This window comes from Humulus lupulus, chromosome X, assembly GCF_963169125.1.
Source record: "Humulus lupulus chromosome X, drHumLupu1.1, whole genome shotgun sequence".
NCBI lineage: Eukaryota > Viridiplantae > Streptophyta > Magnoliopsida > Rosales > Cannabaceae > Humulus > Humulus lupulus.
The window spans coordinates 28,218,550-28,283,183 of record NC_084802.1 but is presented as its reverse complement, the minus strand read 5'-3'; the positions used below and the strand labels follow the sequence as shown (position 1 = coordinate 28,283,183).

The window sequence follows — 64,634 nt, the reverse complement described above, 5'->3', positions numbered from 1 at the left end:
CCATTCCCAGATGATTCTCCAAAGCATCCAGCATCCGGTAGTTCTGAAATTCATTTTTCTCCCCGTCCATCTCCCATGTGTTGCCATTGGGAGGTTTGCGCCCTTCCAGGATGATGGGAGCTGACTGGATGTATTCTTCCAGGTGGAGAGTAACACCAAGGCTCGTGGTTGGTGATCTGGGAACAAAAAAAGAAGCAAACAACCAAGCAGTTAGCACCAAAACCCAAAAATGTTAGTTAAGGTACATGGGCTCTCCTAAGAACTACTTGGAGGAGTCCCCTCCGGACCAGATTTGGGATCACTGAAGATCCCCAGAATCTTGATCGGGAACAAAGAGGGAGGATTTTTTTTCTAAGTTTTCCCAAGTCGGCCTATTATCGCTTGTTCAAAGACGACCCGGACTTGAGAAGATCCGGGACGACCTCGACTGCTTGTTCTACAAACCTAATACACCCAGAACCACCCTAAATGATGGCCCCGCTGTCGAATGCTTGCACCAAAATGAGGCGTGTGGGAAAGAAGTGGCGACGGAAACAGAGCAGTCGACGGAGAAGTTCGTCAACAATTTCAAACATAAAAAGCTCTCTGCATATTTCTGGTTGTTCTGAACGCGTAAAATTGCAAATGAAAATCTGGGGGTATTTATAGGGCCAAAAACACATTTCTCGATCTGACGGCTCAAGATGACTTCCCCCATCTAACGGCCCCGGATTATGTAGTGGATTTAATTAGCCCTCTCGAGTATCGAATTGCAGATTCCCCAAGTCGCAATCCCTGCCATCCCAATCCAACGGTCCTAGAAAGGAAATTTTGAAAATTTTCTCATCCGACGGTCCCAAGTGATGCAGGAATATTAAAGGACCCACTCGATTACCCTATCGACATCACTCGTACAGATAGGACACCTTGGAGTTCACGCTGACGTTTGGTTGCCAACGCAATAATCAAGAGTTTCCCTCCAAATCTTTCGAGCGCAAGTAATATTGGCGCACTAGTTACAGGGAGACACGTGCGTGTAGCGTGATGAAGTCGAAAGGTCGGGGGTCACCCAAACGGCCTTGAAGTAAATGAACCCAGGCTCTGGTAAACGAACCAGGGTCCTGGTAAATGGACCTAGATGTTAGTAAATGAATCGAGCCTTTGGGATTTGATTAGGGATACTGGCACAAATGCTTTTTATGCGAGTTTCCAGCAGGCGATCCCCCACGAAAATAGACCTGGGAAGTGAAGCAAGTCTCCACTGCGCGAACACAGATAAAGGCTTGGGGGGTAAATGTTATCCTATTTCCTCCCCGCACACGTGGCCCCGTACACTAAGTCCATGGAATAACCTGAAGGGATCCGAGGCCTAGGCCGAGCCCAATAGACGGGGAAAGAGTACATCCTGGTAGCCCAAATATCGGTAAGCCCAACATTGTCCCAGAATACAAGTCGGGACCACGAAGTTGGCACGTTTAGTCTTCCCGGACCCAGTGTAAGGTGTCGTCCGGGATGATGATAAGGACGACGTTTTCGAAGTCTAAAGTGAACCGGTATGATAGTGGATGAACCCGAGCCCTGGTAAACGTACCAGGGTCCTAGTAAATGGATCGGGATGTTGGTAAACGAGCCCAGATCAGGTGACCAGGTTAGGCGTGATAAACTGTCCCCAACACTGACATCACCCCGAGAAACACAGAGTTCTATCTCCTCAACTAACATGCAGAAGAGGTTACATACGTAATGTAACGACCCAAATTCGCTAATAAGGCTTAAGAGCCTTGATTAGTGTGTCAGAAGGGCATTAATGGAATAATTTTGATTTAATGAGTAATTATATGTCTAATAATGTTTATATGATAATTGATTATATTATGTGGTAATATGATAGGCGATATATGTGAGAACCGCATTATTATGTGGATAGGTTCGTTGAGCACGACTCAAGACGATTCTAGGGCCAGATAGTAGGAAAAGTCACAACGGGGCTTAAGATATGACTTTGGACAAGTCGGGGGTATTTTTAGATAGCGGATAGTGATTTGGGTTATCGGGACATGAAAATAAATATATGGAGATATATTTGAGGTTAGAATGTCTAGGCGGGAATATTGGAGGATTTTACCATTTTGGCCTCGGGGACGGTTCCGGCACCCTGAGCCTCGGGATTGATTTAATATGTGAGATAGACCTTAGGAAGCTTTTAGAAGAAAACATAAACCGACTAAACACTTAGACTCAGCTCTCTCTCTCACGCTCAAAGGAAACAAAGGGAAAAGAAAACACAGAGAATTAAGGGGAACTAGCTGGAAATTCTAGGATTTGTAGTGAGGAATTGAAGGTCTAGCTCAGGGAATTATCAAACATCAAAACAGGGTTAAGGTAAGCTCTTAATTTCCTTCTCTGTGGTTAGAATTCTGGACTTTGATTAAGTGTTGAAACAAGTATAGTTTTGGTGTTTTAAGGCAGAATTAAAGAAGGGAACTTGGGGACCTAGCTTGGCTACAGCTTGGTGAAGTGATTCTACAGCAAAGGTGAGTTTTAACTTCTGGTTTAGAGGTTTAAATTGAGTTTAGGTGGCTGGTTTGAGTGTTTATAGCACTTGGGTTTCAGAAGTTGAAAGAAGGTGATTAGAGTGACTAGGCTGTGTTTTCTTGGGAATTATGTTGTTTAGATCATGCTAAAGAAGTTGGGAATTAATTGGTTAAGAGTTGGGAAGTTTTGGGATGGTTTAAGGTAAGGTTTTGAGCTTTGAAATGGTGAAAAATCTGGGTTCGAAGAGGAGGGCCGCGGCTCTATTCTAGAGCGCTGCGGCCTTAGCATGCAAAGAAGCCAAGGGGGCTCGGCCAAGGAGGCGCGCTGCAGCGCCCAAGGCAAGGGCCGCGGCGCGTGTGTGGTTCAGTGAGGGAGTGGGTTCTGTTTTGGGGAAGGGCTGCGGCTAGGCTTTGGGGGTCGCAGCCCTTGGTTGCACACATGAATTTTTGAGGGTTTTAAGCATGGGGGAGTGGTCTGGTGTGCTCGGGTTTGGTTTCACCACCGTGCTTGGTGGAATTGGGAGTCCCGGGAGTTAGTTTTGTAACTGGAAACCTATATTTGAGTATTTATGAAACCCTATACTTTGGTTGTGGCTAGGTGATAAAAGCTTAGGCTCGGGGACAGATCGTGCTTGAGGGGCGTTGCTCGTAATTCGATAACTGTGCAGACTAAAGGTAAGAGAACTGCACCTGGTTGAATATATGTGACAGGACTAAGGGCTCCCTATTGTAGAAGCTTGAAAAGATGGTATTATGCCATGCAAGCCATTTAGTGAACCAACGGCCTAAGGGTGCCAAGGGTCTCACTAGCGCACAGGGCGTGGCTCGGCCACTGGTTGCCGAGGACAGCTTATTATGCACTGAGCTTGGTTTAAGCGGGCCAGAGTCAGTGGGTTAAACAGAGGGTGCGGCCTAAGTCGTCGGCCCTGAATATTATGTGATATGATTATTACGTGTGATAGAATGTATCTTGTGTTGGAATGTATATGCTGAATATCTATTGTGGATTACCTGATGAGTATACATGCTTATTAAGCTCTTTGTCTGTTGTTATTGTTTGAGTTATCTATGATGTTTTCTTGCTGGGCCTTGGCTCACGGGTGCTACGTGGTGCAAGTAAAGGCAAGGGCAAGTTAGATCAGCCCTGATTGGAGAGCTCAGCGAGCGGAATGTACATAGCCAGGTGCTCGGCCGCCACAGTTGAGGTCTAGGCAAGGACATGGAACCTGGAGATCGTCTGTTTTGCCTTAGTATGGCTAGTGGTTACTCATGTACTTTTGGGAGTCTGTAAACTTTCTTTAGCTTCGTTTTTGTATGGGATCCCATGTTTATTACAGTATAAATATATGAAATGAGTCTTTTGAGACCAAAACCTTTTTAACCATAGATCTTACATGTTTAGTGACACGTTTTCAAATTAATGACTTGATTAGCAAGTCATGCATCTTTATAAGTACACAGTGTAACGATCTTGGCTATCCAGGGCGTTACACGTAATGTACGTCGTTATTCAGAACAATACTGCCATTACTCTGATGGATACTGTCCCCCGGATCTCCTTAGAAGCCCACACGAACCAGACTAAAGTTGCGTATTGTTGTTAGTCTTACAACGTGGTTATGTTCAGGTTGGCCCAATGGGCCCTGATTAGTGTATTTTATTAAATAAAATCATTTGTATTAAGCCTCCATCAGTGATCAAATAGTGTTTATACCCTTATTGGGCTCGGATTAGTCCGGTCCAAACCTAGAGCACTAAAATGCCTATAAATATGAATAGTTGTGCACTGCTGAAAGGATTCGATTTTTCTCTTGTAAGCATGCACTCTGCTCAAATTAAGAGAAAACTCCATTACTAAAGCTCCTTAAGTTCTAATACAACAGACTCATGGACTAAGGCTCTTTAACGCCCCAACCACTTAAAATCCCTTGTGTGATTATCTCTAATCCTTTCTTCTTAAGCTCTCTTATCTTTTATAATTCTAGTTTCCGAAAAACTCGGTAAATAATTAGGTTTCATATTTCAGGATTGAAGTCGGGATTAGATTGGTCATGTGCTTATGGTATTCTTGAGCCTAGAATTTTTCTTCTCATCTACCCTTATCTAAGCCTAACGTTACAAGCTTATAAAGTCCTATTGATTTCTAAGAATGTTTTGATTTATATTAGTGGAGAATGACAAGTAAGTGAGCATATGGAATAATTGGTCAGTTTGGTTTGTTTGACGGAAATTTGGTATGCATAAATGAGTTAAGTGTTCTATTTGTTAAGCATGACTAGGTAATATTGGATGTGATTAGTCTAAAGTGTTTTAGAAGAGTAGTTTGACTGCAATTTTGGGTTGTGCATAATGTTTAGTAATTTTCTGAGAATTATGTGACCTACATTCATGATTTAGAGGCATTAAAATTTTTTTTTTGTTCATTGGGTTCACATTAAAAGTGTTGTGTTGTTTATGTTTGTTTGTCATGTGAGTTTGTGTGACAGTCAGAATCCCGTGATCCGTAAGGGGAAAGACCGGGTAAGCTGTGCAATCCCACACCGCTTGGGGAAGGTCAAGTGTAATGATTCTAAGACTGTGTAGGTATGGGACTACACAGTTGAAGATGACTTAAATGGATTAATGGGTACTACCTATATCAGGAAGGTGCATCTTCTTTTCGGTAGCCCATCACTTGAGAACTCCATGGTTAAGCGTGCTTGGCTTGGAGTAATCTAGGGATGGGTGACCTCCTGGGAAGTTTTCCCAGGAAGTGTGCGAGTGAGGACAAAGCACGCTGGAAAGACTTGTCTTGGTTTGTAGGGCCAGTCGTCATTCCAGAAAGCAGCCATAGTGACGTGGGACGTCACAGTTTGTGTCCTTTGCTCGAGGGCGAGCAAAGATTAAGTTTGGGAGAATTTGATAAGTCTAGTTTAGGGTAGTTTTAGAGTGTGTTTTAGTCTTAGTTTCGAGTCAAATTGTGGGTTTTGTGCGGTATTATGCTTGTGTTTGTTTTGTTTTCAGGTTTTTGCTATGAATTTGAGAAAGGAGAGGAAAAGAGCGGAATTAGTTATGAAATTGGGTATATTGGGATCTTTTGGCCATTTTGTGTGAGTTCGGGAGAGCCAAGAACATTCAAGACAAATCTGGTGCTAAACGAAGGTTGAAAATGTGTGAAATCAAGAAATCTGGAACACGGGCCGCGACTTGGCCCATTGAGTCACAGCTGTGAAAGGACAAAGGCATTAAGAACAAAGGATCCCAGAAGTCGCGACTTGGACACTTGGGTCGCGACGCACATGGAGGCAGAGGCAAATCAGCAAAGGGGTCCAAAAAGACACGGGTCGTGACTTGGTCTATCAAGTCGCAGCGCCTGAACTTCCAAAGACGGAGTGAAGTGCACGAAAATATGCAGGCCGCGACTCAGTAATGAGCAAGTCACGACCCACCTCACCCGAAAGGAAAAATGTGTTTTGTTTAAGTGCAAATTTTAGGTCATTTGTCAGGAGGTTTTTTTCATTACAGGATTAGCAGTTTTTTAACTCTAACATTCTATTTTTCTTCAGTTTTTAGTAGCTTAATTCTATGTTTCTTAACATCTATTTTATTGTGTTAGTCATGTCTGTTATGTACTAAACATCTTTTCTAGGGTTTAATGTAGTCACTTGGATATTTGTTAATTTTCTATGAAGTTTATATAATTTATTCTTCTTCTTCTTCTTCTATCCTCTCTCTATATGATTTGTGCTTAATGTGTGTGGATAATTGATCACTATTTACATGATTTATGATTTTAATTCGATATGGTTGAATCTCGTATAGACATAAATTGTATATAGGACAAGGGTACTTGTATTGTTTGTATAGCGTTTATGGTTTCTATGCTTCATGCTTGCTATATGTTAAAACTTATCACAGATATGCAGAAAGTTTGAAAAAAAATTATGATTGTTTTAGTTAACTCGTTATTAAAATAGAAATTGAAGAATTATATGCGTTGATCAGTAAAATTAAGAGGTAGAAAAGTTGATGAAGTTAATAGCATAGGTTTTTAATTATTAAATCATATTTATAACTGTACAGTTTATTTCAATTTTAAGTTTTAATTTAAAAATCACTCTATTTTTTATAGCCAAATATAAAATTAGAATTGATTATTGATACTTTATTGATAGTCTTCATAGGAACAATTCTTATTTACCGATTGCGTATACTTGCACATTATATTTTTGCTCACGTGTAAAATAATCAGTTTGAAACCAATAATTTGCTTCCACATCAATTAAAATGCCAACTACTCATTTAAGAGATGTTTTCATTCCTGGTTGGCATACCCGAAATATGAAGCTCATGGTCATCTCCAATTTTTTTCATTGAGGGAGGGAAGAAATAAAAATGAAAATGGCAATACATAAATCAACTGCCATTATAGACCAAGGTCAGATTTATTTTTGCATTGAAGTTCCACTGCTGGCCCAACTGAAATAATATATGCTTAATTGCCATTACTTTTGATCACCACATTTATTGGATCCCCTGTGCTGAGAAACAAAATATACACATCACATCTCTGTTAAATGAGTAGGTGGCATTTTAATTAAGGTGGCAACATATTAGAGGTGGAGAGGGAAGGGGTGGGGGACAGCTGATTTGGCTCCGCCAGGGAGTTTTAGGGTTGCACTTGCACTTGCACGGCATAATAAAATGTATGTATATCTGCACTAGAATAGAATGGAAGCCCTTTCCGTTTCAGGGTTTTATGAGTGAGTGAGGGTACAAGCAAAAGGAACAATGATTTCGATTCAGACTTCAGACCTTTAATGGAGTATCACTCTACAAGCTCTTCTTCTTCTTCTTCTAACATTGCTGAAAATGGAAAACCCTGATACAGAAACGACAAGATCTCTACCACCGGAACAAGAACCAGACTCCAAGAAGCCTAAGATGTCCACGGCCACCACTTCAGATGACGAACACACCACTACTGCTACCACCGACGACACAAAGAAACCAAGATACAAGCGCCGAAAGGTTGCAATTTTCTTTGCTTATTGCGGTGTCGGATACCAAGGTATGCAGAAAAACCCAGGCGCCAAAACCATCGAGGGTGATCTTGAGGAAGGACTCTATCACGCCGGCGCCGTTCCGGAACATGATCGTAATAACCCCAAACGCTATGATTGGGCTCGGTCGGCCCGTACCGATAAGGGCGTCAGCGCTGTGGGGCAAGTGGTCTCCGGCCGGTTCTACGTGGATCCACCCGGCTTTGTCGACCGCCTCAATGCCAATCTTTCCCCGCAGATTCGGATATTTGGGTACAAGCGTGTGACGGGTTCTTTTAACGCCAAAAAGTTTTGTGATCGGAGAAGGTATGTGTATCTTATTCCACTGTTTGCTCTTGATCCAAATTCGCATCCTAACAGGGAGAGCGTAATGGCTAGTTTGGGATCTGGGAATGAGCTCTTTAAGTGCCATGAATGCTCTGAGAGGGGGCGCAAGGTTGTCGGGTTAATGGGCAAGCGTAATTATGAATTAAGAGGTTCGAGTTTTGAGCTGGACATATCATCGAACACTGAGAGTGCTAAGGTAGACTCCGCGCTTGGCGAAGACATTGACATTTCTTCAATAAATGGTAATGCCAGTGATCCAAATTCGAAGTCGATAAAGGAAATTCAATCCGAAAATGGGGATGCTGGAAGCAACAAGGTTCAAAATGAAGTCTTGGACTCGAACGAGGGTAATGCTGCAAAGGACACTACTGGCGATGTAGAAGAGATTAGTGGAGAGGATAACCCTGTAAAGAAAAGTAACTTCTCTTATGGTGAGAATGAGAAAGAAAGATTTAATAGAATTCTGAACTATTATGTGGGGACTCATAACTTCCATAACTTTACCACCAGAACAAAAGCCGAAGACCCTGCAGCTTGGCGCTTCATCATTTCGTTCAATGCTAATACCATAGTAACAGTTGAAGGCATGGAATTTATCAAGTGTGAGGTGGTGGGACAGAGCTTCATGCTTCATCAGATCAGGAAGCTGATTGGGCTTGCTGTGGCAGTGATGAGGAACTGTGCCCCCGAGTCATTGATAGAGAAGGCCCTGCAAAAGGATGTTAACATGAATGTGCCAACGGCCCCTGAAGTTGGGTTGTACTTGGATGAGTGTTTCTTTACATCATATAACGAAAAGTGGAAAGACAGTCATGAAGAGCTATCGATGAAAGAGTATGAACAAGAGGCGTCAGACTTCAAAATGAAGCATATATACTCTCATATTGCATTGACAGAGCAGAAGGAGGGCGTGGTGGCTCTATGGTTGCACTCTCTCAACCACCGGAACTATCCGGATTTACAAGTTGTTAATGATGAAAATGAAACTAACAAGATTAGTAGTGAAGCAGAGAAGAGCACGGCTGAGTGAAATGTCTTGCGAGGCATCAGTTCTCTACATTGATTTGATGTATGCCTTCTTTTTTCCGGCTCCTCCCAGCTGATTATTTTGCTATAGAACGATTCATATCTATAATGTGTTATGTTATGAACAAATGATTCATGCAAAACTCTGATTTATTAAGGTCTTATGTTGTTGACCTATGGAAAGTTTCTGATGTTTTATGGATGATATACTCTGCAGCCTCATGCATCTCAAATACTGTTTTGTACCAAAGAAATTGTTTAAATGCAATGAGAAGTCGACTTAATATCTCTAAATATAGGGTTGCTTTATTCGGACTGTATATGCTCATATCTTTTTCCAATGCGTATTAGATATTGGAGTGTTACATTATGTAACTAATTTTACTTAAATGAGCATGAAGAAGTTACAAAATCAATTCACCGTCCATATGTATATGTTCTGTTAATCAGTCACTGTGAACTGTAGACAGGGGTAGACAAAATAGGATTAGCAGTTGAGGAATTTTCTGCTTGTGCCACTTCATGGATGTATGCCAGATGATCTAGCAGGAATACATTAGTTCTAGAAGACCGAAGAAAAAGATGTAATTTGACCTCTGGTATTGCGATCGGTATACTCTAATGACATAAAATATATACACCTATATTTCCATTTGTACTAGACGTGTATTATGATTATAGCACAAACTAGTGGGTATCTATGCACACATATCTCATACATACATAAGCAGGATGTTGATTATGCATTATCTATAACAGATATGTATACATGTATATATATTTCTAAAACTTGTAGCTTTTTTATGTTAAAGAGTTAAACAATGTTACATTCTGAGACCTTTGTAGCTCTTGTAGTTGTGGTATTGTGTGTCCTATCAATCCTATGAATTCTTGTCTATTTTGTTCCAATTGTATATTTGTTCTTTTCTTCAATTAGGAGTTCTTCCTAATTTTGCTTGTAATAGTTTTCTGTTAATGCTACCTGGTCTTGCTTCAAAAAAATACATTTATTATCTATATATTATATGCATACAGTCACATAGTTATTTATTAATTTAGGTATTTTTACATACATCCTTTTATGTGAGCTATACATACATGGATGTAGACTACCCTATTGTTTACTTTAGCTGAAATTTAGATTTGTTTGTCATGAAACTTCAAGTGTTTTTTTTGTTTTCATATAAAATTTAAGGTTTTATCACTATTTTAACAACTGAGCCTTTACTTAGGAAGAGGTAGCCAAAGAGTACAGTACCAGTGCAATCTGAACGATTCTGGTGGTGGGCAAAGCGCCAAAATCAAACCTACGGACCTTCAAGGCTTTTTTTATAGCAATGGGATGAGACATGTAAGGATAAGATAAATTAGTAGGTAGCCATTGTATATAAAATTAAAACAGTATAATTTTCTGATTTAATTAGGAATTGGAATAATTTTATGTAAATTCGTCACCCGTATGGGATTTGGATGTTGTGGTATTTTATTATACATTTTCCTGGTATTGCAGCATCATTAATACATATGCTGTCCTTTGAAAAAAAAAAGTATATATAACTACTGTTAATTGATCCACCACAGTGGCACAAGCAAATGGATAATCAAGGTCAATGGTTATACAAAAATGATTTTGTGCTAAAAAAAGAATGTCATTAGAGAAACATCCATTAACTTTGGCTTTATAATCTACAAGATTCAAAATTTCGTACCCTGCTCTGCATCAGCAATGTAACATTGAACATCACCCTAGATATATAAAGCTCTCTACATATAAAGCCACAAGGAAAAAATGGTTCAACTGAGATGAAATTTATTCTTGCTTATTACGGGAAAGCCTTGCTCGTTGTCTAAGTTCTGCTCTCTTCCACCGAACAATGAGGTGACACAAGGAAAAGAGTGTGTTGATCTGCAAAAAGAACAGTTAGATTTTCTTCTTTTAGTTTATTTGTCCAACAGCCAAGAAAAGAAAGCAGCAGTGAAAGATTATAACAAAAGCAATTGCTAACGGTAACAAACACCCACCAAAATTATGATTGCAATGAAGAGAAGAGGCCCAGACCAAAGCACAGAGAGAAAAACTCCATTTGGATCAAAATAGTTCTGGCCAGCGAAGCTCTTCCAGTTCTTTCCAAGGAGACTATTGAGCCTCTCAGCGAGAAATACACCAGCCACTGCACAGCATTGCTGCCCGAGTAAGAAGCAATTTCCGGGAGCATATAATTCAGTAGTTGATGGCATGAAAAGACATGTATTTGTAAAAAGCTAACGAATGTTTTAATGTGTCTAATAATGTTTAAGTTTGTGTTCTAATCAAGTTTTTGTTGATATTCCTACCACCTAAAGATTGGAGGTTCAGTGGGATGGGATGAAAGTATTAAACAAAATAAACTTTACTACAGAAGAGCCAACGTAAAGCCCAATTGCTTTAATGCAGAATCCAAAAGTTCAGTCTCAAAATATTTTTAACTATGTAGCACAATATAGAGGACAAAGGAAAAGCAACTGAAAGTTCAGCTAGAGTAACCGAAGGTCTAACTGATTTTGTAACTAACCAAACTGTTAGTGAGTGGTTAGGTGTCATATGCTAAGACAGTTGGAGTAACTTTTTTATTGTTACTTCTATTATTGTATGAACTTTCACATAATTAAAGCTTAGTGGTAATGCTCATTTACTAATGAATGAGCGCATGACTTTCTCTCAATTGATTCACTCTTCTCTGTTTACAAAATCTCAAAGTTCCTAGTTCTTTACTTCTCAACTCACAAGCATCAGTAACCATAACCTTTCCTCTAAAAACAAAGTTTTTTATAGTTGAAATCTTTCCAAGTGTTACACTACGGAAAGCAATTTTATACTAAATAGAAAGAAAAGTTCCACCCTCATTCTGATTAAAAAAATAAAACAATCAACAAGTGCAGAGGAAAAAAATTAGAAGTAGTCCAAAATTACAAAAGAAAAAAAAAATCAAATGAGGCAATAATATCTTGTAAAGATTTAATATCACAATGGAAGCAGTTTTTCCTTAGTACACATTAATAAACAGCCATACCAACTAGCAAAATTGAATATTGCAAGGCACAATTGACAATGGGTTTCTATGATTGAATTCTGAAACTAGGTGGCAAAAGGTTTCAGGGTGCTCAAAGCCAAATAGGGCAAGAAAAGGCCCAACGGGGAGAGACCTCAGTGGCATTGTGTCTTCTACAGGATTCAAATCCGAGGAAAGCAGAGAGGAAAACAAACGAATACAAGATGACTCATATGTCTTGCAAAAGAAAATAGGATACAAGTTACTGAGAAATAAAATTCCTCAGCTACCGAAGGGTTGGGCAAGGCACACCAATGCAGATTCAAATAAAATACCCACAAGGACTCTCATAATTGTTGGTTTGGTACCCCAAACTCAAGCTAATTTTCAAAATACTTTCTTACCGAATTGCTGACACCTAAAACAATTTAAGAATTTTCTTTAACCTCTTTTCAAGACAGAAGTGTAGCATAGCTCAACAATAAATTCTAACAAATGAAAATGATATTATTAATCAATAAACAATATACACACCAATAGATATTCTATTTTGATGATCCCTAAATAATGCATTTTCGTGTCAACGCCAAATAATTACATATAAAAGTAAAGAGATGAGCTTGGCCAATTTTACCAATAAATGAGGAAAAAGATGTAAGAGACAAAATAAGCTTACATGACAGAAGAAAGAGAATCATCTGAAAATTGAGATTTTTCCTTGAAGCAATGGTTGTCAGCAGCAACAAGAAATGGAATCCCAGTAAGCCCATAAGCCAAGGTTCCTGAAGAAAAAAAAGTTGTCAAAACAGTAATTGTTAGATTTTCTCGCTCACTTTCTTCAGAACCAAACGGCTAAAGAAGAAAGAGAAGGAACCTTCCAATCGATGGCGTGAAAGAAACCGATGAAATTATCGTAAGCAGGTCGAAGACCGGTACGGAGTTCGGCGGAGAGTTTCTGAACAAGATCGGCCATTTGATCCATGTGTTCCTCCATTGCGGATCTCAGCTCCTCCATGGTTGTTATTGATTCAGATCCAAACTGCCAATGCAAGCTTAATTTTTGACCCGATCTCTCCTCTCAAGAGCCAGCTGCTTTGGTGGGATTTGCTTGCTCTGACTGGCGACTGCCTCTTCTTCTCGCATTGGAGGTGAAAAGAAAAATATAGAAAATTCTATTTATTAAGGGGGAAAATTCTATTATACCCCTTCTTTCTTTTAATATTTACTATCTTCTTCTTTTATAATTTTGGAATTACCCCTTTTAGTTTTACTTTATTTGGTAATTCAGTCCTTAAAAAATTTATTTAACAATTAAGTCTTAAAATTCTATTAACAGTTGCAATAAGTCTTTATTGATTATTTTTTCACAAATTTTTTAATTTTTGAATGACTTTTTTTTGGACTTTTTTATACAATATAATGTGTGAAAATATTCAGATATTTTGATTTTTGTTGAAAATTTTACATATCTAAATATTTTTGAGGCTCAAAGACTTAATTGTCAAAAAATATTTTTTAGAGATTGAATTGCTAAACAAAAAAAAATTCAAAGAGCATTTATGCTAAAAATCCTTTTATTTATATAGATTATAGGCCTCATTGCGGCTTTTGTAGCACTTTTACATCTGTTAAAGTTGCTATAAATTAAATTCTTAGCATTGAGGGTGAAAAAAAGAAAAAATGTAGAAGTAATAAATGACATAAAAAACAACAACAAATATTAATTTCATTGGAGCATTGTGAGAACAAAATAATAATAATAAAAAGTACTCTATTGTTCTGTTGGCATGGTCTGTTAAGTTGACTCATTGAAAGGGCGAGCTAATAAAATTGAGGATGGTATGAAGTTGTTTGCAGCAGCTACAAGATGAAATGATTTTGGTTTATAGGTTTTGTTTTGGGAAATGAGATCTTATTATTTATATATAATCTTCCCTTTTTATAATGATTCCTTTCATTTAGAAGGAAGGATAGACATGAATATAAATGTAGTGGTTATTTGAAAGTGTATTCATAGACTAAAAGCTAACAAATTTTCACAAATTTACAGATTTTTATTTCCATGTTGAAATACCATCTCTAACATTCAATTCCTGAAGCACCTTCTCTAATGCTGCTCTGAAACTTATGTTCTTTGTTGTTATCCCAAAATTTGAAAATGATGATGTGGCAATAAAATTGACACGTGGCATAGTTTAGATGGGTGATCTGGCTTAGCAATAACCCAATTCATCAGTGAAGAATTTGGACTGCTTGAGAGATGTCATAGTCAAGCCAAATACACCCGAGGAGAATACTTGGGCTAAGGTGTGCTTGGCTCGGACCCTAGTCCGAGGAGCCCAAGTGTTTGGTTCAAACCCAAGTCCAAGGAGCTTAAGAGATGGGCTTGGACTTTGGCCCGAGGGAAAGTCGCAACAGGTCCGATCGGACCTTAGTTTAAGGAGCCAAATGCTTGGCTCGGACCTTAGTCCGAGGAGCCTCCTAAATGCTTGGCTCGGAACATGTCCGAGGAGAGCCTCTTAGGTGATTGGCTTGGACCATGTCCGAGGAGAGCTTCCTAGGTGGTTGGCTTGGACCAAGTTCGAGGAGAGGTCCCATGCGTGCCTCGGACCATGTCCAAGGAAGGCCCCTACGTGTGTGCCAAGGAAATGGCCTCGGACCCTAGTCCGAGGAGAGGTCCCAAGAGATTGCCTCGGACCTTAATCCGAGGAGAGGCAAGGATGATTGCCTCGGACCTTGATCCGAGGAGAAGCCAAGGAGAGTGGCTCGGACCTTGGTCCGAGGAGGCCCAAAACATGTGGCTTGGACCCTAGTCCAAGGAATGCTCGAAGAAGGTGGCTCGAACCCTAGTCCGAGGAATTCCCCAAGGAGGTTGGCTCGGACCTTAGTCCAAGGAGAGCCAAGGGGAGTTGTGGTCGGATCTTGGTCCGAGGAGAGTAAGGGGTATGGTCCGTATGCAGGTGTCCAGCATGCATATGTCCAACTAGAAGAAGATATTCATCAACAAAATAGACTAGACTACGTCAAATTTCCAGAAACAACTTCAGCAAGAATCGGTCTGGGCACCGCGGGAATCTCTCATTCCTCACTCAATTGAGGAATCTGTTGTATTTTGAATATTTTGTGCAATTTAAATATAATATAAATAATAGAATATCCCGATCCTAGGGGGATATCAGTTTAGGATCCCAAGCCTATAAATAGAGGGTTGATGGGATCATAAAGAGACTTTTGGTAATTTGAGAATTGGTCTGAGTTCTAGAGAGAGAAAGTACGTTTTTTCTTGAGAGAACCCTTTTTGTATTCTTGAATATTTACACTGAAGAAACTCAGTTGACACTGGTTCATCTGATCTTGAGTGTGGATAAAGTAATAAAATATCTAAGTAGACTAGGCTATTACCGACTGATCGGGGCTGAACCACTATAAAATCTCTTGTGTTATTTACTTTTCTTAATTAAACTGTCTGTGTCGTTTACATTTTCTTGAAGGCTTGTCGTTATTGACGTTCTCACGTCGTTGGCTAAAAACACAGCCAACATTTGTGAATTTACCACTTGTACTATTCATCATACTACTTCAACTAACAGCTCTTTCCTTAAGCACTATTTAAGTTTTAAGAGTAAGATACAAATTTATGAGTTACTTTACAATCCTCTTAATTGGGAGAGAAGTATGCACTCTTTTGTTTCTTACAAGACTAACTACCGAGGTAATTAAGTACTTATATTTATTTCAAAAAATTCTTAATATTTGAAAGAATCTTTCTTGTAAATTTTTTATACAATATGATGTATAAAAATATTTGAAAGGGTATAATATTTAGAAAAATACCAAAATTATCTTAAAAGAAGTTTATAATTTTGTTAAAAAATTAACTAAAATTACTATTATTTTTTAAACTCAAGGACTTGATTTTTAAAAAGATTGAATTGCCAAATAACATAAAACTCAAGAAGCATGTTTGCTAAAAATACCAAAATTAATGCTAGCTTTTTGTAATTAATGGTGATGTTTCATAAGGCATTTTAGAACAAAGAAGAACCATCCATGGTCATTTTCTTGGACCTAGGAAGACCTCTAGGAGGCAAGTCACTATTCTTTTTTCGAGTTTTAGTGACTTTAGGTCTAACAGATTCAATAGCATTCTCATTCTCAGAAGATTCAAAGTCACTTACCTTTTTCAATGGCTGATATTCGATAAGAATTTGTGCCGACTCATTTTCAGTAACAGCTAGTATTGTTTATAATCTTCTCAAATCTGGTCTGGCCTTCATTATTGAATCTTTTCAACTTTTAAACCGCTTCCAGGAAGACGAATACAACACAATGGAGTATTTCTCCATTTAATTTCTACTTTCTAATTTCTATTTCATATTTCGAGCGCTCAACAAAGTAACCTAACTATCAAGAACAAATATCCACTGACTTCTTCGCCCTAATCAATAAGCGCGAGATACTTCTTGAAGTTGGATCTATGGTTGGGCTACTACCAAGTGCGTATCTTAAGCGTAGGAATTAGTGCCGGAAGCCCTAGTAATAAGCAGAAAATGAAAAGTAGCCCCAAGCTTATGAATAAGCTCAAGATAGCGAAGATGGATGGAGTAGGGCTAGTCTAATTTAATTGTTTCTACAATACATGAAATGATATCTTAGGAGTGGTTATATGACCTAATATTAAATTCCAGCCATAAAAAGTATGACACTCACATAGTGTTGGTTATCCTTGTACATTTGAGTGCTAACAATGATAAACAAAAATTTAAGGAGTTAATTATTAAGAATGGAATTTTTCAAGGACTTAATTGCTAATAAACAACTAACAAGAGAGTCCTTTCAACTTTTTGACTCCTGACGTAAGTGACTGATTGCTTCCTTCCCCTCTAAGCTTTGAAGATTTTCATACAAAAATATTCTCAAGAAAGAAATAAAGAGCTCTTGCGTTTCCTGCGCCACCATTGACGACTCTGAGCTTTTTTTTAGCAACACTAACATTACTGCTCTTCAACTCTACTTTATTGAAGGTAACTGATTATTTTGTTGCTTTTTTTTTTTTTTTTTTATGGGATAAAATTAACGATTGTTGTTTGTTGAATACAGCCACAGGCACAGATGAAAATGATTGATATGTTGCTCCTTTAAAACTGTTTGTTCGTTGAGAAATGTGTTCAAAATGAAAGGACATTTTTTTATTCATTGTTGTTGTGATGATTTTAGGGAACCGCATATTTTGGATACCCTTTTGGTTGATGTCAGTATTGTAGTTGGTAACTGATTATTTGAAATGAAAAATCATTTTTGGATTTGGGTTGAAATTTTTTATGGTAAACACTGAATTTGATCGATCACGTGAAGGACATCAAGACAAACAGGAGCTACGAAGATAAAAAAGAAACGCAAGCACCTTAAATGGACATGGACATCAAGGTAAGACACTATTATTACTCTTCTTGATACTTCTGGTTTCTAACAAACACAGTTTTTCATATAGCATACATACTTATGGTGAAAGACTAGATTCAGTAGAAATTTTTGAAGAAGGTATTAAAAGTTGAGTAATTTGTGGGCTTGGTCTTCTCAAAGGGTGTAGTCTGGTGTTTCAGTGATCACCGTGTTCTATGAAACTATTACAAATGCCTTTGAAAATATGCACTTGGAACACTTGTGCTGATTCATATATTACCAAATGCAAATTAGCCTTGGTGATTAGATTAGCATTCTGTGTAGACCACTACAATAAGGAAAGAAAGATGTCTAATTTCTGTGGAGTAATGCTCTTCCTTTGAAATGTATATTCTTCTGCCCCATTTGTTGCTTCACAATTACCTAAATAAGATAGTGGATTAATATTGCCAGATCTCTTAAGAGAGTATTTTCCCAAGCATCACCACAGTGCCTGCAAATGACTTGTTTTAGGTCATTAGATTGAGTTAAGGAATCATAAACCTCATAAAGCAATCTTTTTCTTAAAATAAATTATTTTTGTGTATTTTAACACCATCTTTGTTTAATTGTGTGATATTAATGTGACTTGTTAAATGTCATTTAACCAAGATGTATCTTTTTGGGTTTCTAGGTTGCTTGGCACAAGGATATGATTGAACAGATAGGAAGGGATATATATTTTGATCTTGTAAATCATGACAAAGTTCTTAATTTTCATATTCCAAAACAAATGCGCTTCTACCAATTTAAGGTATTGATTTTTGTGCAAGCGATTCCCATTCTTTCCATTTTGATTTTTTCATGCTCATTCAATATGTATTTTATTATTTTGTGACGCAATGTTACCTGTACTCATGGAAATTGCCTATACATTTAAGTTCCATTAGAGGTGTGTGCAAGCAGATAAAAGAAAAAAGATATGGATGAATGATCTCCATTGAAGAAAAACTTGAGCCAACTTCTATCTATAGGGGCTCAAATAAACTTGACCCAACTTCTATCTGTAGGGGCTTAAATAAACCATTCACATATAAATTAATACGTAATTGAAGTGGACTATCCACTAACATTGTTGAATCATAAAAAAATTTACAACACTCAAGAACTAGAGATGCATGTGGATGAATTATTTTCTTTTGTTTTGTGGTGCTCACTTGGGACAATTGCTCATGTTTGGATACTCTTGAAGTTCTTGTCAATTGCTCATGTTTTTTCCCCTTATATTTAATTTTTTTTTTCAGAAGTAATTTTATCAACTTAAACTGTATCTTTATAAAGGGTTGCTTTTATTCGGACTGTATATGCATCATATCCTTTTCCAATGCGTGTTAGATATTGGAGTGTGCGGGGTTGTAGACTTACAGTATTGGACATGGATCACCTGATACATTGTTTGTGTAACTAATTTTACTTAGTTGTTTTTTAGCAGTTGTATCTTTAATCGAGAACTGGTGCTATCACTTGTTCTACGTGGTTTATCGAGATTCCTATTTTTTAATTTTTAAATGAGTTGGAATAAGTTACAAAATCAATTTACTCTCCAAATGTTCTGCTGATCAGTCCAATCAGTCACTGTAAACTGTAGACAGTGGTGGATACAATAGGACTACTATTTGAGGATTTTTCTGTCATCTTTTCATGGATGTATGCAAGATGATCTAGCAGCAACACATAAGGTCTAAAAGACCAAAAGAAAGAAAAACATGTAATTTGACCTCTGGTATTGCTATCCATGTACTCTGATGGCATAAAATATATACCACCTGTATTTCCTTTGCACAAAACGTGTATTATATTTATAACACAAATATGTGTGTATATATACACACAAATATCATACATACATAAGCAGGATATTGATAATGCATTCTATTTAACACATATGCATACAAACCAACTCATAGAAGCATTTATTAATTTAGGTATTTGTTCACACATCCTTTTATGTGTGCGTTACATACACGGATGTAGGTTACCCTGATTGCTTACTTAAGATAAAATTTATCCTTGTTTATCATGAAACTTCAAGTAATTTTTTTCTTCTTTTTTTTATAAAACTTAAGGTTATATCACTACTATCCCCATTATAACAGCTGAGCCCTTACTCAGGAAAAGGTAGCCAAAGAGTTTAGCGTACCAGTGCGATTTCAACAATTCTGGTTGTGGACACCTACAGACCTTTAAGGCCTTTGACATCGTTGGAAGTAAAGAAACCTGTAAGATCATTTAAATGCTACTCATTATATTTTTTATAATTTATATAGATTACAAGTTTCATTATCACTTTTGTGGCAATTATTGATTTACTGCTTAAACCCCCATTAAGAATGTGTCTATTAAAGCTGCTATAAATTCTTAATTTTTTTTACCCTATCTCCCCTTTCAAGAGCCAGCTGCTTTGGTGGGATTTGCTCTGACTGCCTCTTCTTACCATTAGGGGTGAAATGAAAAATTGTATAAGTAATAAATGACAAAGAAAGTGGGAACATCAGTCACTGGTGGTCTTAAATATTATTATCAAGCATACTTTTAGCACAGAAACAAAACAAAAAAGACTTTACTGTTCTGTTTGCATTGTCTCTGTCAGATTGACTCATTGAAGGTGCATGCTAATAAAATTGAGAATGGTACCGAAGTTGTTTGCAATAGCTACAAGATGAAATGATTTTAGTCTATAGGTTTTTGGAAAGGAGACCGTATTTTTTATATAGAATGTTAATTTTATAATGATACCTTTCATTTGGAAGGAAGGATGGACATAAATATATATATTTTTTGAAACAAAAGACACTAGTATTATTCAAAGAGTAACAAATACAATAAGAAAGAGTGTACAAAAGGTGTACACCAAAGACAGAACAAAAGAAAGAAACAAAAAATACAAATATAAAACCTTCCCTGATCAAGAATGAAGAAGATTACAACAACAAACTCCAATCTCACAACCAAAATGAGAAAGAAAGGAACATCTTTAAAATTCCTATCATTATGCAGCCACAGAGCAACTTTTAGCCTTGTATTATCCCAGTCTCTCCTCCTCACTTTCCTCGTATTCAAAAATTCATTTCTTTCCTTCCAACCATAAAATCTAAGGGACAGCAGCTACTGCAACTTGCCAAAGCTTCTGTTTCTATTGACTTCCTTTAACTTCCTCACAGTGAGCTGGAATGCACCAAAAAAGATTAAACTCCTTCAAACGCCTAAACCATAGCTGCAACGAAACAGAACACTGCAGAAAAAGATGATTGACTGACTCATTATCTCTTTTGCATAATGCACAGCAACCCGGAGACAAAGCCATATGTGGTCTATTTCTCTGTATTGCCTCATGAACATTCACCTTATCCCACATGACTTGCCATAAAAAAAACTTTGACTTTAGGAGGTACAATGATTTTCCATCGAGAAGAAGCCCGCTGAAGTGTTTCAACTCCACCAACATTTCTGAGTATTAAGTACTGATTTACATGAAAACATCTCTGAAGTAACTCCCTTTCAAACCCTATGATCTTCCAGCAAATTACCCAAACTTCTTGTAATGTTTTGACTCATTGAAGCTGTGCAATGCCTCTAGTAAGTATTTGTTTCCTTGTTAAAAATATATTCAATTCCTGCAATGCCATCTCTAGTGCTAGCCGAAACTGATGTTATTTGTGATTTTTTTTTTCAAGCGGTATTAAACTTTGATGCACTAAATTCATTTGATCCATATAGTAGACGTTCTCTCAAGCATAATTAATTCTTAAATAGAATTTACCACTTGTACTCATCATACTACTTCAACTAGTAGGTCGTTTCTCAAGCACTTTTTAACTTCTAAAGAAAATTACTAATTCATCTCATCATACATTCTTATAATTAAGATACAAATTCGTGAGTTACTTTACAATTGTCTAACTGGGGGAGAAGCATGCACTCTTTTGTTTGTTACAAGACTGACTATTGTAGGTTGTACAATTGAGAGAACCTTCAGACAAGAACAGTAATAGACTAGTGCTAAGGCTTTTTCTTGAAGTAGAACTTGATTTGGTAATGTTTTCTCAACCGTTCAATTAATCTTTACCGCATATGATTTTTTATTTTTTTAAACTGAAAACACGTATCCTTCATTTTTTTTGTTTCTTCTTTCACAATCACTCAGGATTTGCAGCCTGTTGCTCCTCCACAAAAGACTGAAGAGGATATCCTTTTATTCTTTAAACTATATGACCCTTGGAAACAAGAGCTGCGGTACTCCCTCCTCCTCTCTCTCTCTCTCTCTCCTAGTCTTATTTTATTTATCTATATATTTTTTTGGGACATCAGGTATGTAGGAAGGCTTTTTGTAAAACTAGGCGGGATTCCTTATGGAATATTGACAAAATTAAATGAAATGGCTGGTTTCAATTCTAATGAGGAAATTAAACTTTTTGAGGTAACTTGGGATTTCACTCTGAATGAATTTTCCTAGTTTTATCAATGGCAACCTTGAGTATAGCATCTTTAAATGTGCAGGAGATAAAGTTTGAACCTTGGATTATGTGTGTTCCCATTGACAAGCATGCCACATTCCTTCATAGTGAGGTATATGTTGTTGGAGGCTAATTTCCTACTGTGAACTACTTTTTGCTAGTAGTATATTTTTTCATTTGGGTGCTTAGGGGTTCAAGTTTGCATATGCTATTTCTTTTTTATTTACATATTGATTACATATATATTATTAGAGGCGAATTCCTGCTGCAAACTATATATGGAATATATAATTTTTTTCTCTTGATCTTCCTCTGGTGCACTTTTTTACCTTTTCTACAGCTTCAAGATGGGGATATCATCTGCTTTCAGAAATCACATGGAATTGAACAATGCCACTGTCCAGATGTTCCATCATTCTTTGAGTATCTGATCAAACACAAGGTATTTTCTCATAGCTAATACTTTTGTGTTAAAAAAATGTTGATAATTGCCTATTAGAGAGTTTCACGTCAAGTGTGTGGGAACTTAATAACATTTAATTATAAGAGCATGGGGTACTCCACTCATCATCAGTTGGTTTTGAGATGGAACCCCGTACTTCTTACCATGCACCTCATTCTACTTTCTAAACCACATTCCACATTCTAAGAGCCTTGTTGGGTTCATGATTGGTCAAAACAGCTGGTCATGTAAGATCTCTGTGTCCCTTATATGATTTGGCTGATCTAACAGAATTTAGTTTGGAGTGGACTGTTCCAAGAAGATGTTATGAATCTATGATTATGTTGTTCAAGCATTTATTGCAGGATGTAAGATACTGATGAATTGCAGAGTGTTGGCTGTCTAAATGTGGGTGGTTTGATTGGAGATAAATGATAGGATATTCAAAGTCAAGTCGTTTTGCTGTGGAATAGAATTAGGTTGTGTAGCAGCAGTTTGGAAAATTGTCATTTCTCTTTTTCTCATCTAATGGGAGGTTTTAATGTGATTGGCCTGAGTTTTTGTATTTGATTTTTTGTTCTATTGGAGATACTTTTCTTGCATTTTTCAAATTATGATTTGGCCTATCAAGGCCAAGATTTACTTGTAAACATTATGTTTTGAAGATTATGTGAGGACAAAGGGAAGAAAAATTCTACCGAAGTTATCTTTTTTCTTGAAATAACTGATCAAATCCAAGGGTTTAAATTAATTCAAGGACACTCTCATTAAGATGTGATTATTGCGATTGCTTCTAAAGAAACATATTTAACTGTTCTCTCAACTAAATATCTATGTTAGCCTTGGTATAATTTATCACTAATCTCCTAATTTGTGCAGGGAGACTCTGTTAAAGCTCAGCCTAGTTCGCATTCTATCAATACAGATGCTCATTTAACTAAGCTCCCTCCATCACATAGTAACATCGCTCGAGAGCAATCAACTCAAGTAGACATTTGTACTCAGGCAGTCACTCGTGTTACTTTATTGACTAAATCCTCACCACAGAATGAACATGATGCGGTTGAAGTTAAAATGACACCCATCCCATCTGCCTCCCGTATAGTTCATCCACAACACGTCCAACCTCATCAGGTTGACTGGACTTAATTTGGTGCTAGTTTTATTCTGGTTTGCAGAGCTCTCATTTCTTTTTTTACTTTTGTTTCAGGAGCCAAATGTGGTTGAAGCAGCAAGGAGCTCTTCTTCTCTTGCTTCATTTGATGCCTTGTTTGCTGACATTCAAAGCCTTTTGGAAGTAAAGGCTGTTGAGGCTGGTAGTTCGAGCCGCCTCCAGCGTTCTATGCTTAGCATTGATGAGATTACAAATGCACATAAAATCGTTAAACAATGCCTTGATACGACGCTTGGCAGCTTCATCCAGTCAGGAAGAACTCGTGAATTTAAAAATTCAGTTTCTATTATGCTTGCTGTCAATTCATTTCCTGATAGCAAAGTAGATGAGATAACAAAGTTTGTGGATGACTTCAACCAAACTTGTGAACGATATGAGGGTGCAGAGCAGGACATAAGAGAGGCTGAAGAGAAAGTGAGCTCAATAATTGAGTTGAAAACCTCACTAAAGCAGTTGTCTTCTAAGTTCCTACATACTAGGAATCGAGCTGAGGAAGTCGAACGAGAAATAACAAATATGGAGAGACAGCTGGCTGAAAGGAAGGCGGAGAAGACACATCTTCAGAGCAATCTTGAAGATTTGGCTGAGAAAGCAACTGCATCAAGACAAGCTTTGATCACTGCTGGACTGGACGTGACACCATTATGGCTCAAAAAAGAGGAGGCGGAGAAGACAGTTGATGACGTTGAAAAGTCTTGGGAGTCATTGAAGGATCATTGCTTGCTTCTTCAGTGAGTACCCACATGACATGAGAATTGTTATATATCCTCTCTACTTGCTTTCCATTGTTTTGGCAAATGTTTTGGTTGAATATGACTCTATTAGAGCTGATAACTAATTTTGCCTACGAATTTTGACATCATTTACAAGTTGTAAGGCCCTTAGAGCAACTCCGATGTGGCTTAACATGTCTAAATCATCTCAAAATATAATTTTTTATTCTCTCTCTTCCATATTACTTTTGGCAATTTTTTTTCATAAAAATGCTCCAATGTTAAGCCACCCCAAAAGTTGTCAACTATGGCTCCACATATTATTATTTAATATATTATTTTGTAATTATAAATATTGTCACTAAATTTTTTAAATCCATATATTAATATAAATAAATATTACATCAAATTTAAATTAGACGAAATTTAAAGGAGCTTATAAAATGACATAATCATAATTAATCAATCTAACATAATTAAAAAAATACTAATTAAAATGATTTCCAAATTTTGACCATATGTGCTCTATCAAGTCCGCCTGAAGATTGTGATGAATGTTTCTATCACGAATTTCAGCATTTCTTTGAAGCATTGTCGGGAAGTCAGAAATAGGTCCATGCAATACTTCAACCATTAGGTGTCGGCGAGGCCGTCATCATATTGGAAAACTTTGGTTAAATTGATAATATTGAAAATTTGGATTTTGAGGATTAGTAGAGGGAGTATTTTGAAAATTTTGATTGAAATGAGAATATTGAAAATTTGGATTTTGGGGATTGGTATGTGGAGAAAATGATGAATTTTGAAAATTTAGATTTTGGGAGTTGGTATTTGGAGAATTTGGAAAATTTTGAGAATTTTGGGAATCCATTGGTAAGAATTTTTTTTTTGTGATATTGATAATTTGGAAGAAGATGTATGTAATGGTGTAAAAATTGAATGAAATAAATGAGTATTTATAAAAAAAAAAAAAAAAAAAATTATGTAATAAACGGTAAAAAAAAAACGGTAACAAAATTAAAATGGTAACATATATATTTATATATATATAAGATGTTTTATTTATATATATAATTAAAAAAAAAAAAGCACCGTTGCCTTACAGTGGCAACGGAGCTTTGGTTTTATTACTCTCCAACGCATAAAAGAGACTACTGTCAGAAAATGATCGGAAATAGTCAAAGAGCCACCGCGGTTGCAACCGCAGTGGAGTTGCTCTTATATAGCTTGTTTTAATTGTCTTTAGCCAGATGTATCTTGTCAAAGCATTCCAAGTGCAAGAACTTGTAAATATAAATACTAATGTTGATCCTAGTGTTAATAGTCTAATTGTGGATTATTTTGTCTTATGTATACTATATACTAAATTTAAGGTGTAATATTAATAATTTATTTATTATTTTTTTAAAAATAAAAATGATTTATTTATGGCATTTGAAGTACAAAATATGTGCTTCTTTGGTAGTTTCAAATTGAAAAATGTAGTTGACATTTTTTATACTTGTTCAATAAATAATTTAATTTGACCAAATTCTAGAATAGTTTATAGTTTTAGAATGTTATATATAATATGAAGGTTTTTCTCAGCTGCAGTTCCCATTCTTTACACTTTGTAATATTTAGGTCTCGAAAGTTTTGTATCAGCTAAGTCTTTAACTTTTTCAAATCGTATCATTTAAGCCTCTAAATGTTATTTTTTATTTATTTATTTTTCAAAATACATAAATAAAATATAAAAAATGGTGAATTAATCTAAAAGATAATTGGACCACTTAATTTATGACAATACCAAACATGACAATGAAAAAAAAAATATTTTCATAACATTTTAAAAAATATTTAATAGTTTTACAAATTAAATTAATTTTTCATTAAAAAAATTCTTATCTATATTTATTTAATATTAATAAATGAACAATTACAAGATTATTAATATTTATCATGTACATATTTATTTTTATTTTGTAAAATTTTTCTATAATGCAACTTATAACTATTCATGCATTTTTATGCACATAAATAACTTTATATACACAATTAAGTTTTAAAAAAAATATAGGAAATAAACAAGCATGAACATAATAAAAATTGATAATATCAAGATAATTGAGATAATATATTTATTAATATTAATTATAAAATAACAATGTAGGTAAGAATATTTTTTTTAATGAAACATTAATTTAATTTATAAAAAAATTAAATATTTTTAAAATTGCCATAAAAATATATTTTTTTCCATGTCATTTTTGTTATTTTCATAAATTAAATGTCAAAATATTTTAAGAATGATTCACTATTTATTTTTTATTTTTTTTTTATGTATTTTTAAAGAAAAGAGAAATAAAAATAGTATTTAGGGACCTAAATGATACGATTTGAAAAGGTTGGAAACCTAACTGATACGAAATCAACTTTTGAGACCTGAGTGTACAAAGTACAAAAAATGAGGACTCCAGCTGAAAAAAAATCCATAATATGATCACCAACTACATATTTATCGTAACTAACAGAGTTATTAATAGTAACGAACTTACTTTTGAAAAGTAATCATTTTCGGCGACAAGTGTACTTCACCAAATTGAGTTTTATGATATTATGACATGGGAATTGTTATATATCCTCTTAGAAATTTTGTTAAGTGCTCAATTTTTTTAAAGGAAAATTTTCATTCAAAGAAAGATACTACAAAGAAATTGGCAAGTCTTAGAGCGTGCAACAGAGGGGAGACCCATATTCCACCTAGCACAAGCTTCATCATCTAAAGCTATATTTGCTAATTTATATTTTTCAACTTAGAAATATATATTTTTAAGTATTAAGTTGGTATCAGGGATTCTAATATTGACATTGATTCCATTTTTCTCTCAAATAGGGTTTTCTTTTTCTCTTGAGAGAGCCGCCTCCAACATCAACTTGGTTTTCTTCTTAGGTTGGGATGTTGGCGCCGACTTTTGTTGTGCGTATGGAAGTCCTTGGCCGAGAGAGGATCTTCACTCTTGATCTTGATGATGGTGCGATCTGGGGGAAAGGCGGGAGGCTATGGGCTGCACTGCTTTTGGGAGTGTCAGTGGCTTCACTCCAGTGTGGACGGAGTCAGATTTGTGTTTCGGGGATGCGCTGCCTTGTCATGCTTGTTCTTGCGGATTTGAAGAGGGGTCCTGTAATGCCTTACTAATCCAGGACCATTAGACCATGTGTATAAAATAATGCTTAATCCGTTAAGCGAGTCGTTTGGAATCAAAAGTGTAATTAAAATTAAATAAAGAGTTTGGTGCTAAATTTTTTTGGCCAAAATGATTAAAATTTTCATTAAAAACATTAAATGTTTACAAGAGATACCAAATATATTTCAAATAAAATACAATTACAACCAAAGTTACAAATATAACAGCGCCCACCCTTTTGAGCCGCGTCACCACTGGTGGGAGAGAGCATTACGAGCCCAGAAATCAGCTATCTCCCACCTGCAATTTCCCAATTCCAAAATTGTTCCAAAACAGATTTCCCAGCCAATTTTCATGCAATATTCGACCTCAAATCATCAATACAACCCATATACAACACTAAGATACCACTTCATACACCAATTACACAATTAAAACCACAAATTGCATAATTTTAGGGTTCTAAACCCACTTTTTCCCCAAATCCGAATTTAACAGAATTCAACTCAAATTCCTTAGTTCCTGTAACGTCCTACTAATCCAGAACTATTATACTGTATAATTAAAATAGTGTTTAACTCACTAAATGAGTCATTTAAACTTAAAACGTGTAATGGAACTAAAACAAGGTTTAGGTACTAAACATTTTGGTCAAATAGTAACCATTTCCTTAAATAGGGTTTAAGTCTTTACACGAGATCCCAAAAAGAGTTTATAACTATTACACACCCAAAATGAATACAAAGTCCGACCTAAGCGACAAAATTAGGGTTCAACCCTAGTTCCAGCAAGTACTCTCGACCGTGGTGGTCGAGCAGGCCGCATATGTACACTCTGCCCCTGAAGCTCTCAAACTCATGGCTAGTCCAACTTTCCCTTACCCTTACCTGCATTATGTAGCACCCGTGAGCCAAGGTTCAGCAAGAAAACATAAACATGCTCCTAAGCCATTAATCAATAGATTACAGAATCATAATTAAAATGCCTAGCAGTAATAATCATACTCGTACATGCATTTATTCCATTTAAGAGGTTATGGAGCCACATCAGTGCCCATCGCACTATTATTTTTGGAAACGACTATAGAGCTAGTCAATCGTGCACCATGCTCCATGTTCCAAGCGACTATAGAGCCGTGTAGGAGTATATCACACTTCTATATTGGCCCCTCCATTACAGCCTGAATTTCGCACGCTAATGTCGTCCACGGTTTATAAGCCAAGCCTCTATGTTGGCCCTGCCATCTCGGCCTGCGTTCTGCACGCTAATGTCGTCCATGGCTTATAAGTCGAGCTTCTATATTGGCCCTGCCATTTCTGCCTGCATTCTGCACGCTAATTCCATCCATGACGTATAAGCCGAGCTTCTAAATCTAGATAAGCGACTATAAAGTCGCACAGGGGGCCCATTGCCCTATTCCCATCTAACCAACCATAGAGCTAGCCCAGCGCATCTTGCGCTTTATTGTCTAGGCGACCATAGGATCGTTCAAGCGTATATCATGCTTCTGGGTTGGCTTAACCACATTGGCCTGTGTTTAGCATGTTGTTGCCGCCCTCGACTTATAAGTCGAGCTTTTCAGTCAGATATAACAGATAAGCCCTCGACTTATAAGCCGAGTTTTTCAATCAGATATAACATATAAGCCCTTGACTTATAAGCCAAACTTTTCAATCAGATATAACAGATAAACCCTTGACTTACGCCGAGATTTTCAGTAAAATATAACAGATAAACAATCATCACTAAACACAGGTATGCACAACGCAATCAACTTTTCTAATAAAACATTCTAAGAATACTTATAACCATGTTCGCTAACGGGGCTCAATCCCTAACCACAGTTCAGGTGCAGTTTTCTGACCTCAAGTCCTGAGCAGATAGCATATAGCGATCTCGAGTGCGATCCTTAACTCCTAAGCCTACCGGTAAACCCTAGTCACAACCATAACAAGAAATAACCATCAAGAAACGAACCAATAAAGGCTTCTGGACCAAGTCCTAGCCTCCAGAACCCTAAATTCTACTAAATCAGGTAGTAGAACTAATGCGTGTCGTTAGCCGTACCAAATTTAATTATTGATTTTATTAATTCCTTATACCATCTACTTCAGTATAGCGGTAAATAAGGGTCGAACGCATGATGACTATTATTCAATTTATTATTCAAAATAGAAAAAGTTAATAAAGATAGGGTTTTTAAAAATAAAAGTAAAAATAATTAAAAATAAAGTTAAATTTTAAAATAGTTTAGAGGTCATTCTCCACCAATAAATATTCATTCAATAATTTTAATAATAACATTGATCTATATTTCCAATTAAATATTAACCCCGCAGATAGCACTTAAGCAATCAATTATCTGAGTTTCCATATTTAATTAATTAAAGCTAAGCACTCTTAACTAATCATATTTACCAAGCAATAAACCCATTAAGCATGCGATCTATTTAACCTAGGAAAATCATTACACTCTATAGAAATAGTTTAATCTAGGCAACAAATTCATTAAGCATGCAATTCATCTAACCTAGGTTCTATTTTTCATCACAATCAAGATACTCGTCACTATACCCTAATTGCAATTTATCATTCTACTTAGAATCCTAAACTATTAGGTGAATAGAAATCCCAAGATGATAGTAGAACAATGCAAAACCCTAATTAGTGGCCATTTAAACAAGATTTTACAAGATTAATAGCATTCAATTGGAAAAATAGAAACAATTTAATACAAGGGAATAAAAGATCAATGAAAATTATTAAAATCAAGAAATTATATTTAGGGCTTTGAAATCACCCTTAAAAATAAGCACAACAATAAATAAAAACTAAATTTACTAAAAGAAAAAGAGTAGAAGAGAATGTCTCTCTAAAAGAGAGAATACCGAGTCCGTTTTCAAATAGAGACAAACCTATATTTATAATAGTCTCATACAAACTAACACTAATCAAAATAAAATTTAAAACCTAAACTAAAACTAATATATATTAATTTTCTTTTAATATTATTGTTGTTATCCAAAAAACAGGCACGGATGACGTGGCAGGTGATTTTTGAACACGTGGCTGACACCTGGCAGAGTTCTGTTAGAGTATCGACCAGTAAGATATTGCAAGGATAACGGTTGAGTTTTTCCTACGACCAGTCTGGTCTTACACTCCGCATAGTTCAAGATAATTTTGTAAAGATCATAATCAATCCCGAGATTGTCTCCAATAATTCATGATGATCCGATTAATTAGGAGAGAGTATCTGTAACAAACTAATGTAATCCTCCTTGAGCCTATAAATAGAGAAAGAGAGTTCAAGGAGGGGACTTTTGGCTTTTTGATTACTGGAGAGTATAGATTTACGAGAGAATTAGAGCTAGTACATTACGATATATTGTTTATTCTTCAAAGGTTGGTGAAACTCATAGAGACCTAGTTCTTTGATCACTCCTTTGAGATCTCATATCAATAATAGCTCAAGTGGACGTAGGTTATTACCAGTTTCTGGGGCCGAACCACTATAAATTCTTGTGTACTTTACTGTTTTTGCCATTATATTCATTCCGACATATCTGTCCACATCAAGCATTTTTGACTCCGTGTCAGTTGACCAAAATCAGGGTCAACATTCTGGTGCTTTCATTGAGAGCTTGATACGATATTGTTGAAGCATAAATGGCGAAAACCACAAAGAAAACTGGGTAGGCGATTGGCGCTGCACTGTCTCAGTCGCCTCCTCCTCCAAATGTGACCGGAGATGAGCCACATTTGGAATTTGATGAGGAAGAACTGGATTCCGAGACGCTGAGGAATACCCTGGGGGTATTGCAGGATGAGCTGGCCAATCTAAGGGCCAGCCAGGAAAGTGTTGCTGAGATTATGGCGCGGCAGCAACAAGAGATTGAGCGACAGCGCTAGGAATTGAGTGAAAGACAGGCGGAGATGGACCGTCGTCAGAGGGAGGCCATGACAGCCCTCGAAGCAGCCCTACAGTTGGCTAGGAATCAGGCTGCACCTACCTCACAGCCTGATCAACCCGCAAATGGGCCGCCCCAAAGGGGTCCCAATCCTAGCCCGCCGATCCAGCCGTCGAGCCCCCAAAGGCCCGAGCAGCCACCAATGCCTCAGGATGATGTCCCGCTAAGGGATCCTGAAGCGCAGCCTCCATCCCAGGCTGGTCGTGATATTCCCCAGCAGCCAAGGCAGAATAGGGCCGGACAGCAGCCTCGCAGTCCTAGACGCCATAGGGGCAAAGAGCCAAACCCACCAAGCAGAGGGCAGCGTCCTTATGGCAACAGAAGGAACTCAGAGATAAGCTCTGCGGTCCAGGGCCCCCCACGGCATGATAATGCACGGGGACCTACCGACCAACGCAGGCCACCCTCTAACGCTCGGGAAGTACCAGCCTGAGGAGGCAACCGAGGGAACAGTCGATCCCACCATAGCCAGTCGAGGTTCAGAGATGGCCATGGTTACCATGAGGCCGACTCAGGCAAAGGAAATGCTGGTCGGAGAAATGAAGATAGAGGTGGGGGCAGAAGCCCACCACCTAGAGAAGACCAACCCAAGAGACGTAATGCTGGGGGGCAACCCAGACAAAATAACGTCTTTAACCGGCTCGGAGCAAGCGAGCAGCGGTGAAGAGACGAGGATTTAAGAGACGTACTCAACAATCGCCAGGAATGGCACGACGAGTACGTTCCCCCAGCACTAGAGGCCCCGGCGATTCCTGAAGCTGTCCAAGCCCAAATAGATGCCCTGAACCAGGCGGTACAACAGCTGGTCGGGGGAAGGACGTCCCATATCGAGTATGACAGGAGAAGAGGAACTCCTTTCGTTCAAAGGATAGCTATGGTAGAAACTCCTAGCAAGTTTAAGATGCCCACGCTTCCGAACTTCGACGGGTATGGTGACCTGGTATCTCATGTCAAAAAGTTTGAGATACAAATGGACATTCAGAAAGTGTCCGAAGACGCTCGGTGCAGGATCTTTCCTACAACACTTTCTGATGCTACACAGGAGTGGTTTTTCAAATTCCCTCCTGCAAGTATTGTTTCTTGGGAGATGTTCGTAAAAGAATTTTACGGACAATTCTATGCGGGTCGTGTGCACCCAACTGAGGCGAATCAGCTGGTTGAGATACGCCAGCAAGAAAGAGAGGCACTGAAGGATTACGTCCATCGCTTCATGTGAGCAGTGGCTGGCGCCAAAACAGTAGGAGATGAGGGCAAGATGATGGCCCTAACTACGGGAGTTAGGCGCCGCACGCCTTTGTGGAGTAGCCTCAAAAAGCATGGAGTTAAAACTGCTCAAGAATTTTTGGATAGAGCTGATCGTTACATCAAGCTCGAAGATGCCATCGCCAGTGAAGGAAAACCCCCAGGCAAGGATAATGGGATTGCTGAGCCCGCCAAAGCCGCCAATGGGTCAAAACCCAACGATAATGGCAAAGGCAATGGGAATGGCAATGGCAATGGCAAGAATGGGGGGAAACGGCCGCATAATGAGCCTTCCACCTCTGAGAATAAACGAGCCAAGGGCAATCGTTATGAACCGCGGTTCACTAACTACACTACCCTTATTGAGTCTCGGGGAGAGGTGTATCAGGCCACGAGTTCTAGTGTGCCTTATAAAAAACCCGCTCCCATTCGAAAAGATATTTCGAAGAGAGACACTACCAAGTTCTGTCGTTATCATAATGACTACAGACATGATACAAATGAATGCAACCAGATGAAGGATGAAATCGAGTTCCTTATTAGACAAGGACACTTGAGAAGATATGTACGGACCTCGAGAAATTCCCAACGAGAGACTCTAGGTGGCAACGAGCAGGTGCCCACACGCCAACACTCGCCACCTTTGCAGCCTGACCCCGTAGCTGGCACTTTACTCACCATCTGTGGAGGCCCGCACCTCACGGGAAGTAGTTAAGGCGAGGGAATGATATGCTCGGACCCTACGTCATGACCAGGACATCGAGATGATGACTGTGGAGGACAGGGTATCAAAGTAGGTTCGATCAGAGGATGGTGAGATAACCTTCTCTGATAGCGACGCCCAGCATGTCCGGTTCCCACATTCTGATCTGCTGGTCGTGGACGTTCAAATCGCCAACATGATGGTGAAGAGAGTACTGATTGATACAGGAAGTTCGGTAAACATCTTGTACAAATCTTCGGTGGAACGCATGAAGTTGTTCGTTAAGGATTTGGAGCCCTGCAACCAAACAATTTACGGCTTCTCTGGTGAAGGACTCGCCCCAGCAGGGTCAATCAGACTTCCAGTAACAGCAGGTACAACGCTTGCTACCAGGACATTACTCGCTACTTTTATAGTAGTCGATTGTCCTTCGGCATACAATGCTGTCATTGGAAGGCCCATACTGGTTGACCTTTAGGCCGTCACCTCAGTATGGCACTTGGCCATGAAATTCCCGACAGACGCAGGAGTAGGGCGCGTGTTGGGAAATCAAAGGGAAGCAAGGGAGTGCTACAACGCCTCAGTCACAAAGGCGAAGAAGGAAACGTCGAAAAGAACTCCCCCAGATAGGTTGCAGATGGCTATTGATACATAAGCCCAATTCGGTGATGGAGTCACCAAATAGGGTGTTGCCCAAAGTGAGGATAGAGATTTAGATCCTCGCTCTGGGGATTTTGAGGAAGATGTTGGACTCATCGAGGACCTGGAAGAGGTCCAACTTGACGAAAAAGACACGACCAGAGTTGTAAAGGTCGAGAAAAATTTAGAAGCAACAACGAAGCATGCACTGGTGGAATTTTTGCGAAAGAACCAAGAAGTTTTTGCCTGGTTACACAAAGACATGGCTGGGTTAGATCTTGCAGTTATCAGCCATGTCCTAAACATTGAAAAGAGTTTTCCACCCGTGCAACAGAAAAGAAGGCTGCTCGATAAGGATAGATCGAAAGCCTTAAAAGAGGAAGTTGAAAGACTGAAGGAGAATGGGTTCATCAGGGTGGAGTTTTATCCATCGTGGGTCTCTAATCCAGTACTGGTTCCCAAGCCTAACGGAAAATGGTGAACCTGTGTGGATTTCACAGACCTTAATAAAGCCTGCCCAAAAGATTGCTTCCCACTCCCAAGGATCGACCAGCTGGTCGATGCAACTGCAGGACATGAGATCCTCTCTTTCATGGATGCATACTCAGGATACAATCAGATCAGTATGCATCCCCCTGACGAGGATCACACTAGCTTTCGGACCGATACAGGGTTGTACTGTTATAAAGTAATGCCCTTCGGACTGAAAAACGCTGGTGCGACTTACCAGTGATTGGTTAACCACATGTTTAAGGAGTTGATCGGAGTAAACATGGAGGTGTACGTGGACGATATGCTGGTAAAGTCAAAAAAGGTAGAAGGACATGTAAAGGATTTACAAGAGTGTTTCAACGTTCTGAACAAATATCAGATGAAGTTAAATCCTCTCAAATGTTCCTTCAGAGTAGGATCAGGGAAATTTTTGGGGTTCATTGTTAATTCAAGAGGAATCGAGGCCAACCCCGACAAGATCAAAGCCCTGATCGACATGAAATCGCTGATGAAAATCAAGGATGTGCAAAGTTTAACTGGAAGAATTGCCGCACTAAGTAGATTCATTTCCAAGTCGACGGATAAAGGCGTCCCTTTCTTTAATCTACTTAGAGGCAACAAGAAGTTCGAATGGACCAGGGACTGTGAACAGGCTTTCCAAGCCTTAAAAGCCCACATGGAATAGCCTCCTGTTTTATCAAAACCCATAGACAGAGAAACTTTGTTCATTTACCTAGGGATCACCGAATTTGCTGCTAGTGCGGTACTAGTACGAGAAGAAGAAGGCGTACAAAATGCGGTTTACTATGTAAGAAAGAGGTTAATCGGGGCCGAATTGAGGTATCCTCCCATCGAAAGATTAGCCTATTGCTTAATCTTGGCCTCAAGGAAGTTGCGTCCTTACTTCCAAGCCCATCCCATCACAGTCTTAACTGACCAGCCCCTTCGGCAAGTTCTGCAAAAGCCAGAGGCAGCTGGGCACTTATTAAAATGGGCAGTCGAACTCGGGCAGTTCGATATCACATATTCACCGCGACCAGCAGTAAAAGGACAAGTCTTGGTTGGCCTTATCGCTGAATTCACTGAGCTCCCAGACGACGAGCAGTGCGAAAAACCTAGTGCGCTTGAACCCCAAGTTGAAGTTCCTTCGTGGAAGTTATTCACGGACGGATCATCCAAAAAATCACACGCAGGAGCAGGAGTGATATTGATAACGCCAGAAGGGCATTGATTTCACTGCGCTATTAGGTTCGATTTCACCGCATCAAACAATGATGCCAAATATGAAGCACTCCTCGCAGGACTAAGGTTGGCCAAAGACATGAGTATAAAAGTGCTTGATATTTACAATGATTCACAGCTGGTAGTGAATCAAGTCCTAGGGGAGTATCAAGCACGGGGTCTCAAAATGGTGGCCTACTTGAACAAAACTAAAGATTTGTTGGCACAATTCGAGAAGTATACCCTCCAACAAATTCCCCGAGATCAGAATTCAAACGCAGATGCTTTAGCCAAACTCGCGAGTGCAAAAGACGCTGACACTTTAAATATAGTGTCAGTAGAAAGATTATGCGAGCCGAGCATACGAGCAGACGAAACCAATATGGAAATTCGGATGGAAGATACATGGATGGCGCCGTACTTGGAGTATCTCGCGAATGGTGTACTACCAGTAGATAGAAACAAAGCCAGAACTCTGCAGAGACAGGCTACTAGGTATATACTGGTCGATGGTGTTCTTTACTGAAGAGGATACTCCATGCCACTGCTCAGATGTATTACACCAGAAAAGGCTAAAGAATTAATGAAGGAAGTACATGAAGGCTTCTGTGGGGATCACGCTGGGGGGCAGAGCTTGTCGAAAAAGATTCTGAGGCAGGGTTATTTCTGGCCGACTATGAACGAAGACTCAATGGAGTTTGTGCAAAAATGCGATAAGTGCCAAAGATTTTCCAAGATCCCACACGCAGCTCCCAACGAGTTAAAGCAGATGCAGAGTCCTTGGACTTTCGCGGTATAGGGTATAGGTTTGATTGGATCCTTGCCAACGGGAAAGCGTGGAGTAAAATACACAGTCGTAGCAGTCGACTACTTCACCAAATGGGCCGAAGCTGAGCCGCTCGCTACCATAATGACCAAGAAAGTTCTTGACTTTGCCATTAAGAACATTGTTTGCTGACATGGTTTGCCTTGAAAAATTGTCTTAGACAACGGCACCCAGTTTGATAGCGACTTATTCACAGACTTCTGCGAGAGGTATGGAATCGTCAAGAGCTTTTCTTCAGTCGCACATCCACAAGCAAATGGGCAAGTCGAAGCAGTGAATAAAACACTTAAAGATACCCTGAAGAAAAGGCTCGAAGACGCTAAAGGAGCGTGGCCAGAACAGTTGCTTGAAGTACTTTGGTCGTATAGAACTTCTCATCGAACAACGACAGGTCATACTCCATTTTCCTTAGCATACGGGTATGAAGCTATGTTGCCCGTCGAGTTAGATCTACCCTCACATCGACGAATCACATACGACCAAGACCAGAATAACCAGCTGATGATGGAGTCCCTAGACTCGCTTGAAGAGAAACGAGAAAGAGCCCAACTCCGAGTAGCTGCGTACCAGCAAAAAGTCGCCCGGTATTTTAACTCAAAAGTGAAAGAAAGAAAGTTCAACGTTGGGGACCTAGTACTTCGACGAGTTTTCTTAAACACTCGCGACCCAGCTGCTGGCGTACTCAGACCAAACTGGGAAGGACCTTACCAGATTGAAGAAGTCCTTCATCCAGGCACCTACAAGCTTGCACGCTTAAATTGAGATCTCGTTCCACGCTATTGGAACGGAGAACACCTGCACAAGTATTATCAATAAACAGTCCTTTTTAAAGGACTGGCTTGTATTAATTTTCACTTTTTACAAGTTTTTAAAAAGGGTTAGCCATGTTATATGGCTAATCGCTTATAAGTGTAAGATCTTTTTAAGATCACTCGTAAAGACATGTTTAGTCCATTTTAATACGAGAATTATATGGGACTGTACGCAGCCAGTCATTCTTGCCAACCTTTGTAAATTATTTTTACAAGTATTTGTTCATTACGTGAGTTGTTTTGCTGTATTATAAGTGTTGCATGTCCTACCGAGCAGTAATGTTCGTACAGGTCGTGGTCAAGGCAAGTGACCAAGGACCTAAAGCTCCTCAGTCACTTGGGGGGCATATAAGATACATCGATAGCAAAGCATACCAAGAGGTATGTAAACACATGAACAAAATGAGTGAAAGCATGCTACGGTACTTAGAGTATTTTTCAAAATTTATATTTTGTTAAATCAAGCCAAAGTACTATGCTAAGTTCGGTCATGCGAACAGATGTTATAATAAGCAAAAATATTATAATATCAAAAAGAATTCTCTTACACCGCAAGCAGTACTACTTGGATGTAATTGTTTAAAGTAAAAGGAAAGTATGCTGTCCATGCAGCAAAATTAAAAATAAAATTCAGTCTTTACATCACGACCCGTGGGTCGTGTTATTAAAGAAAATTAAAAGAATAAATTTTTTAAGGAGCATTAGGAGCAGGAGGATCTTGTTCAGCACTCTGGTTGACTACGTCCCCGGTGGCTTCTCCTCCCTCTACTCCGGCAACTTGCTGAATACTTGGGGAAGCAGGAACTCTTGCTCTCTCTTCGGCCACCAACTGAGCAGTACAGCGGGCTAGCTCGGCATTCCTAGCATCCTCAGGAAGGTAATTGAAGTTGGCACTCCGGTTATGTTTCCAAAAATTGTAGAAACATCAAAGTGTCGCATTCTTATACCTCTCCAGATCCTTGGCGTTGGTGAGCTTAAGCTGCCCCACCTAGCTCTGAAGAACGACAATAGTCGCATCCTTAGCGAGATGTTCCTCCCTAAGCTTCTTGACTTCACGCCAGTGAAGGCGGCTAGAGTCCTGGTAGTCGTCCCTCTGCTTCCTAGCTGCCTCCAGAGCAGCTTGCTTTTCGGACAGCTCCGCCACTGCAGCATCCATCTGCTTGACAACCACCTCCAACTCCCCAGCAAACCTGGCCTCTGCGGCATTAAGCTCCTCAACAACCTTTGACCGAACCTGCTCGATGCTAGCATTAGCGCAGGTACGAGCAGCGGTTATGGTCAGAATGGCCTGCAGTCAAAAAGTTAAAAGTTAGGCAATATTACAAGAAGAAAAAAATAAGAGCCAAGATTGCAAGAAGAGAAAAACCGCTTACGCTGGCCACTTCGTTAAGAGCTTTGTTGAGGATCTGGTCAACCCCCATGTTCTCAGCCTCGGCCATTGCCTCCCTGCAACGGTCATGCTTCAGAATATGTGCAAGGCGATCTTTAGCTGATCGCAGGGAACAGCTCGAGAGTCTGGCCCCAGGAAGTTTTGCTTGCGGGGCTTGTTCTTTTTGAGCCGCAGGCGAGGGGTTGGCGGCGGGGGTAGTCTCCTTCTCAGCAGGAGCGGGAGGTTGGGCGGAAGGTTGGCCAGTGGGCCCATCCTTGGAAGGATCGGCTGTTCGACCCTTCTTGGCCGGAGGTGCTTGGCTTGACTCACCATCTTGTCTCTTGACCGTTTTCTTCCGGCGGACCAGGGGAACTTCCTCCTCCTCCTGGGTCTGGTACAGATTGAAAATGTTGGGGGAAGCCATCTCTGCAGAAAAAGAAAAGCACGCAGATAGTAAGACAAAGATAGATAAAAAATCATGGCAAATCAGAAAAGAGGTCACAAATTTTAATACTTAAGCTACAACTACTTGTCACTACACTACTGACTTTATTAGTCATACACTCACTCTCTGGCACGAAGAAGTCTGGCCCTAGATTTGGAGTATACGTAAAATTTCTGCCCCCGTCAAACAAGTGACAGGGAATTGGCAAGTTATTTAAAAGCAGAATAACAATACCGTTTTCTTCTGAAGACTCATCCAAGTCTATGATGGGCTCTGTTGCCTTTTGTTTCCCCTTCCCTTGGGGCGCAGAAGGCCTCTCTGCCGAAGGGTCGCCAGTGGGTTCCCTGATCGTAACCCTCGTTGGCCTCCTTCGGGAAGGAGACATTGGGGGTTGTTGCTCGGGATCCCCCTCAGCAGTAGCGTCTGCCACCACGGGTCCCCTCGTTTCATGACAAGGAGCCAGGAGGCCAGATAACCTCAGGTTTTCATCAGTGACTAAGGACTTAACGCTTTTTTCAACGTCTGCCATCCTGGCCAGTGCGTTGGACCTCAACACCATGTCTGGTGTTGGGTTCAGGTGTAACCATGGTCCTGAAAGGCACAATATACTTTAGAGAAGTGCAAAAGAACTTACGAAGGAAAAGTAGCGACCAGTGAAAAGGGACATTTACATCCTCGAGCGAAGGCCAGGTTGTTCGTAGTCATGTCTGGCGTGAGGAAATACTCTTGATTGTACTTCCCCACGTTGGAAATATGAGTAGTGTCACTCAGGAACGCTCGGTTTGTTTCCTGCTAACAAAGATGAAAAAAGCCTGTCCCATATTGTTGAGGGTTGGACTTAAGGTCAAAAAGGAAGTTGACCTCATGAGGGGTGGGTTCTGGCCATTTTTTGAGTTTATAAAGGATATAGAGTGCGACTAGCATTCTATATCTATTTGGGGTAATTTGAAAGGGGGAAATACCGAAGTAATTGGCCACCCCCTGATAAAATGGATGCAGAGGGAGGATAGCCCCCGCCTCTATGTGATACCTTGACCAAGCGCTGTAGACGCCCCCAGGCAGGTTAGCTCTTTGGTCAGTAGCCGGGATCTTGAGATTAACCCCAGTAAGAGGATACTTCCTACAGTAATTGGCAAGCATCCAGGGAGTCACCTGGCTGGTGGGAGAAAGATATCTCTCGACATCAGGAAGGTTTTGATGCCGAGGACGAGCCCTAACTTGAATACGAGGATCCGGGGCAACGTTTTCTCGACCACTGGTCGAGGGAATCCTAGCCTGCGAATCAGGCTGGGTAGGTGAATTTGGATTGTTTTCGGGGTTTGGTTTTTTCTTGCCTGGAGATTTAGAGCGGGCCATTTGGGGTGGTGATGGTTGAGGTCTAGAAGAAGTTCTTGAAAATGGAATCTTGTTAACACGCTGGGCTGGCTATTCTTCGCCTTCAAGCAGTTGTGCAAGAAGATCGTCGTCGATTGGCCGCTCACCTCCCCATAAATCTGGCATTAAAATCTGCGAACAGAAGAATGAGGAGGTGAGGATAAAGAATCTAAATAGTTTTTAGAATAACGCTGGTCGTGTATAAAAGTTAAACTTGTATACAACAACATTCTAACAAAAAACTAATTTTTTCACACGAACAATTTGAAAAACAGATCAAAAAGTGAAAGCAAAAAGTTTTTTGAAAAAAAAAACTTTCTCAACTCCTTTTAGGGCGGGAAAAACTCAGTTTTTCAACTAGCATAATAATCGAATTTTTACTTCGGTTTTATGTCCTAAAGTTGTGATCTCAACTATCAAACTAACTCGTAACTCCTTAATGGCAAAGAAATATCATCCTATACAGCATCACCCATTAAACCCCCTACTGTCATGCATCTCAACCCAGGAACATAAGAACTTAACAGTCAACCCACAGAGACATGCACGGCAAAATTAAAGAGCATAGAAGTTCTGAGACTTACCAGAGAGAAGATTGTGGAGGTTTAAAAGAGTTTCGAACGTCGATGAATTGACGGGGTGGATCTTGAAACGCTAGAAGATGGTCTCTAGAAGAGAATGGAGGTTCTGATTTTAGGGTTTCCTGAAGGAGGAATGACTTGCGTAAAAAGGAAAGGAAGACTCTGGGAAGGCTATATATACATTTTGTCCGTGGCATGAAAGAGGAAGTAATCATCAGTTCCTCTTTTTTGAAGCATGGGGAAGGGTGATAGCAGTCGAAAGGCTACTTGGGAACCAAAAAGTCGTGATTAGACAATGGTAGGTTACTTTTCCCAAGGTTGCACGAACTACTCTGACAGGTCTGGTGGGGTAATCGAAGGGTCATTTCCTTAAAGTATATTTATTGTTGGTCGTAATAAATAAACTTGGGGGGCAAATGTTATCCAAAAAACAGGCACGTATGACGTGGCAAGTGATTTCTGAACACGTGGCTGACACCTGGCAGAGTTCTGTTAGAGTATCGACCAGTAAGATATTGCAAGCATAACGGTTGAGTTTTTCCTACGACCAGTCCGGTCGTACACTCCGCATAGTTCAAGATAATTTTGTAAAGATCATAGTCAATCCCGAGATTGTCTCCAATAATTCCTGATGATCCGATTAATTAGGAGAGAATATCTGTAACAAACTAATGTAATCCTCCTTGAGCCTATAAATAGAGAAAGAGAGTTCAAGGAGGGGACTTTTGGCTTTTTGATTACTGGAGAGTATAGATTTACGAGAGAATTAGAGCTAGTACATTACGATATATTGTTTATTCTTCAGAGGTTGGTGAAACTCATAGAACCCTAGTTTTTTGATCACTCCTTTGATATCTCATATCAATAATAGCTCAAGTGGATGTAGGTTATTACCAGTTTCTGGGGCCGAACCACTATAAATTCTTATGTACTTTACTGTTTTTATCATTATATTCATTCCAACATATCTGTCCACATCAAGCATTTTTGACTCCGTGTCAGTTGACCAAAATCAGGGTCAACAATTGTGATATCTCCAATTTTCGAATTTGGAGTAAAAAAATATTCTTGTTGGTTGCAAAATTGGAGTTTGAATATGATATTTTCGTATTCCTCAAGAAACTGAATTTTCCCATGCATCTAATCGTATTTTGGCCATATCTCTCTTGATATAACTTCAAATTGGACGATTCAACATGTTTTGGAAAGCTGTAACGATCCAACTATTCTAGACTTGGACCATTAATAACTACTATACTAATCTTAAGAAAACATACATATGAAATAAACATAACTTTATTTAAAAACTGTAAAGTAAAGGTTAAATACATAAAAACTCATTTAGGATATGTGATCCCATTGTTTTGAAAATAAAACAAAACATAACTTAAATAAATTGGTTACAAAATTAAGTGCGAAAAAACAATACATAGAAATCATAACTAAAAGACTAAAAAAAAACTTCATCCTCAAATCGTACGCGTAGTCCACCGATTCCATCCTGCTTCAATACCCATCCCCAAGCTGCCAAGAACCTTCCCGCTGCCAAAACTATTTTCATGCACATATAAAACATAAAGGAATGAGCCTAATGCCCAGCAAGAAAAATCTACTACAAGCATGAAACATATACATACACATAAACTATAAACCGTAAACTATAATCATATGACTATATAAATACAACATCTATTACAATGGTCATCATACTTCTTGGGACTTGCTAGCTAAGCAATCATATGCCCATAAATTTATGAGGCTAGTTATCTAAACATGTCACATAAATTCATGGGGCTCGTTATCTAAACAATCATATGCCTAAGGAATCTACTACTGGGACTTGTTATCTAAACAAATTATTTATTTGTTATCTAAACAAATTATGTGATTATTATCTAAACAATCCAACAACTAAAAACATATCATACTTACAACATAAACATATATCAAAAACATAAAAGCATACAAATCTACCTTATTTTCCTTACCAAAAACTGGGATGTGAGAACAAGATCGGGACTTTGGAACACTCCTAAAAACCATAATAGAGAGGTGAGTATACTAAGGAAAAGAGATGAAAAGAATGAACTACACCATCGAAAAGATACTTACCAACAAGAACCTCACGTTCAAGAACTTAGATGCCTAACCAAGAATAGAAAAGACTGAGTTAGGATTTGAGTAGAGAAGAACTATAAGAATCAATACATAAAGGAACTAGAATTAGGAATACCTTGAATGCTTCTATGACCGAACTATACCTCGAAACCGAAATACACTATAACCTTACTTCCCAAGTGTTTATTAAGCTTATAATGATTAAGCTTATAACCCCAACCCAAGTGTTTATCACTCTATAGTCTCACTAGCACCTGGAAGGCTCTGATCAATGCTTGAAGAATGAATAAAAATTCTTGGTGCTAGGTCCTATTTATAGAGTTCTAGGAATAAAAATCTTCTTTTGGCTTTGAATAAAAATAATGAATTTAATTGAAAATATTTTAATATTCTTCAGCCAAAGGCTTAGGACTTGGTCAAATTGTTCAGAGAGAGGTTTAAGGAGTCAAAGCTTGATTTTTAAAACAAAAATGATAAAAACAAATAGAATCCTAACTTCTAACTCCCTAAATCTCGTAACTCTAAACTCACCTGCAGTAAAATCAACATATCTAGAGCTGTAGGGCTCCTATTTAGACTCTCTTTATACCGTTAGAAACCTAATTCAATTATCTACAACTTTATAGAAATACTATTTTTCGAAATTCATAAAATAACTGGGTAAAAAATAGGTCTGAAGTTACAGTACCCTAAACTTACGAAAAATTTATTTACAACCTAATCCACAAATAAATAAAATTGTGACAAATGTCATGCTCCTAACATATTCTGGTGAAGACTAAGTCTTATATTTCCCTTATTTTATCATTAAAATAATAATTCCTTAATAATCATGCATATGACAAATGTCATAATCCTATTGGCTCTATCTAAACCTTAGGAATAACCATGCTCATGACAAGTGTCATATTCTTATTGGCTCTATCTAAACCTTAGGTTATAATAATTGTCATATTAATAACCAGCAATATTAGTCAAACCTTATGTTATAATTAATAGTCTTAAACTATAGGTTAAACTTATAAAATCTACAAGTGTTACTACGAGTGTCCAACTAAGTCCCGGCTTGAACCAAAATCCACAGTCATGAACATACTCCAACTACTACTAGCTATTACTATTACTACTACTATCTAACTAGCTAAGTAAAGTTATTGGACTCTACAAAAGCTTAGAAAAATATCTACAACTCAAAATCGCTCGTGAAGTTTCAGCTCTAGCTTTGTCTTAGACTCTCGTTCAGATTTCAATATTTTATTTTCTTCATAAAAATACACAATTTCCTATAAAACCAAATAAATCAAATCAAAATTAAATAATTTCAAATAAAAAATATATTAAATTAAAGTCATATAAATATTAATTCAAACTTAATTTATTTTTATATTAATAAATGTGTATTCTTACTCTTAAAATTCTTTTTAACCCAAAAATCATAAAATACAAAAAACAAAATTAAAATCATTAAAATAACTAAAAATGAACAATTTTTAAGCCTAAGGAAATTAAAAATATATGACCAAAATTTAGTTTATCAAGAATCATACTCGAGCCCTTAGGTTTGGGTTCCCACAACCCGAAACCTGATATTTCTACTTTTCCCTATTTGAGAAGTGGCACCCCCACAAAATAGTCACGGCGCGTGACTAGACAGAGAGCCAGACTCGAAAATCCCCTGCTCTAGCGTTGCGGTGTAGCCCGCCAAGTATCGCGGCGCTAAGGTGGTTCGAGGTAGGGGAGTTCATGCGGGCCGTGACGCTTCAAGACCAGTGTCGCGGCGCGAACCTGCGAATACAGAAGCCAACAATTTCAGAAATTGCAACTGACTCCAAATCCATCCCAAAGCCTAATTTTATACAAAATTGACCATTATAATTGTCCCAGCAGCTCAGAAATACTATAAACAACCTTTAAAACCCACCAAAATCTGGTTGAAACTCAAAATTCAAGAAAACTTTTAAAACCAAAAACTTAAAACCAGAATTACCTCATGCTAAAATGGTTCCCCAGCTGTTTCCCTAAGCTTAAAAGCTTCCAAATCCTTCCCTAAAAACACTTCAATCCCTTAGCAAGATTGCTTCCAAGCTTTAGAATCAAAACTCTCTTCAAAATTAAAAAACATAGAGAGAGGGGGAGAGAATGTGAGAGAGGAGTTAGAGAGAGTGATTTTGTTTCTTTCTGAGTTGATAAACTCAGTCACTCAGCCTATAACATTCAAATGGTACAAAAGACCAAAATGCCCCCACTTAAAACTTTCTTCTTAAAGCCCTTTTACACTCTTGTCTCACATTACACTTATAATGCCCAATTAATTCCGCCAACCCTGGAATATCACTATTTTTCCCAAAATACGACTCATACTCCAATGAGTTCTGGTAACTCACCGAATTACTAAAATACCCCTTGGCTCACCCCCGAGTCCGGCATTAATCCCCGTTGTGACTAGACCGCAATCTTGCTCAAAAGGATCGACTCCTACCAATTATCTCAAATATATCCACATAATAATGTGGTCTCAATCACATAATACAATATAATCGCAAATCTACCCTCAGCGGGTTAAAATTACAATTATGCCCCTTTAAATAAAAGCGGGTCTTTTACGCACATTTAATACACTTAACAATGCATAATCAATCATATCATAATATAACTCATGCGATTCACATAATCACATAAATATTCCATTAAATCACATATTAACACATAACAATCCAATAATGCACTCACGACACCCTAATCAAGCCTTATTAGGAACTTTGGGACGTTACAGTTCCCATCTGAATTGGAGCCAAAGAATAGATGCTCTACCTATTACTATCATCAGTATACATATTTAAACACTCTAAGGGCACCAATTTTCAACATTTAGAACAAAACCCCAACTATCCTCAAGAACAATGAAGAAAAGAAAAGGGAAGGAAAAGCTTCAAGAATCACTACCTCTACTCTAAATTTTGAAAGTCCTTAGCTTGAGGAGGGCTTGAAAGTGTAGACCTCGGTGAAGAAGAAAGAACAAACTAGGGAATCAGGAGAGAGAGAGAGAGAGAGCATCTCCAACCACACTAGTCAAATCCTCTTCTTTTTTTTTTTTAGCTAAAATGACTAAAAAGTAGCTTATTTTGTATTTTTTATCACTCCAAGGGGCTAGCTATATTTTAGCCATTTTAACTTTTACTTTTTTAACTCTCCAAATATAAAGAGCTGTCATGGCTAGCTAAACTATACTTTATTAATATTTTATCATCATTATTACTATTTGATTATTATTTTAATAAAAGGTATATTTATGGAACCAAAGTGTGTTCCATAAAAAGTATTAAATTATTCAATAGCTAGCTACAATAGAGTGTGATTGAAGGTGTTAAGTTAAAAGTGGCTCCTAAAATAGATTTTTAGCCATTTTAACTAAAATTTAACTAAAAAATAGAGAGCATGGTTGGAGTTGCTCTTACACATGAATGGAAGAATCAAGGCACACCCATAAGTTTTCCACTACTTTCCAAGCCAAAAGACTGAAATACCCTTCCTTAAACTCCTTCCTTAACACCTCTCAAATGCAAAATGGTCATTTGCTTATAATCCTTATTAAACCTTAAGTTTCATTGCTAATCACCAAATTAACCCACTATTCCATCAAACATAATGATTCCACCATTTAATTCCATTTTACCAATTATCTGAAATTCTTGAAATTCCCAGAATACCCCTAGGCTCGATCCGAGCCAGGTATTTTTCTCCATTATGACTTTTTTGCTAAAACCGCTCGAAAGGATCCACTCATGCTGAAAATCACATATATCCACATAATAATGTGGTCTTAAGTACATAACACATCATAATTACAAATATACCCTCAATGGGTCAAAATTACAAAAATGCCATTTTTTATAACAAAAACGGGTGCATACTCAATCATATAATAATAAAAATCAATTAATTCACATAATTACTCCACGTGTTCTCCCGGAACGCAAATCAACAGACTTTATTCTATTTTCGGGATGCTACAACTATCCCCTCATAATCGAAATTACATCCTCGAAATTTACCTAAACAGCTCAGGATATTGGTCCCGCATTTCCAACTGTAACTCCTAAGTTGCTTCTTCTACCTTGTTGTTCCTCCATAACACCTTGACTAAGGGAATAGTCTTGTTCCTCAAGACTTTGTCCTCCTTATCCAAAATTTGCACCGATCTCTCCTCATAGGACAAGTGTTGTTCTAGCTCCAGGTTCTCATAACTCAGCACGTGTGTTGTATCTGATACGTATTTTCGAAGCATCGATACATGAAACATGTCATGAACTCTTGATAAAGCTGAAGGCATAGCCAATCTATAAGCTACCTGCCCAATCCTCTCCAGGATCTCAAAAGGTTCAACAAACCTAGGGCTCAACTTGCATTTCTTTCCAATCCATTTTACTCCTTTCAGTAGTGAAACTCAGAAAAATGTAGTCCCCCACTTGGAACTCCACGTTCCTACGCTTTGGATCTGCGTAGCTTTTTTGTCTACTATGTGAAGCAAGCATCCGAGTTCTAATCTTCTCAATGGCTTCATTGGTCCTCTGAACTGCCTCAAGACCCAAATATTTCCTTTCACCCATTTAATCTCAATGGATGGGTGATCTATACTTCCTACCATACAACATATCATACGGTGCCATCTCGATCATCAACTGGTAATTGTTGTTGTAGGAAAACTCAATCAAGGGTAAATACTTACTCCAGGATCCCTCAAAATCCAATACACAAGCTCGTAACATATCTTCCAATATCTGAATCATCCTCTTGGATTGTCCATCTGTCTGAGGATGATAGACTGTACTAGACTTAATTGCGTACCCATAGCTTTCTGCATTCCTCCCCAGAACTTGGAAGTAAAAGTGGGGTCCCAATCTGACACTATAGACGTCGGAGCCCCATGGAGACGCACAATCTCCTTCACATAGAATTCAACATACTGGTCCACAAAGTAATTCATTCTCACATGCAAGAAGTGAGCTAACTTGGTATATCGATCAACGATCACCCATACCGAGTTGTGTTGTCCCACCCTCCTAGGCAACCCAACCACAAAATCCATGGTGATGTCCTCCTACTTCCATTAAGGAATTCCCAATGGCAGTAATAATTCCGTTGGCCTTTGGTGTTTAGCCTTCACTTGTTGACAAGTTAGGCACTTAGCCACATACTCAACCACATCTTTCTTCATCCCTGGCCACAAATACAAGGATTTCAAATCATGGTACATCTTTATGGTGCCTGGATGTAATGAGTATGGAGTGGTATGAAACTCATCCAAAATCTCTCTCTTGATACCAGCATCCATCGAAACACATATTCGATCCTTATATATCAACATATCAGCTCAAAAATCGTAAAGTCCTTAGCCTCTTTAGCTAGGAAGTCCTCCCGGTGTTTCACTAATTGAGGATCTCCAATCTGATCCTCATTTATCATCGCTAGAGGTATAGATTGTAGAGTAATATTGGCCAACTATGTAACACCTTGGATAGCCAAGACCATTACACTGTGTATTTTAAATAGTGTTGGACTTGCTAATCAAGTTATTTGGATATAAACGTGTAACTAAGGGTAATTAAAGGATTAGGGTTTAAAATTTTGATCATCGAAATAGTTATTTTTATTTAAAAGTTTGAGTCTATACATGGGATCCCAAAATAAACATTTACAAGACATTTACAACTTCAAAAGTAATTAAATGTAAGCCGACCTACGCGGAAAAATTAAGTTTTTGGCTCTAGTCCCTGTTAAACCTCGATCGTGGCGATCGAGCAGCTGCAAATGTACACGCTGCCCCTAAAACTCTCGAACTCATGGCTGGTCCAGTTTCCCCTTTCTCTTACCTGGACCATGTAGCACCCGTGAGCCAAGGCTCAACAAGAAAACTTAAATCAACAGATTCAATAAGTAACAAAATATAAACAACAAGCTTAGCAACAACAGTCTGCTCAAACAAACACATAATCCAATTTAACAATCAATGAGTTAGACAAGTGCAGTCTGCACTTCTGATTATTTAAGTGGAGTTCGGGCGAACCAAGTGCATATTATACTCCCAGGTTGCCCTAGCCCGATGGCCTGTGTTCCACACGCTTACTGCCGTCCCCAGCGCCTTTAGGACGAGCGTTCAGATTAGATATAATCAAACATATAGATTGCATAACTCACATTCAGATGCAACATATATAAGCATGCCTAACCAGATAATCACAAATACAATCATAGTCACATTTATAATCAGGGCCTGTGCCCTAACCACAACTAGGGTGCAATTTTCTTACCTCAAGTTCCATGCGATAGACAATACAACATCAAGTACAATCCTGTTCCCGAGCCTTGCGATAATCTAGTCACAACACAAACATACTCTTATTAGGGTTGGCTCCAAATCCCGAGCCTCTCCCCATACCCAATTCTTAGATTACTATTCACGGTTGCTGGGACGTTAGAAACGTCTCCCGAACCCTCAAGTGGGCCATCGAATGGATTCTCAAACTCCCCGAGCCCTAATCCTAAAATCAGCAAAACCATATTTCGAGGCACATGGCGCGGTCACGCCTGCAGAAAGTTTGGGTATTCTGGGGTACTGGCACGGTCACGCCCTATCCTAGCGCAGTCGCGCCACTAACTCCGAAACCCAAAATTTAAACCAATTCCTAAGGTTTTGGGACCTTAGCGCAGTCACGCCACAACCTAGAGTGGTCGCACTAGGTCACCAGAAACCCAAAAATACCCAGAAATCACTATGTTCTTCCCCAAAACAAAAACAACGATTCCTCTGCAAAACTAGACCTGAAACTCGACCCAACCAGGTATTTTCACCAGGTTAATGACCACAAAACGTCGTATACACTCCTAACAACCTAACACCACTATTAAAATAGCACCAAAACTTACTCAAACTCATCAAAACAACAAAACACCAATCATTGAAGAAATGGGAGCCAAAGTTTAGAAACTTACCCAAATTCAAGAATCTAAGGCTGAATTGTGGGCTTTAAACTAAATTTCAAGCTTGGAACAGCCACCAAGCAACGTTTCCTCCAACAAACCAACACCAAAAAACCCTAGAAACTTAAATTCCATCAGAATCTATCTCAACCTCAACTTAATTAAGAGCACTACAATTGAAATGAAAAAATAGAGCAAATGGGTCCTTACCTTCTCTGAATTTTGAAACCCCTAGAGTGTGGATGATTATGCTGTTGGGGTTTTATGCCCTAATTAAAACCCAAATTCTTTGTAATCTCATTTTATTATCAATAAAAGAATAGAAATCATTTTTTGACTTGGTCAATCACTTTGCTCACATGTTTTATTTTCATGATTATTTGTTTAATATAAACTTCTATTAAATCCTGAGCATATAGCTAATCTTATTTATAGTGACGTAATCACAGTGGAATATAAATATGATTATATGTTCAAAAATAAGTTAGTCCTAAGATTAGTCAGTGCACCGGATTTACATTGACTTGCCAATCTACGATATGATCTACTTACACATTACAGTGTTATGTTCTTTCCAGAACATTAGCAAAGTAGATAAGATCGGATGTATTTGTTACATCGGACAGGACCGATATTGACAGTTGATAAGATAAGTAAACATACCGTTATTATCTATTCTAGTCATATCATATAGTTGACCATAGGTCAGTTCATTCTCAATTCTGAGTGGTTAGTATTCTAACTGATTGTATTATTTGAGTTCTTTGACTTGTTCATTACCAGCTTACCCTACGGACTAGCCCATACTTACATCTTGGGAACTCGGTAGTATAATTGAGTGGGAGTGTTAATCATAGATATGAACATCTATAGCTTCTGATGAAGAAGTGAAACAATGGTTTCCTTTTAGTTTGGTTCAAGGTGTTAAATGATAGAGATCTCATTTCAGTAATTAAATTAGTTTACTGAAATATCATTTACAAGGAACTAAGTGTTTTAAGGATAAAATACAATGAGGGGTAAAACAGTATTTTAGTCCTATCTCATTGTAGACCGTCTATAGAGGATTGAGTGACAATTATGGTTGTAACAATGGATAATTAATAGCGTATCTATATTTGTTATAGAGCGTTCTATGAATTCAAGAGTGCAATTCCAAGTCTATAGTGGAGTCACGAGGAATTAATAAGTTAGTAAATTTATTTGTTAGATTTATGATAACTTATTGGAGCTTGATTTCATAGGCCCATGGTCCCCATTGTACCTTGGATAAAATCATCTAGATAGTCTCAATTAATTGATTTAATCATCAATTAGAATTATCAAAGTTGACCAGGTCAATTTTGGATAGTTTCACAGAGTTGTGTAATTTTGAGAAGAAAAGAGAAATTATGGCAGATTTATTAATTAAGATAAATTGGTATCTAAATTAATAAATAAGTTTAAATCAAGGTTCAAATTATAAATAATTAATTTGATAAAGGATTTAAATAATTATTTAATTAATTAAATCAATAGAAAATAATACAGGCCTTGATTTTAAGTCCAATGGGCTTATAATCAAATGGGAAATTTCACGGGCCTATAGCCCATGATAATTTCGACCTAGGGCTTCAAAATGGCTGTTATTTTATTGATTTTTTAATTAAATTAAATGGCATAATTGAGTCTATAAAAGGAGTGCTTAGAGAGAAGATTTTAGAGAGACGACAGATAAGTCACAAGTCAGATTTTGTGATAGTTTTATATTCTCTCTAAACACAAGTTCTTTTTCTAAGCCACTTTGTTATTTTCTCTTCTTCTCTCTATATCTATCTCATGTGTTGAGAATTGCCCACACTAGTCTAGGTGGTTCTAAGGATACATTGGAAGATCGTGAAGAAAATAGAAGATCGGTTCAGTTTCTTGATAATACTCTGCGACAGAAAGGATACAAGAGTTAGAGAAACTGAAGGAATGACTCTTAATTCCGCTGCGTATACTGTAAGTATTATATTATTTGTTTCTCTTTGAATTCAATTTTAGAAACATGTTTTAGGCTATCTCATATTAATTTGTTTAATATTAGATATACATGAAAATAAATAAAGATCATGTATAAGCTTTTCCAACATATGCAGCTCCTAATCCTTCCTAATACCCCAAATTTCCAAGAAAATTCCTCAAATTCAAGCCTTTGTGTTTTGTGTTCTTGGGAGAGTTCTTGAGAGTAACCAAAGAGGAGAGAGAGATAGGGAGAGAGCTTACAACGTAAATGGGAAGGAGGGAAAGACTTAGACCATATTTCACTATCCTTAAGGTCAAAAGACCAAATTACCCTTCCTTCCAATACCCATTCTTAATAAATCCCAACGTTAAAATGGCCATTTAGCCTAAAAATTCCTACCAACCTCAAATTGTGCCTCAAAGTCTCAATTTAATTCACTAATATTCCACTCATAATTACTTTCCCCAAATGTATCTCATATTCCATTAATTTTCAAAATACACAAAATTACCAAAATACGCTTTGGCTCACCCTAAGCCGGGTATAAATCTTCGTTGTGACTTTTATGCTAAATCGTTCTAATGGATCGACCTAGGCCAGTTATCACAAATATATCCACATAAATATGTGGTCTTAATCACATAACACATATATTTACAATTATACCGTTAACAGGTTAAAATTACGAAAAATGCCATTTTCCCACAAGAATGGGCCCACAATCGCATTTAATACACATAAGCATGCATAAATAATTATATCTTAATATAACTCATATATTTCACATAATCACACATATATTCAATTAAATCTATATATAAACTCATTTATGCCATCCTGGCACGCTAATCAAGGCACTAAGCCTTATTAGCAAATTTGGGGCGTTACAAACTTGCCCACCACAAACTCTATCCCTGCTCTAGTCATATCCTTTGCCAACTTCCCTTATATCTACTTTGAGCCAAACAATTGTCTCAGACATCTTCAACTCAAGGCATCTGCTACCACATTGGCTTTCCCAGGATGATAAAGAATTTTGCAGTCATAGTCCTTTACTAGTTCCAACCAAAGTTTCTGTCTCATATTCAAATCCTTCTGTGTGAAAAAATACTTCAAAATCTTGTGATAAGTGTATATCTCACTGTAACGCCCTGTTTAGCAAGATCGTTACACTGCGTATTTTAAATAGTGCTTAACTCGCTAAATGAGTCATTAGGCCTTAAACATGCATCTAAGTGTGATTAATGGTCTAGGGTTAAAAATTTGGTCAAAAGGAATGGTTATTTCATTAAAACATTAAACTGTACATGAGATCCCATAATAAATGTTTACAAAGTTGTTTACAATTCCAAAATGGTCATTACAATTCAAAAGTTACAACCCGTCGACCTAAGCGGCAAAAATAGGGTTAAACCCTAGTTCCTTTGAGAAACCTTGGTCGTGGTAGTCAAGTGGCCGCATATGTACACGTCGCCATCTTAACTCTCCAACTCATGGCTGGTCCAGTTTTTCTTTCCCTTTACCTGCACCACGTAGCACCTGTGAGCCAAGGCCCAGCAAGAAAACTTAAACATGCTCATAAGTGGTGAATAACACATTTCCATAACATAATAGACATGCCAGCAGTAATAACCCTATTCACACACGTATACCATTCATATAAATGACTACAACGTCATATGAGACCAAATTCCCTAAATAAATGAATAACTGATTCATATCGGGGCCCATTGCCTAAGTACATGACTAATAAGTCACACTGGGGCTCAGCGCCCTAGGATCTGGGACTAATAAGTCACCCCAGGGCGCTTTGCCCTATCTTATGTATAATTAGCCTTGGAGCTGGCCGAGTGTACCTAATGCTTTGATTTTCCATGACCATTGGGTCAGTTAAGCGTTTAAGGCGCTTCTGATTAGGTCTAATCATATCGGCCAGCACTCAGTGCGTTATTGCCGCCCTTGACTCATAAGTCAATGCTTTTCGACCAGCGCTCATTTTTATTGTTGTCCTTGACTAATAAGTCAATGTTTTTCTCAAGTATATAATGCTAACATCCATTCATCATATAACAAATATCCATATACAGAGCATTCAACATGCTTTAATCAATCATTCACAGGCATAATTATAATCATGCGCTTTTACAGGGGCCAATGCTCAATCAAAACTATATTTAGCATTCGGGCCAAGCCCTAATCATGTATGTCACATAATAGGTACAATTTTCTTACCTCGAGTCCGAGTATAATGTAAAATAAGAATGACCCTCTAGCACGACCCTAATCTTGAGCCCTTAGCGGTAACCTATTCATAACCAAATATAGAATCCCGTTAATAACAAGCAAATAAAGGCTTTCAGACCAAGTCCTAGCCTCCAAGACCTCGAATTCTACTAAACCGGGTAGTAGGTTTGATCCTGAGCCCTTAGGTTCAAGTTTTTGTCACTTAAAACCCATTTTGGCCAAATTTCCCATTTTGAGCCGCGACCTCGCTCAATTCAAGGGCCCAAAGCCCTCTCTGATTGCACTAGCGTCGCGACGCTCCTAACTGGCACTGTGGCTCAAATAGCCCAGCAGCTCCATCTTCTCCTTCGTCCAGCTTGAGCCGCAGCCCCCAAGAACAGGGCCGCGACTCGACCTGGAACTCAGATTTTTTTACTCCATTTTTCTCATACCAAAGCCCTCCATAAACCTATCCAAAAATATCCCAACTTCAAAAATCAATCCCAAAACATTTTCAACACACCTTAAACATCAAAACCCAAATTCAAACTCAACAAATTACCCACCAAATACAAAAATTCAGCTTAAAGTTTCAAAACTCAAAAACCATAAACAAAACAGAGTTTAACCTTGAATTACCTCTGTTATTCTAATTCCTAGCTGTTCTCTAAGTCTCCACACCTCCCAAACTTGCCTCGAACTTCTTAATTCACTTAGCAAAAGAGTTCCCAAGCTTGACTTCAAGCAAAGAAGGTATAAGGCTCCAAGGCACACCAAGAAAGAGAGAGAAAAAGAGCAAAACGTGAGAGGGAGGGATAAGAAACTAGAGTGTTTGATATGCTCTGTTTTGAGGAATCCTTCAGCTGAAGTAACCCATGACCTAAGCCACTACCTTTTGGCACCAAAAGACCACTATGCTCCTTAGCTTAAGCCTCGCCCTCTTAAGCCCTTAGGGGTAAATTTGTCATTTGCCACTTATCCCGTTAATCATAATTAACATCTCCCAAATTCCCATTTCTCCCAATATCCTCAAACAATTACCAAATAATTTCCCATTACCCGCTCAATCCAAGTAATGTACTAAGTACCAAATTACCCCTAAGCTCACCCCGAGCCCGGTATTTAACCCTGCTATGACCTAACCGCTAACTTGCCTCCTAGGATCCCCTCGTGCTGAGTAACCCAAAAATATCCTCATAATAATGTGGTCTCATACATATATCACATATATGCACACAAATATACAAATAACCCTCAATGTGCCAAAATTATGAATATGCCCTTCTAATAAGAAATGGGCCCACATGCATGCAAATACAACCATATCATAATACAACTCACATAATCATGCATATAATCACATAATAACACCATTAACCAATTATTGTTAGGAAAGTATTGTTTTGCCTCAATGGAAATGATTATAATATTACAACTCTATGCAATAATATTACAAGTAAATATAGATTGATTAAATAAGGTTACAACTCTATAACTGAAAATACAAATAAACTAAAGAAAGGAAGAAGATGATGATGAAGATGACAATAGTGACAATACAACTCTAAGCAAAAGATTACAAGTAAAATAAAGTGTTTAGACCAAATGAAAAGATTACAACTCTTAAACAAAATATACAAGTAAATAGAACAAGAGAATAAGAAGAAAAGCAATAGAATAAAAAGAAGAACAGAAACACAACCAAACTCTCACTTACACAACCTAAGTGAAGAGGATTGGGGATCACCAACTTGAACAAGGTTTCAAACCTTTGTCCAAAATCTTATTTCCCCCTAACTCAAGCACTAAGGGATCTCTCTCAGATATTGGAAAAGCTTTCTGGAATTATCAAGCCTCAAGGTGTTTCTAGCCAAGTGCTCTAGTGGATAGAAAAATTGTATCTTACAAGTGAGCTATAGGCTCCTATTTATAGAGTTTAGAGACACCCTTTGAATTTCAAATTCCACCAACCCCCATGGCTGTTACCAATGTTTAATTGGATTAATATGGAATTAAAAAGAGATTTGAGAGTTATTTGGGTTTTTTGAGCCGTTCAACAAATATTGAAAAAACTGAAAATTGGTCAGTTTTTTGGCCTGTGGCCGCGGCTAGAAACAATGGTGGCCGCGACCATTGGTCTCTGTCCCACAGGCCGTGGCCACTGACCAATTTCAGCACAAAAAATTGTGCTGTTTTTCCAAACGGTTCCAAACCCTCCCAAATGATTTTGTAACTCCCAAAACACATTACTGGGGTTAAAATCATATCTCTAACAGCCATATCACATATGGCTTTATGAAATTCATCTCAATATTGTGTAACAACAATTTACACAATAAAAGGGTAATATTTGGAGGTTACAAATTTGTAACACCAAATATGTTACATTATTTGGATATGTCTCATATATCTAAATATTGTAACTCTCTATTATATGTTACAATATGTGACACACTTTGTCACATTTATTTAATCTAAAACATTATATTATAATATAATATAATTTTACATTATATTATAAAATAATATAACATTCCCCCACAAGATTAAATAGTTATCTATTGTAACACCAACATAGAATTTATCATCTCTAGATAAGTCCTATTTTTCCTTTTGGCAGCACCATTATGTTGTGGTGTATAAGGTGCAGTGCACTCATGAATTATACCATTTTCTTCACAAAATGTATTGAATTCATTAGAGAAGTACTCTCCTCCTCTATCACTTCTTAGCACCTTAATCTTTTATTTAGTTGACTAAATAATCTCAAAGTCACTTATCCAACTTTTGTGCGTTTTCTAAGAGTCTCTTTGAGATTCTGTTGAAAACATCATTTTGACATCCATTGATTTTCTCGTCAAAATCAATTTGAAGATGTCAATTTTAAACACTTAAATCAAAGAAAATGAACCCTCAATGATTTATTTAAACACTTTGATTTCTAATGCTTTGGTTTAACATTATCTCCTCATTGAGATTAATTTAAAACATATCACCATCTTTAACAAGAATGAATAAAGTTCTCTTCAACCTTATTCATTATTGGTATAAAGATTCAAAATTGCTTCTCCAATTTTGTAATGTCACCTCATTGAGACATTGAATATTTGAGAATTATTGTCACTAAATAATTCTCAAATATTTTCTCTTTTGACCACACTTTAGACTCCAAGCCTATAGGTCAATATGTCATCCCATAATTTGGATCCACCTTGATCAATTTTTCTTGCAATAGCAAGATACTTATCAAAAGATGTAACCTTTTTAGGTTCATCTTTTCTTATCTCATAAGTTGAGATGATCAACACTTAACTGAGAAATTTTAATTTCTCAAATAATTCTCTTTATTTACCAAATAAATGGTAACTAACCATATTGCAATAATATAGGATAAAACATATTTATATTGTTATCACCTTAATAATCATATTATATGGCACACCATAATAATCATGATAATTCTCATGTATATATCAATATACTTTTATATATTAACGTAATTATGTCTCAAAGAAATTTCACATAATTTGTCAACATATATCCATCATATTAGCATGCATTTTGAATCTCATAATTATATTGTAAGTATATCACAAATATCATACAATAATTCACATATCTATTGATTCACAAAATCAATATATAGGCATGTAAAAAAAAAACCTAATTATCATGCTTTATAAATTCTCAAAACATAATTTTCATGTCAAATGTATGTAATACTATCTCACTTATAGCATACACATAAGATTAACAATCACTAGATTATGTAGAGCTTCTTAAAAGTTCACTTCTAAGGATTTAACTTTCACAAATAGATGTGTAACCTATGTTACAATGTATCTCATATTATATTAACATGTTAACATTTACACAATTTATTCATATATCAACATTTGGAAAACATGCTAATACATGAAATAAAATTTCATCACTATTATATAAAATTTACACTTACCTTGTCTTACCACCAAGTTCAATTGAATCCATGAAACCTATTCCACCCTACTAGGTATTGGTTCATGATTTTGATAGTCTCACCTTCCATTGAAACAAACAATGGGGATAAGCTTTTGAATGTTAGGAAAATATTGTTTTGCCTCAATGGAAATGATTATAATATTACAACTCTATGCAATAATATTACAAGTAAATATAGATTGATTAAATAAGGTTACAACTCTATAACTGAAAATACAAATAAACTAAAGAAAGGAAGAAGATGATGATGAAGATGACAATAGTGACAATACAACTCTAAGCAAAAGATTACAAGTAAAATAAAGTGTTTAGACCAAATGAAAAGATTACAACTCTTAAACAAAATATACAAGTAAATAGAACAAGAGAATAAGTAGAAAAGCAATGGAATAAAAAGAAGAACAGAAACACAATCAAACTCTCACTTACACTACCTAAGTGAAGAGGATTGGGGATCACCAACTTGAACAAGGTTTCAAACCTTTGTCCAAAAGCTTATTTCCCCCTAACTCAAGCACTAAGGGATCTCTCTCAGATATTGGAAAAGCTTTATGGAATTATCAAGCCTCAAGGTGTTTCTAGCCAAGTGCTCTAGTGGATAGAAAAGTTGTGTCTTACAAGTGAGCTATAGGCTCCTATTTATAGAGTTTAGAGACACCCTTTGAATTTCAAATTCCACCAACCCCCATGGCTGTTACCAATGTTTAATTGGATTAATATGGAATTAAAAAGAGATTTGGGAGTTATTTGGGTTTTTTGAGCCGTTCAACAAATATTGAAAAAACTGAAAATTGGTCAGTTTTTTGGCTTGTGGTCGCGGCCAGAAACAATGGTGGCCGCGGCCACTGGTCTCTGTCCCACAGGCTGCGGCCACTGACCAATTTCAGCACAAAAAATTGTGTTGTTTTTCCAAACGGTTCCAAACCCTCCCAAATGATTTTGTAACTCCCAAAACACATTATTGGGGTTAAAATCATATCTCTAACAGCCATATCACATATGGCTTTATGAAATTCATCTCAATATTGTGTAACAACAATTTACACAATAAAAGGGTAATATTTGGAGGTTACAAATTTGTAACACCAAATATGTTACATTATTTGGATATGTCTCATATATCTAAATATTGTATCTCTCTATTATATGTTCCAATATGTGACACACTTTGTCACATTTATTTAATCTAACACATTATCTTATAATATAATATAATTTTACATTATATTATAAAATAATATAACACTAAGGAGGTATGTGCGAGCTGCATGAGGGTCTCAGCGATAGGCTCAAGGTGGCAACGAGCAGGCGCCTGCACGCCAACGCTCGCCACCTTTGCAGCCAGCTCCTATGGCAGGCATGTTACTCACCATCTGTGGCGGCCCACACCTTGTAGGGGACAGTGGGAAGGAAAGGGAACGATACGCTTTAACCCTACGCCACGACCAGGACATCGAGATGATGAGTGTGGAGGATCGAGCATCAAAGAAGGCTCAAACAGAGTAGGAATTGATAACCTTCTCTGAAGACGATGCCCAACACGTTCGATTCCCACACTTTGATCCGCTGGTCATTGACGTACAAATTGCCAACATGATGGTTAAGAGGGTGTTGGTTAACACAGGAAGCTCAGTTAACATCCTATACAAGTCTTCACTGGAAAGAATGAAACTGTCCATCAAGGATTTGGAGCCATGCAACCAAACCATTTATGGTTTCTCTGGCGAAGGGCTCGCCCCAACTGGGTCGATTAGGCTCCCAATTACAGCAGGTACTGCACCTGCAAACTGGACATTGCTCACTACTTTCATAGTAGTCGATTGTCCTTCAGCATATAATGCTGTAATTGGGAGGCCAATTTTGGTCGACCTACGAGTCCATACCTCGATATGGCACCTGGCCATGAAGTTCCCGACCGACGTAGGGATAGGATGCGTGTTGGGAAATCAGCAGGAAGTGAGGGAGTGCTACAACGCCTCAATAAGGCAAAAAAAGGTGTATCGAGGGAAGTTGCCGGAAAAGAGTTGCAAATGGCGGCTGATGTACAAGCCCAATCAAGTGATAATGTCACCAAATAGGGCATTGCCCAAAGTGAGGACAGAGATTTAGATCCTCACTTTGGGGATTTCGATGAAGAGATAAGACCCATCGAGGACCTTGAAGAGGTCCAACTCGATGAAGAAAATCCGACCAGGGTTGTGAAAGTCGGTAAAAACTTAGAGACAATGACAAAACAAGCACTGGTGGAATTTTTGAAGAAAAACCAGGAGGTCTTTGCCTGGTCTCACAAAGACATGGTTGGAATAGTCCTTGCAGTCATTACCCATGTCCTGAACATAGACAAAATTTTTCCACCAGTACAGCAGAAAATGAGGCTGCTCGATAAAGATAGATCCAAGGCTTTAAAGGAAGAAGTCGAGAAGCTGAAGGAAAATGGATTCATCAGGATAGCATTTTATCCATCATGGGCCTCTAATCCCGTGCTAGTTCTCAAGCCGAATGGAAAGTGGCGAACATGCGTGGATTTCACAGACTTCAATAAAGCCTGCCCTAAAGATTGTTTCCCACTCCCTAGAATTGACCAACTGGTCGATGCCACTGCAGGGCACGAGATTCTCTCATTCATGGATGCATACTCTGGGTATAATCAAATTAGTATGCACCCACCTGATGAGGATCACACTAGCTTTTGGACCGACACAGGGCTTTACTATTACAAAGTAATGCCTTTCGGTCTGAAAAACGCTGGTGCGACTGGTCAACCACATGTTTATGGAGCTGATCGAAACAAACATGGAAGTATATGTCGATAACATGCTGGTTAAGTCAAAGAAGGCAGAAGGTCATATAAGGGACTTTCAAGAATGCTTCAACGTCTTGAACAAATACCAGATGAAGTTGAATCCCCTCAAGTGCTCCTTTGAAGTAGGATTAGGGAAGTTCTTGGGATTTATATTAAACTTGCGAGTGATTGAGGCTAATCCCGAGAAGATTAAAGCCCTGATCAATATGAAATTTCCAACAACGGTCAAGGATGTTCAAAGTTTAATCGGAAGAATTGATGCTCTCAATAGATTTATTTCCAAGTCTACGGACAAATGCGTCCCATTTTTTAATCTACTCAGAAGCAGCAAGAGATCTGAATGGATAGAAGAGTGTGAACAGGCTTTTCAAGCTTTAAAAACACACATGTCGCAACCACCGATTCTATCAAAGTCGGTTGATAAAGAAACTTTGTTCATCTACTTGGCGATCACAGAATACGCTGTTAGTGCTATCCTAGTAAGAGAAGAGGAAGGCGTGCAGAAGGCAGTTTATTACATAAGCAAGAGGTTAATAGGAGCAGAGCTGCGATATCCACCTATTGAAAAATTAGCCTATTGCTTAATCTTAGCTTCCAGGAAGCTACGACCCTACTTCCAAGCTCACCCAATCACAATTTTGACCAATCAACCTCTACGGCAAGTTCTGCAGAAGCCAGAAGCCGCAGGCAGATTATTGAAATGAGCGGTCGAACTTGGACAGTTTGATATCTCTTACCTGCCACGAGCAGCGATAAAAGGACAGGCTCTAGCCGATTTCGTCGTAGAACTCACTGGGCTTCCAGATAACGAGCAGCATGAAGGGTTTGAAGAACCCAAGCCTCGAAACCATACTCCCACATGGAAGTTGTTCACAGACGACTCTTCTAATGAACATCACGCAGGAGCAAGTGTGATTTTGATAATGCTTGAAGGGCATCGATTTCACTGTGCAATCAGGTTTGACTTCACTGCCTCTAACAATGAAGCCGAGTATGAAGCATTGCTCGCTGGATTACGGCTAGCCAGAGACATGCACATAGAATCGCTTGATATCTACAGTGACTCTCAGCTAGTAGTAAATCAGATCATGGGAGAGTACCAAGCCCGAGGCTTAAAAATGGTTGCTTACTTAAACAAAGCGAAGGATCTATTGGCGCAGTTTGATAAATACACCCTTCAACAAGTACCTCATGATTAGAATTCAAACGCTGATGCTTTGGCCAAATTATCAAGTGCGAAGGATGCCGATACTCTGAACATAGTACCAGTTGAACGACTATCTGTGCCAAGCATCCAAGCAGAGGAGACTACTTTGGTGATCCAGACGGCAGATACATGGATGGCACCATACATAGAGTATCTAACACAGGGTGTGTTACCGACAGACAAAAACAAAGCAAGGACCCTTCAACGACAGGCTACTAGATATATCCTGGTCGATCGAATTTTGTACTGGAGGGGATACTCAATGCCACTCCTCAGATGTATTACAAAAGAGAAGGCCAAAGAATTGATGAGAGAGGTCCACGAAGGCTTTTGTGGGGACCATGCTGGGGGGCAGAGCTTATCAAAAAAGATCCTATGGCAAGAATACTTATGGCCAACAATGTATGAAGACTCGATGGAATTTGTGCGGAGGTGCGACAAGTGCCAGAGGTTCTTCAAGATTCCATGAGTAGCCCCTAATGAGCTAAAACAGATGCAAAGTCTGTGGCCGTTCGTGGTCTGGGGTATAGATTTAATCGGATCTCTGCCCACAGGAAACGGCGGTGTCAAGTACCCTGTGGTTGTCGTTGATTACTTCACTAAATGGGCCGAAGCTGAGCCACTCGCGACCATAACAACCAAGAAAGTGTTGGATTTTCTAAGAAAAATTGTCTAAGAAAACGGCACGCAGTTTGATAGTGATGTGTTCACGGATTTTTGCGAACGACATGGAATTATCAAGAGCTTTTCTTTAGTCGCCCATCCTCAAGCAAATGGATAAGACGAAGCAGTCAATAAAACGTTAAAGGATACTCTGAAGAAAAGGCCTGAGGAAGCAAAGGGGGCATGGCCAGAGCAATTGCCTGAAGTCCTTTGGTCGTATAGAACTTCCCATCGAACAACAACAGGCCATACTCCATTCTCCCTAGCTTATGGGTATGAGGCTATGTTGCCTATTGAGTTAGATCCCCCATCGTATCGGAGAATGACATACGACTAAGGCTCTAATAGCCAGCTATTGATGGAGTCCTTGGATTTGATCGATGAAAAGCGTGAGCAAGCCCAACTCTGAGTAGCCGCTTACCAGCAAACACTCGCTCGGTATTTCAATTCTAAAATATGCAAAAGGAAATTTAATGTCAGAGATCTAGTACTTCGAAGGGTTTTCCTTAACACCCGCGACCAGGCTGCTGGAGTACTTAGACCTAATTGGGAAGGACCATACCAGATTGAAGAAGTTCTCCATCCAGGCACCTATAAACTTGCTCGCTTAAATGGAGATCTCATTCCTCACTATTGGAATGGATAACACCTGCATAAGTACTATCAATAAACAATTCTTCTTCAAGAATTGGCTTGTATTAATTTTACTTTTTACAATTTATGAAAAAGGGTTGGTCATTTTATGTGACTGATCGCTTATAAGTGTAAGATCATTTTGATGATCACTTGTATAGACATGATTTGTCCATTTATTATGAGAAATATAAGGGACTGTGAGCAGCCAGTCATTCTTGCCAATTATTGTATATATAACAAGTATTTGCTCATTACGTGTGTTGTTTTGCTGTATTATCGTTTTAAATTTGTTTCTCCGAGCAGTAATGTTCGAACATGTTTTGGTCAAGGCAAGTAACCAAGGACCTAAAGCTCCTCAATCACTTGGGGGGCATATAAAGCATCTAGTAAGCAAAGCATATCGAAAGGTATGTAAACACATGAGCAAATAAGTGAAAGCATGCTAGGGTACTTAGAGTATTTTTCAAAATTTTGTATTTTGTTAAATCAAACCAAAGTACTATGCTAGTTTCGGTCATACGAACAGATGTTATAATAAAATGCAAATATTATAATATCAAAAGGAATTCCTTTACACTGCGAGTAGTAATTGCTCGGATGTAATTATTTGTTAAAAGTAAAAGCTGTCCATGCAGCAATAAAAATTAAAAAAAGCAATTGTCTTTACATCACGACCTGTAGGTTGTAAATTCAAAAGATAAATAATTAGAGAAAAGACTATGAGGCTGGAGGATCTTGAGGAGCGTTCTGGTCGGCAGTTGCGTCACCTTCGTTGTCTGCACCATCGATCCCCGTTGCTAAGGGAATTTCTGGGGAAGCGGGAGTTTTGGCTCTTTCCTCCTCCTCCAAATGAATGGCACATCGGGTCATTAAAGTGCATCTCAGGCGATAGCTGAAGTCGGCCTTTTGATTGTGCTTCCACAACTCGTAGAAGCAGAGATGGGTGGCTTCCCTATACTTCTCCATGTTTTTGGCATTAGCCTCTTCAAGCTCCTTAACACGCCTCTCCAGTTCCTCCGTCTCCTTCCTGCTCG

General features: G+C 38.2%; 3 protein-coding genes across 9 annotated transcripts; 2 read left to right on the top strand and 1 right to left on the bottom strand.

Annotated features, from left to right (window-relative positions):
• The first annotated feature begins 7,174 nt into the window (after positions 1–7,174).
• Positions 7,175–10,412, top strand: LOC133805348 (uncharacterized). Of its 2 annotated transcripts, none has more exons than XM_062243507.1 (2): positions 7,175–8,951; positions 10,141–10,412. In XM_062243507.1, the coding sequence occupies exon 1, from the start codon at positions 7,365–7,367 to the stop codon at positions 8,910–8,912; it is 1,548 nt and encodes a 515-aa protein (XP_062099491.1). In that variant the 5' UTR covers positions 7,175–7,364; the 3' UTR covers positions 8,913–8,951; positions 10,141–10,412. The 2 variants fall into 2 exon arrangements, with proteins under 2 accessions (XP_062099491.1, XP_062099492.1); XM_062243508.1 differs by lacking the exon at positions 10,141–10,412 and adding an exon at positions 9,375–9,762.
• Positions 10,413–10,545: 133 nt separating this feature from the next.
• Positions 10,546–13,087, bottom strand: LOC133805349 (uncharacterized). Its single transcript, XM_062243509.1, has 4 exons — positions 12,812–13,087; positions 12,614–12,719; positions 10,931–11,079; positions 10,546–10,814 (listed from the first exon to the last, which is right to left on the bottom strand). The coding sequence occupies exons 1-4, from the start codon at positions 12,950–12,952 to the stop codon at positions 10,719–10,721; spliced, it is 492 nt and encodes a 163-aa protein (XP_062099493.1). The 5' UTR covers positions 12,953–13,087; the 3' UTR covers positions 10,546–10,718.
• Positions 13,088–16,813: 3,726 nt separating this feature from the next.
• LOC133803838 (uncharacterized) lies at positions 16,814–24,311 on the top strand. 6 transcript variants are annotated; one of them, XM_062241972.1, is made up of 13 exons: positions 16,826–16,961; positions 17,038–17,188; positions 17,293–17,364; positions 18,014–18,133; positions 19,492–19,598; positions 20,664–20,955; positions 21,331–21,411; positions 21,524–21,612; positions 21,688–21,796; positions 21,877–21,945; positions 22,174–22,275; positions 23,155–23,409; positions 23,486–24,311. In XM_062241972.1, the coding sequence occupies exons 6-13, from the start codon at positions 20,947–20,949 to the stop codon at positions 24,182–24,184; spliced, it is 1,413 nt and encodes a 470-aa protein (XP_062097956.1). In that variant the 5' UTR covers positions 16,826–16,961; positions 17,038–17,188; positions 17,293–17,364; positions 18,014–18,133; positions 19,492–19,598; positions 20,664–20,946; the 3' UTR covers positions 24,185–24,311. The 6 variants fall into 6 exon arrangements, with proteins under 6 accessions (XP_062097955.1, XP_062097956.1, XP_062097954.1 ...); XM_062241971.1 differs by lacking the exon at positions 17,038–17,188 and having other exon boundaries at positions 16,814–16,961; XM_062241970.1 differs by having other exon boundaries at positions 17,038–17,364.
• Positions 24,312–64,634: the final 40,323 nt, after the last annotated feature.

Coding starts and splice junctions, on each gene's coding strand:
- LOC133803838 (XM_062241971.1), top strand. Junction 21,613..21,687: donor CCTTGGAAACAAGAGCTGCG/GTACTCCCTCCT, acceptor TTGGGACATCAG/GTATGTAGGAAGGCTTTTTG. Junction 22,276..23,154: donor AGTATCTGATCAAACACAAG/GTATTTTCTCAT, acceptor TAATTTGTGCAG/GGAGACTCTGTTAAAGCTCA.
- LOC133805349 (XM_062243509.1), bottom strand. CDS start 12,952: ATGGAGGAGCTGAGATCCGCAATGGAGGAACACATGGATCAAATGGCC. Junction 12,720..12,811: donor TTCACGCCATCGATTGGAAG/GTTCCTTCTCTT, acceptor TTTTTTCTTCAG/GAACCTTGGCTTATGGGCTT. Junction 10,815..10,930: donor TCATTGCAATCATAATTTTG/GTGGGTGTTTGT, acceptor TTCTTTTTGCAG/ATCAACACACTCTTTTCCTT.
- LOC133805348 (XM_062243507.1), top strand. CDS start 7,365: ATGGAAAACCCTGATACAGAAACGACAAGATCTCTACCACCGGAACAA.